This window comes from Pyrgilauda ruficollis, unplaced genomic scaffold (genome assembly GCF_017590135.1).
Source record: "Pyrgilauda ruficollis isolate IOZ18807 unplaced genomic scaffold, ASM1759013v1 scaffold28, whole genome shotgun sequence".
Lineage (NCBI taxonomy): Eukaryota > Metazoa > Chordata > Aves > Passeriformes > Passeridae > Pyrgilauda > Pyrgilauda ruficollis.
The window spans coordinates 798,658-870,209 of record NW_024524155.1 but is presented as its reverse complement, the minus strand read 5'-3'; the positions used below and the strand labels follow the sequence as shown (position 1 = coordinate 870,209).

Below are 71,552 nucleotides of genomic sequence, written 5' to 3'. Positions count from 1 at the left end.
TTGCCCGACTCCACCCAAAGGTCGCTCCCCGCCCGCGGCTCGGAGGCCGAGGAGAAGAAGAAGAAGCGGCGGGTGCTCTTCTCCAAGGCGCAGACGCTGGAGCTGGAGAGGCGGTTCCGGCAGCAGCGGTACCTTTCGGCTCCGGAGCGGGAGCAGCTGGCCCGGCTGCTCAGCCTCACCCCCACGCAGGTGAAGATCTGGTTCCAGAACCACCGCTACAAGATGAAGCGGGCGCGAAGCGAGGGCCCCGGCAGCCCCCAGCCGCGCCCGCCCGCCCTGCTGCGCCGGGTGGTGGTGCCGGTGCTGGTGCGGGACGGGGAGCCCTGCCGCGGCTGCCCCGCCAGTCCACCGGCTCCCGCAGCGCGCCCCAAGCTGGGCTGCGCCCTGGCGGGGTGCAGCACCCAGGCCGCCCTCGCCCTGCAGGGCTACCGAGCCTGCCCGCCCGCCGCCGCCCTCGGCGTCTTCCCCGCGTACCAGCACTTAGCGCACCCCGCCGTCGTCTCCTGGGGATGGTGACAGCGGCACTCAGCCCTCTGGGGCCGGACTCATCCCACGGGCGCGGGGCCGCCCGCCCCAGCCGCGGGCTGTAGAGCGGGGAAGGCGCCGCGGAAGGCGCCGGGGCACCGCGCGGCCGGGCGCGGGCGGGCCGGGCGGCGGAGCGCGGCTCCGGGGCGGCGGCAGGCCGGGACGAAGCTGGCCGGGGCCGCGCTCCCCTGCACCGGCCTCACCCGAGGGCGAGGATGCCGCGCGAGGCACGAATTTTATAAAACCTCCGCTCCTCCTCCTCCTCCTGTTCGAGAGATTCCTTGTTAAAAATTAATGATCATCCTAGCGACCTAGTGTATTTTGAAATAGCTGACTTTTCCACTGACTAATAAAATGATTTTTGGCAAATAAATTTTTCCCGGCGGAGAAGTGTAGTTTTGACGATTGGGACTGTTTCTTAGGATTGCCTCCTCTGCTATAAAATCTTAAATACTTATCTCAATATCTCCAGTCGAGTTTGACTTTCAAGTTCTTTTATTTTATCCATATGAGCCGGTAAATGGCAAATAAATTTTGCTGCAAGCATCTCACTGTAAACTCGGTCATAATTCCTACTGGCAGCGTGAGCCCAGAGTCTCCCGCTCTGGCGACTCCCGCTCCCACGACTTTGCTTTTAAGCGGCGATGTCTTCCGTAGAGGCACTAATGAAGGATCCAGAATTAAGCCAATCTTTCCGTTAGCCTGAAACCGTTCCAAATTTCGACTGGGGAAGGATAGCCAAGAAAATTATGTTTTGAAACTACTTGGTAAACTACTGCTTTTATTGCTTTGGGGTGAAAATAATATTATATATAAGCTGCCAACCGCCAGTGGGGAAAACCCTAAAACTCCCTACAAAGCTAAATCCAGGTCCCTGAAATATGGACTAGACCGGCTGCTTCCATCCCTCCGACGGCACCTGCGGACCACAAATGCTGAGGGAATATTTGGGGCAAAGACCCCACGGGGACGGATGCAGACAACGTGGCCGCCGAGGAAAAGGTGTCGACGGAAAGGGATCCGCAGAAGATATTTAAGTGGGGATTTTATTTTATATTTTTAATTTTTTTTTTCCCTAGAAGGGGAAAATTTTGGACGCGGTATGCCCCTGGGATGTGATGTGCTGCCTACATATCCCGGGGAGCCCACGGAGAGCGAAATTGGGAGGTGCTGCCGTGGCGGATAAGGAGGCGAGCAAAAGCACACACCAGTTTCCGTGAGTGATTTCGGCCGCCTCCCCTGCCAGAGTGGCCCCGCTCTCCTCCCAGCCCTACCTTACCCCGCGCTTGGCACCCTCCACCTGGGCGGCTCGGTGTCGCCTCTGTCCTTGGTGCGGGAGGCTCAGACCCAGCTACAGTGAGGACAGGCTGGGGAAAACGAAGGAACGCCAGTCCTCCCACCTACATCTCCTTCCCTGCTTGGACAGGAGGCTGTGCGCCAAGACGGAGGCACAGAGCGGATCAGGCCTCTGGGCTCTGCGGGAAGGACCTGGGGAAACACAGCTTCTGTGTCACCTGGGTTTGGTTTTATTGTTTGGTTGGTTGGGTTTTGATTTTTTGTTGTTGTTGTCCTTCCCCCGCCCCTTTCCCTTTATTTTTCCTCCTGCCATCCGAAATCTTTTTTTTTTTTTTTTCGTCTCAGCTGCGACCCACCTTGTCTCCCATATGGATGGGGTTATCTTAGAAGAATCTCCCAGAGAATCGCTCCTTAAACCTCCTTTTGTCTTGGAGGTTGAAAAGGGCATTGTTGTGCATGAAAAGGACCTAGACAAAATCCGCACTGTTTCGATTCAGGACTGTTTAATCAGTCCCTAGTGACAATTTTATGGGTTTTAGGCGGTACAATAGCATCTTTTAAAACCTTGTGGCCTTCATGAAAACAAAGGGCTTGAATTTTATGGGCTTACAACTCCAATTAGAACAGTGCCAATGTGCATGGGAGATTATCAAATTTGTATCATAAAACCCCTCTAATAATAAATGATTACTGGAAGCTGGGGAGGGGCAGGGGATAGAAAGGACCCAGACTTCAAGCAATGGACTTTGTCGCATGTAGTTTTAAAAGTACAGATGCTGTCCTCCATTTTAACCCTTTGCGACCCAGCTGTACAGCAGGATCATCTGTGAAAATAGTGTGATAGCGTCATTGGAAAAGGAAACAAAGACAACGGGACAAGACTGCTCCTCCTCAGCGCAAATCTACCCTCTGTCAGCTTGCCGAGTGTTTGCAGCATCTCACCTGGAACCGTCCTTCCCTGGCTCCTCACTCGTCTGAGCTGCTGTCCTGTCCAGGAGCCCACACACGGCCCTAGGAAGGCTCTGCAAAACAGGAGGTCTTCCTTAAATTACTGCTTTTATGAGCTACTGTACATCCAGGTAATGACAGGGAATGTCCCTTCCCAATCTCAGGTTGCAGTGATTTTCTCTGATCACCAGCTGCAATGTCACCTGATATGGGTTTCTTCACAAAAAATGTGCAATCTGTGAGTGTTGCTTTTTACCAAGTCCAGGGAATGGGAAAGGTGCAGTTCCTGGGCGCTGGCAAAGGCTAGCAAGGTGCTCTTACAGGGTGAGTGAAGGCATCTCAACACGGGTGCAGGGAAGATAGCAGAGTCATGTTAAAACATGGAGAAAAGCAGCCCCCTTATTTTAATGCATCCAAGTAGAAAGAATAATGTATTAAATAATGAGGCAATTCAATAGTCTATAGAGATTTACAGTAAAGGTCTTGTGAAGAGGATAGGGTGGGACTGAAAACACTATTTTTTCCTGACAGAAAGAAATTAATCTGTCTAAATTTTAAGCACACTTAGCAATGAAAATAATTAACTTTACCAATGGTTAAACTGTATCTAGGAGATACTTCTTAAAAAGTGCCATTGATAACAGCTTTAGGGCAAGAGAAACTTAGCACCTTTCAGTGTAGTTTCTGTTACTTTGACTTGTTTTTTGAAAAGGCACGAAATCATCTCAGTTGTTGGTTTGGATTTTTTGCCTTCTCCTCAAAGGGGTGAATACACAGTTTCTGCCTTTTCTCTTTCTTTTTCTCCACCAGGTCTCATTGTTACTTTCACTCTGCAAACAGGCCTGTGAATTTCACTGAAACTAAGGAATAAGCATACCATGATCAAGACCTAATGCCATCTTCAGCTAATGAAAAGCATTGTTAACATCTACAAACATATTCCTGTGTGCTTTATCCTCAGTTAGTAAATAAACTATTGACTTTGCAAAGGCCCAGCCCTGTTTCAGTGGGAGCCCCTGGGCACACGTTTGTTAACTTAGATCTAAGACATTAAAATAAGTCACCAGATTGCCTCTGTTTTTTGGACAGTAGTTCTGAAAGAGCATATGATCCAGCCTCTTTGTGATACTTCATGAACAAGTTGAGTGTGCCCCTGCCAATGCACATTCATCATTCGTCTTTGTATATAAACACACCGTGTATTTTAAAAATTACAACAGATGAAAAATATTACCTCTGAAGCAGAGCTCTGCCATGCTCCAAATTCTCTTGTCACTGATTTAGGAAAGGCTCCTGGCAGCCTTGCAGTGTGTTTGTCTTGGTTAATGAACCATCTGGAGTGTGTTGATACCTAAATGCAGGTCAGGTCTGTCAAAAGTTTTGGAATTTCATACCCTTATACCTCAATAGCATTTGATAGGAATAGGCCTTCCACCCTTGCTGAGAGCCCAGCTGGTGCTCTAGGATCGCAGTGAGCTCACTTTGCTTTCAGGAACTGGTGGTGTCCGACTCTGTTTGTGGAGAAGCCCAATTCTGGCTCTCTCTGTACTCAGCGACCTTCAGAAGTTGCAGTTCATTGTTTACGACAGTGTCTTACTGGACTTGAGTCCCAGACAGCTTCTGCATCTTGAGAAATGGGAACAGCTAAGATACAAGGAGGAAGAAGGAGGATGAGGGGTTGTTCAGAGCTCTGGAACTTGTTTTCCCCAGTAACTGTTGTCTTATGCCTGTCCATAAGAAGAAGTGAATTGTTTTGCTTTGTTTGTGTGAGTGACATTTGTTTTCTGTCTTAAACTGCCTTTGTCTCAACCCATGAATTATCTCACTTTTTCCTTTAAATTCTCTCCCCCATCCCCTCAGTGGCAGGGTGTGTGGTGCTCAGTTGCTGGCTGGAGTTAAACCATGGCACTCAGTTTAAAGTGAAATTCCTGTGATAAAGGAGGAAATGGATGGACAGTTACTCATAGCAGAAAAGTTGCTTTATGCTCCTCAAGCTTGGAGCTCAAGTAACACCCAGGAGGAGAGGAGCTCAGATCTACTGAGTGTAACAAGCCTAAAGAGATCTCTGTCTGTCACTAAGCACAGATTACTGAGCTATGAGATCAGGTTGCTTTTTTTCATATTCAGGCTCACAGTTGCCTTCTAAATGATGAAGGAAATCAGCTCTCTAGACCAAGGATGCTGGCAGTTTTCATCCTCTTTTCTCCGGTGTTTTTCTATTTAAGAGAGGTCATAAAGTGCTCTGGAAAGAACAAAAATCTCTCCTGAACACAGCTACAACTTTTTTAATATTCAGGACCAACGTGGAGAAAAGTTCATTTCTGACATCCACTGGTTTCAGGCTACCTTCCTGAATAAAAGGAGACCCAAACATTTACTTCTTCACAGGCCTTTGCTGAATCTAATTCTTAAACTTCAGAGTTAGATATCCTCTTCAGAATCTCACAGAATTTGATTCCAGATGAGTAATACTTTAAAAGAGAAAAGAAATAGAGAGACCCAGCAAAAAGACATAGGAAAACCAGTAACAACAGTGAAAAGAATAAATCTCCCTGACACTTTTGGTGCACAGGATGTATTTTCATAGGACTGTCCTTGCTGCTTTTGAACAGTCAGGGGTATCTCCCATGCAGGACAGCCTTGCTCATTAGTTTATAGTGTGGACAAAAATTATTTTCTTGATATTCCCACACTGTTTCCAATATTTTTTAGCAGGAAGCATCTGACTTTTTACACTGAGAATGCAGTTTTCCTCTTATGTCCTTATTTTCCTGTTTGAGCTGGTGGGGGTTTTGGTACTAAGGTAATGGCATTATGATATTCAACACTAATCACAATTTTACTCAGTCATAAATATAGCTACTGAAAAATATAATAAAATATCAATCTGGAGAGAAAAAAACCCTTCTGTTGTTTGTGTGCATTCATGTAGAGCTCCTAATTGGACACATCTGCTTTCTGCAAAATGCAGTATCATCCATGATGATTGCTTTGCCATCACACTTCAGAAAACTCCTCTTCTGCTGTTTGCTAGGCACCATTTGGGAGCTCCTCATGATCTCTTCCATTTCTCTGTTGCTTTCAGGGAGTTTCCTGCTATCAGATATCCTTCTATGCTATTTGGATGCACAGTTAAAAGGTGGAGGTGACTGTTTTCACTCAGCTTTTCCCTTTACTTCTGCTACACTGGCCTCAGGATGCTATTGTTGGGATCTTCAATGTTGAAGTTCTGCCTCCATCACCACAAGTATTTCCTCTGTGCATGGTTTACCTGCCTTCTACTGGTGACTGAGATCATGTTAATATTCTTTCCTGCCTCATATTTTCTTTTTAAACCAGTAATTTAGCACTCTATTTTCTTCACCCATGTCTAATATAATGATCTTGGAAAGAAAAGTAATTTTACTACTGTGCAACATACAGCCTCAGTTTTCAGAGTACCAATGTGTACGTGTGTCAATACTGCCACATTTTTGTATTCAGATTTGGCTACTGAAAAATAACTTTAACTATGCTTCAAAGAAACCTAGACTTTATTATTGTTTTTGGCTTTGAGTACTATAGTTTAAATACTATCATTCCTATAGTTCCTAATACCATAGTTCCTTGGACAATGGAGAATTGAGTTTTGAGAGCACTGAAATTTCAAGACACTACAGGAATCCTGTTCTGGTGTTCACATTTTAAAAAGACGTTGAAGCACTCAAGAGCCGTTATGGAAGAACTGCAGGAAAGGTGAAGTCTTGGCCATCATCCTGTGGAGTGAAGGTTGGAGTAGGAGCCCTGTCTACTGTAGCTTACCAAAGATGCTGGTGAAGCAACTGAAGTAAAAGTACTCACACAGCAAACATAATCTTGGACATAAAAGGCCTTTCTGTTCAGTGGCAATGTTTAATGAGGTCCAATAATTTGACAAAACCTACCCTGAAATTTGTCCCAGCTCCTAACTAGTAGAATAATAAGGCCTTTTTTTACCAGGATTTGTTGACAAAATCCCTCACTCTGAAAAAATTTAATGGGTTATTTGAGCAAAAATGTTCTCATTTAGTTATAGATATTTGCCTTCTGCACAGAATGAATTCCAGGGATCCCCAGGGCTCATAGTGTATTAGAGATGACAGTGCTTGGTCAGAACTGACTCTTCTGACCTTTAAGTATGAACATTTATATTTGCTACCTGGTGGACTTCAGGAACCAGAATGCAAATTATCACCACTCTTGGGCTACTTTGCTTTCAGATAATAATGAAAGAACCCAATCAATCAGTATCAAAAAAGAAGGTTTTGCAGCAGGTATAGCTAGAAAGCTCTTCAATGCTACAGCTGCATACGCCAGCCACCAGGTAAATGACTTGCCTAGAAGAGTTGCTGAATTTGGGGTAGATGCAGCTGCAAGGGTAGTGGTGAGGCTGTGCAGCAGCACAGGCTCTGGTTTGCTGCATGGCGTGGCCCCACAGCCCACACTGCTGATGGCAGGTGCGGGCTCTCCTGGGCTGCTTGGAAAATCTGTGCCCAGCTGCACGTAACGCTCTGTGTCTCTATTTCTAGCAGCCCTCACCTACAAGTGTGCAGCTATCCAAAGTGATGATAGCAGAAGGCCAGATACTTATAGCCTTCTCCCCAGCACCTTTTCCCCTGTGCTGTGGCAGCATGAAAATCACCCACACTGAGCTCTCCTTTTGGTCACTGTCCTTTCTCAGCACTGACTTCACAGAAAATGGGGGCTGCTAAGGACATCTTCAGACTTCCAAGGGCACCTTGTAACAGCTGGGAAAAGAGTTGAAAAATCAGGAGGCTGAGAAAATGTACGTGCAACTGCCTTGCTTTTTCTTTCCTCTTTCCTTGCTCTCTCTCTCCACCATCAGGCTATGCCTACTACGGAATCAGGCCAGTAGCTGCTCCTAACAGCCTCACTTTGCATTTTTCACTATTGTCACTGTATCAGCCAATCATGTAAAAAAAAATTACATATTGACTTGGCAGGTGCTTCTGTTTTGAACATGATTAAATAACTTTTTATTGTCATCTTCAAAGCATTTTTACGGTCATTTACTGAGTGAAAGGGGCTCTGATTTTGTGAGTATCTGCCAGAATATGTTTGATCCTGTCATCATTTCTTCAGAAAATCACGCGCCTGTAGCTAGAGCGCAAGATATGGTAAGTGCATGAATTGTCCATTGCACTCTGCACTTACAACAGTGCCTTCATTGTCAATGATAACAACAGCAGGGGAGAGATCTTGGGAGTTAAACTACCTGCTGTTTTCTCCTTGATGTTTGAGCTCTTGGATGCTGCATGAATCTCAGAGATGCAAGGAGTCACTTCTTTGTTGATGCCCTATTTTATGGGTTGTTTAAACATGGTGCACTGTTGTAATTAAAGCTGATGAGAAAGGAGGATTTCTATTTCAGAGGAGATGCCGGGTGCTTCATTGTGCATCAGCATGGCAGAATTACAGCACTGATGGAGACCTGGGCCATGCTTCGCTGCTGCTCTTGGAGCTGCTCTGTGGGCTTCCCTTGGACACCCAATTTAAGTTCCCATCAAGCTCCCACATATTGAACAGCATTCACATGTACCCCTCAAATTTCCCAGTTCCACTGAATCAGCACTTTGCTGCAAAAAACCAGTCAGAGCACTCCCTGTCAGCATGATCTATCTATGCAACAGCCTTCATTGACCTTCATCTGGGCTTACAGTTTTTGTGCACATCAAAATAGAAGTACTTCTTTCTAGATGAGTTAGGCTAGTAATATTGTGTGCATGAAGCAAAGAGAGTTACAAGTAGCGCATCTCTGTTTAAATTTAGCAGTAACCAGCTGGCCACATTCTGTAGGAAGCAGGAAGGGAGGAATCACAGGGAGGAAGGGATCTGATGAAAAATCAAGCAGAGGCTATAAAAACATTTCTCTAAAATGGCAGCATAATGAAAAAGGGATGCCAAGCAAAGAGCTTACTGATCATCTGTGTATCACTCATAACATACTCCAGCTAGCTCAGCCTTTGGTTTGGAGGGGACATGCAGGTGCTGGGAAGGATCGCTGCCCACGCATGGTATTTTCTGCAGGATTCTTTTCCACAGACAAAACTTATTTGTACTTCATTAACACCCTTTGAGAGAGGCTGTTAAAGTGCAAGGTGAAAAAGGCATAAAGTTGATGAAAATGAGTGTCAGCACTCCTGAGAACAACCAAAATGAGGCTGAAAGCAGAGGTTTGACTCTCCAAAAAAAACCCTATGGACTAAGTGGCTCCATCTTTCCCTCATTTTCATGGTCCTTTGTCCCCCAGGACTACTGCACCTGAACTATTGCTCTGCCATCTGTGTTCCTTTCAATGCTGGCTGTGCCAGAACCTCCCTTTGACTGCCATTACTTTTCCTCTCATAAAATTATTAACAGAGAAATGAAGCTCATGTAAAATCAGTTCTCATGGAACAATTTGAAAGAAAAAAAGAGGCAGTTAATAATAGCAACGACCTTTGACTTAGCAAGAAAGCAGCTCCTCACATCAGGAGGGAAAAACAATTTGCTTTCAGGACTTCTTCCTTTGGTTGGAAATATAAAAGGCATGAGAGTGTAAGAAATATGTAAGACTCACATGGTATCTCCAGCTGTGCTGGGTCTGGCTGAGCTGGAGTTAATATTTCCCACAGCAGCTCTCACAGTGCTGTGCATTGCACAGGCAGCTAGAAAGGTGTGGATAACATGCCAGTGTTTTGGCTACTGCTGGGCAGGGCTGGCACAGCATCAGTGATGTCTCTCAACTTTTCACCTCAGCAAGGGGCTGGGAGTGGGTGAGATCCTGGTGGGGGGGCACAGCCAGGCCAGCTGATCCAAACTGACCAAAGGGATATTCCATACCATGTGACATCAGCTCAGATATAAAAGTGAAGGAAAGGAGGAGGAATGGTGGGGCACGGCATTTGTTATGTAGACTGTTTGCCTTCTGGAGCAACCACTACAGGTGCTGAAGCCCTGTTTTTCAGGAAGTAGTTGAACATCATTTATCGATGGGAAATCTCAGGTTTCCTACTGTCGGGATGACCCGAGAGTCCTTTTTTCTCAGCCTGATGGCCGAAGAGAGAAGAAACTTTTTTTCTCTTTGCATAAGAGCATGCAAACTTCTGCTCTAGTAAACTGCCTTATCTCAGCCTATGAGTTGTTTTCTGTCTTATTTTCTCTCCCCTATTCAGCTGGGATGGGGAGTGGTAGAACAGCTTAGTGGGTACCCAGTGTCCAGACAAGGTCAACCCACCACACTAAAGAAGGAATATTTCTGGCTGTATTACTGTGTTTTATGTGCCTGTGCCACATGTTCAAGACCATGCTACACTAGTATTAAAAATCAGTGAGTCAGATCTCAAAAATCATGAGGTTAAGGTAAATAATCATGAGATTTAAAGAAAAAGGGATAACCTTTTTGTCTTCCAGTTTCTGTTTGAAGAATAATTTTGTTATATTTAAATATTGTTTGAGGCTATTTTGCCTTTTCAGAAGAGCTCTTCAAGCTCAGTGAGAACTAAAACGGCTTGTGTTTGCATGTATTGTCACTTCATCATTTGACCTCAACAACTGGGACACTGAAAATACTACAGTGGCACACCTGTGAAAATCCTGGGTTGATGAATTTTACATTTTCAAAGTCCTGTTATAAAATAATCTTCCCCTTATGTGTTTAGCTGTAGTGGAAAGGTCCCTTCAGCCTTATCCCTACCTTTGAAAGCTTCATAAACCAGCTATTCATAGGGTGCTCATCACCACAGCAGTAGGAACATCATCCATCCATTCATCCACCAATCCATCCATCCATCCATCCATCCATCCATCCATCTATCCCCAGATGAGGGTTTGACCTGGTTAATTTAATCACCTGACATTGATGTATGCATAATATGCATTTTCCCCCCTTCAAATGCACACAGCTCTAGTCCACAGCCTTTGACTTATGTGCTATCTTTATTTCTCAGAACAGCCATTTGCCATTGTCTGCATTCCAAATTAGCAACAGATCCTTTGAAACAGTGATTCCCCATCCACATATTCCCTTCAAAACCCAATTTAAGGGTATTGACCCTCTGGATTGATTGGAACAGTATCCATGAAGTTGCAGACCCAGCCATGCCACAAATGTGGAAAGTTCACAGGTTTTGACCATGCCCCTTTCAGAGGCCAGAAGCCACATGGCATTCCCAAAGCCCCTTAACCTGGTCCCCCTGGACACATGTACATTACAACAAGTGTTAGACTCCTTACATTAACAGCTAATGCCCTCCTATAAAAAAAGGAAGGAAGCCTCCCAAGCTTGCTTGATCACAGGACTATCAAAAAATCTTTCCTCTTACTTTTCTGGTCACCCCTCTGGGTGCCTTTGCTATTTGAGCTGACTTTGTGAAGCCAGAGCAGCATATGTAGGGTAGGTGATGCAGAAGAAGAGCCTGACATATTTGCTGAAACGTCTTTCTTAGCTACCAAATATTGTACAGAGTAAAAGCAAAGGGTTTTTTCCACCTTGCTAATCAGGAAAGAGGTAGATCTTAGCAAAGAGACAATTATGAAAATCAGGAAGCAATTTAATTGTCTGAAAACAGCTTAATTAGGAAGAATATAATTTTCTTAAATGATAGTAATCATTTTCCTGGGGATTAAAGAATAGCAGATCTTAACTTCAGTGAAAATAACTTTTGCTATCAAAAACAAAAGCAATTGAAAAAAATAATTAAAATAAACAAGTAAATCTTAAAATTTTTTTTGGTGTTGTAGTTTGTCTGTGGTTTGGGGGTTTCTTTTGTTTTGTTTGGTTTTTTTTGGTGGGGGTTGTCCATGTGTTTTGTTTACTGTCTGGATATGGAACCAGTATTTATCCATAACAGAACAACTTCTAAGCCTGTCAGAAGGAGAAAGGCTCCACATTGCTGTAGGAGTTTTCTAAAGGTATGGCAATAAACAATCATAACCTCCCTCACTGGTCAAAAGATAAGAAAAATAGTACAGCAAGCAAGTTAATGCATTGAGGATGCAGTGTTGCTGGACACTACAGACTCCAGAAAACTAGCACTCAACACTGTTAGGGGTGCACTTAGAAGCCTGAGTATACAGTCTAAAAGCTCCCGTATTGACCTGTACTTTTAGAGTGATAGGTAAGGCCTGTCTTGTTCAGGGAAACACTTAATCTCTTGCTTAACTTCAGTGAAAACCTCATGATCTGCCTCATGCTTATCCAGACGCTATTTCCTGGGAGAAATAAATAACAACTGTTCCATACACAAATACATTTTAGTGTCTTTTTATTTGCAAAGTTCACCCTTCAAACACCAGGACATTTCAGAATTTGGGCATCCCCTTGGGATTATTTACACTGATATAAACTTCGGCAACTGATCATATTGAATTTCTCCAATGAAATATCTGCCTCAGGGCACAAAACGGCTGGAATTCCTTAAGAAGGCAATTGTACAATGTTTTGTATTTTTCCAGCTCTTCACATTATTTTTCCCAAGTTAAAACATACCCACATGGCAGAAAATCTTTTCTCTCTCCTGTCAATAATATGGTGAGACACTGGAAGCTGTGGATGCCTGAACCCTGGAAATATTCAAGACTAGGTTGGATGGGGCCCTGAGCAGCCTGGTCTAGTAGAAGATGCTCCTGCCCATGGCAGGGGTTGGAACCAGAGGGTCTTTAAGGTCCTTTCCAACTCAAACCTTTCTATAGCTCACTGATTCAATGGCAAGATGGCTGAGCTAATCTATCAGTTTGTTGAAGCTAGAAGAGCCGCCCGTTTCCCTTCACACCCCTGGCACCCAAAGCAGACAGGAGAATGTGAGTAGAAAGGGCAACCATAACAGGCAGTCCATGTTCCTTTGAAAAATGGCTCTTTAATACATATATTTCCATGTTGCCACAGGAAAGCAGCACATCAAGAATTAAAAAATACTGGTCCTACAGAAGGAATAGGGAAAAGATAGCTGGGAAGCAGAGTCTGAAAGAGATCTAGTAAATCAATTCAGTGGAAACTGACCTAAAAATAGAGAGTAAAAAACGTTAGTGTAATCCTTGTATTTTGGAGCCAAGTTGGAAAGCCAGAGGAAGGAAGTGATTTTTCTCCACCTCTGTTTCTGATGAGATCAGTGCTAGATCACTATGACTACTGGCTGTGTCCATATCTTCTAAACACATTGTAGGAGAACATCCAAACAAGAGACACAAACTAATCCAAGAAAGATCAAAACAAAAAGCTGAAATACTTGAAAAATTATCTCTGTTCAGCTTAACAAAAGGAAGACTGAAACATCATTTCATTATATCATAAAGCTCTCTTCTCAGAGACACATAGGGTTATTATGAAAATAATTACAGTAAGAGATATAAGGGATTTTATTCTTGAACCCTTTGCAGTAATAGGGCTGATCCACTGGGTCAGCTGTGCTCTAGTCTTTGAGGACATCCCTCTTCAGTCTAGCCAGAAAGTCAGAACAAAAATGGAGGCTGAAAGCCAGAAAAAGCCAATCTTGGAGCAGTTCAGGCCACTGGGAATGTGCAAGTAATTAGCCTTGGTGTGCAATGCACATTTAGATCACACTCAAGGCTCAAGGCAGAGTGACGTGGAAGGACTGGTGATGTACAGGAGGCCGGGCAATAAGATTAATTGCTTTCTGATTTTATTCTTGTCAGCATAAATCAGTGCACAAGCAGTACTACTGGCAGGTCTGGGCTGAACACTGGGACTCTGAGTCCAGTTTTGCAGACTAGATCTTCAGAGCAGGCAAGCAGGATGTCTTTGAGGAGAGCTGCAGAAAAGAGGATCTAACCCCACTTTCCAAAGCAAATTCTAACTCAAGCATTGCATCTTAAATCTTAACCTTCCCACTCAACCATTGTGATTGGAGAAGCTGTTGTTTTGGTTTGTATTCCTTCTTGTAAAGCAGGTTCTTTTTTTCAGGCTGAGTAGCACCTTTCACCAGCAGTGCTCAGGCTGAGACTAAAAATCCTTCTTGTAGACTAAGTCACTACTTAATGCAAGAATGGCTGTAGCAGAATCCGGCTGCAGTGCTGCTCTTGTGTTGAGGAGCACTTTAGTCACCATCAACCCTTGTTTGTTTTCATCAGAGAATCACTTACGGAGTCAAGAAGTTCTTCATGCAGGCATACAAGATCTAAGAAAATATATTATGTAAAACGTGTCTTAAATTACATTTAAATGAGGGTTTTTTTAAGCCACACAGGTTCATAACTGGTTATGTGAATGCTGATGTTTTGTTTTTATCCTCCATGCCTTCTTCCTGCCTGGGATTGCAGACTGAGGTCAGCAGCACAGGATGTGAAAAGCTCCTCTGACACCTGCTCAGCCTCACTGAATTCTTTTTATGATGCCAGTGCAAAAGCATTTACTTTTTTGTTTCAAACTGCAGCTGTGGGATTCCCATAATTTTCTTTCTGTTTTTTCTTTTTCTCTCCAGGACATTTCTCCTTGTTTAACTCTCTTTCTGAACTAGAGCAGAGATGTTGTTGTTATTTTGGATTTCCTTACAGAATATGAGGGAAGAGTAGTCCAAGTCTGGCTGCCCATGTCTTGAACACTAGCTGGGAATGCATCCTTTCAAAAAGCATCCCTCTCCTGAGGAAGCCAGTGCAGCTGCATTCTTACCTCACACAGGCTGAAAACCACAGTGGGAACAGATCTGCTTGTGGGATACACAGGGATGAAAAGGCATGATTAGTTGACAGAAAAAACAGACAACCTGAGAGCCTCACTAGAGATGTTAAGCTTCAACAAATAACTGCAGGAGCAAACCCTGGCCCTTTCCACCATGCAGGGACTGGCACAGCCAAGGATGGAGGACACACATATTTCCTGTGAGATCACTTGTGATGGCATCTCCAGACCTGCAAGGTCCCATGACCTGGGGAAAAGACAGCTGTTTTAGCAGGGGTTGAACCGTGCAGTCAGACAATGCAATTCCCACCAAATCATGGCATTTTTCAGTCTGTAATCCCAGTGAGAACAGCAAATCATTGATAATCTGCAGAGAGGTGAATAGGAACATATTCCATAAGTATGGAATACGTACACTGAGATAAGTGTAAGGGTGAAAGCAATGGCTATAGCTACAGAGAAATAATAGAAACTAATAGTAGAAAGGTAAATATGGTGGATGACAAGTTGACCATCAGCCAACAGTGTGCCCTTGCAGCCAGGAGGAACAATGGTGTCCTGGGGTGCATGAAGAAGTGTGTGGCCTTCAGGTTGTTGGAGGTGAACCTCCCTGTTTACTCCACTCTTGTTGGGGGAAAGGGTTAAAACCAGAAGATTTGGCAGAGAGGAGGGAATCTTTTGTGGAAAGTGATGCTAATGGGAATGCTAAAAATGTTGGTGTGGGAAAACTCCATTTATTATGGTGGTGTGTTCATCGTCTGCCTGTTTTGAGTAGAATTCCTTCATAGAGGTAACACACTCTCACAGACAGGTTTGAGTCTCCTGCTGGGAGACAGAGAGATCACAAAAGCACAGCCTTATGGTGAACTGCACATGGTAAAGCCCTTTGATATAAGTCTCCATGCTGCTGGCCACTAGGATGAACTAAGCTTAACGGAGCCTGTGTCCTCACGTGCCTCTTTTCTCTAGGATGAACTAAGCCTAACAGAGCCTGTGTCCCTGTGTGTCTTTGCTGCCCGTGTAATTAGGGAGGTAATGAAATAAACCTACTCTTTGCATTTCAGCCATGGTTTGGTGATTGAACTGGTTACCTATATATCCATATTCACACAGCCCTAGTAAGGTCACCTCTGGGGTATTAGATTCAACACTGGTCTTCACAGTTCAAGAAAGACAAGGACCTACTGGAAATGGTCCAGCAGAGGCCACAGAGATGAAAAGGGGTCTGTGGCTTCTCTCTTATGAGGAAAGACTGCAGGAGCTGAGCCCATTTAGTCTGGAGAGAAGACTGAGGGGGAATCTCATCAATGGATATAAATATCTCAAAGGCAGGTGCCAAGAGAATGGTGCCAGACCCTTTGCTTGTGCCCAGCAACAGGATGAGGGGTAAGGGCCATAAACTAAACCACAGGAAGTTCCTCCTCAACATAAGGAACAACTTCTTTACACTGAGGGTGGTAGAGCACTGGAAGGTCATGGAATCTCCCTCTCTGGAGACATTCAACACCCACCTGGACACATTCCTGTGTAATCTGCAATAGGTGACCCTGCTTTTGTAGGGAGGTTGGACTAGCTGATCTGCAGAGGTCTCCTCTAACCCTGACTATTGTCTGATTATGTGAAATCTCTTCGTGTGGGCATGAGTAATATGTGAGGACACTTCTGTTGGCCTTGCTGGAGTCAGGTCAGCACAGAAAGAGCTTATCCTACCCCTGCTAGAACAAGTAGATGGAGCATCTACACCAGAACAAACCAGAGACTTAACAGAGTATTGGAATTAATTTCCAACCCAGCACAGGATACTGGATATTGTTCAAACCACCCAGACCAAACATTTCTGTAGTTTGTGACCCCAAAACAAGGCTCTGGCACATCAGCAGGTAGACAAGTCATCAAGCCACTGTACCACCTCAGGAAAAGTACCATCAGTTACTACCAGTGGTTACTGGCATTTGTAAGACAACCAAGAAACTCAAGGTAATAAAGGTATCCCTGCTTCTAAATGGAAAATTGAATATGAGGTTTTACACAGTTCTGAAATTTTTATATGATGAGGTGAGAACCAGCAGAGCCTCAGAAAATCTAGTTACTGCAGAGCCACTGAGCATAGCAAAACACAGCTGGGCCACTAGAAGTGGAAAAAGAAACTATCAGCATGGACTACAGTACAGGTTGTACAAGTCTGAATAAATGATAGGGTTGTCCTGATCAAATAAAAAATTGTTTCATAGATGGATCCACACTCCTATGGCCATACAAGGAAGCCTGAAAGAGAGATTGTGCCTAGGAAGTCTCAGCAGTTTCTCCTTTCAGGTATAAGAAGAAATTTTAAAAAGTGGATACAGACTTATTTGAAGTCTGTGGAGGTAGGAGCATGGCTGAGTGAAACTAGAGGATGGGTAGATAAATCTCTCATGAACCATTGGCATGGAATAGGATTAAGTATCCTAAGAATGAAATGAGAAGCCTAATAATTTGAAGATGACATCTTTAAAATTTTACAAAACCCCAGTGTGATGCTGGGAAGAGACCAGGACAAAATGGGTTTTTTTGTAATTTTAGGTGGTCACAGCAGATGGTCCACTCAGTCCACAGTAAAATTAAAATTATCAAGGTCAAACGAGAGTTGCCCACAAAATCTGCCTTTAAATACTGGTGAGCAGGATGAGGGCAGTGACAGCCAAACCTCCTACAGCCAGGTGAAAACCTGGACAAAGGACTCATTCTCAAAACATCACAGATCAGTGATTTGTGAGCTGCTGGACCAAGATCCTCTTTCAAAAGACCCCCAAAACTCTGCTGCTACATGACCTGGCTTCTTCAAAACAAAAATCCAAGCAGCAAAGTAGATATAGCTCCAGCTAGCAAAGCAAAAACCACAATGATGACCTGATGGGGCAGCCCCAGTTCTGAGCCTTATTGCTTAACTCAATCTGGCCAGCCAAGGTTATGCTGCTATTTTAGAATTAAAATGGAATGAAGAGAAGTCAATGGCAGGAATCAGCAGGCAGGAACATCAGCAAGGAGCAATGAAGGGGACAAGATTTTGCATTGTGGAGATGATTAGGCACCTAAATGCCTGGCCTTTTAGCCTTTTGCAGAAGGCTTCTCTCCTTGCTTAGCAAGTGTTGATATCACTGAAAAAACCTTTAAGTTTCTTAGCCTGCCTAACTGCCAACAGCATTAATAATTTTCTTTCTCTTTTCCAAAACTTTAATTTCCTTCTTGTTACTTTTATTTTCCACCTAAAAGCAGCCACAACTGTTGATATGGTGAGTTTGCTACTGTGTGTTCAGTTTTAAATAGGTGAAGCTTTTTATTTCTAAAAACACTGAATGAGAGTTTATACAAATACATATGTTCAGGACATTTAAGTACATAAGTGTCTCATAATTTGCATGTAGTACCACCTGAAATCAAGGGGAAAGTTTCCCTGATTTAGCTGTAGTTCCTTATGTAAAAAGTCGAATATCCTGTGCACAGAAGGTCAATACCACAACCAAAAAGCAGAGATTCAATGTTAATTTTTCAAGGTACTTCCAAGAAAAGGAGTGAAAATTACACCCAAAATGCTAAATTACAAGCTCTAGATATGGATTAATATGTTCTGCTGCAGTACAAAGGAAGAGACGGGTTTTTTCCCCCGTGAATTAAAGGTTTGTATTATGCAAAACTGACTCGCTAACTGCCTAATCCCCTAGAGGGCAGTATGACCTAAAAATAAATTAAATGAGCTAGGCAATTAGGATTTTCCAAAGGCTAGTTATGTTAAATAGGATTACATTTCCTCTTTCCTCTGGCAAATTTCCACAAAGGTACAAGAAATAGAAGGGAGATACTTAGAGTTTCCAAATTATATGAGAAAACAAATATGATAAAGTTGGCAATATAATCCTACTTTAATTTCTTTAGCTCATATAATACACATATTTGATTTTGCAATCTGTCAAAGCCAAGTGTGGTGTACTTAAGCATCCTCTCAGGTGGTTTCCTAAGAAGGGTTTTTATGGCTTTGGTTTTGGATGGTCTCTTTTCCCTGTGCTAGCCTTAAGATTTTGCCTGTCTCTACCATTGATCCACAGGCTTGATCCGGAGGTATCCAAGCACAAGGGAGGTAGGGAGCAGTGGCTAATTAATCAGGCATTTCTGGGATTTGGTGCTCTAAGGTAGTCCAAATGTTCCTCAAATTGCTACAATCCTCAGTCCTCCAAGCTCCTTTTGTTGTCTGAATGAGGGAGGGATATGTGTCTTTATCAAAATGAGGAGGTCAAGGTCCTGTAAGCATTGCTTTGTATTATGCAGTGTATGAGAATCACACAACACTTTTGTTTTCCAAGCATGAGCATCGTGTTTGATATTAATGGAAATAACAAAGAGCAAATTTAATCATATAGTGACTGTCTAATATAAATACATTTCCCATTAGTTTCATTCACTTCAAATCCAGAGCTCTACTTTCTAGTTCACCAAGGTTCTATTTCCTTAATTTTCTGAGCAGGGAGAATTCACACACACCCCGACAGAGCATATTTGGTACACACAACTTTGGTACACACAGCTCAGCTATAATGTAGCTTAACAATCATAGAATCATAGAATACACTGAGTTGGAAGGGACCCATCAGGATCATTGAGTCTAATTCCTGACACTACAAAAGGCACTCCAAGTATCACAGCATATGCCAGAGAGTGTTGTCAAAAAGCTTCTTGAATTCAGACAGGCTTGGTACTGAGACCACTTTACTGGGGATCCTCTTCCAGTGCCCAGCCACCCTTTGGGTAAGAAACCTTTTCCTGATACCTAGCCTAAACCTCCCCTGACTCAGCTTCATGCTGTCATGAGAATGTTGAAGACTGCAATGAAATGTCTCTCCGACCTCCTCTTCTCCAGGCCAAACAGACCAAGCCAGCCCTCATACATTCTCCCCTCCAGAGCCTTCAGCATCTTTGTGGCCCTTCTTTGGATGCTCTCTAACAATTTATTGGCTTTTTTATATTGTGACACCCCAAACTGCACATAGGATTCAAGGTGAGGCTGCCCCAGTGTACAGCAGAGTTGGACAATCCCCTCCATTGCTGGCTGGCCATGCTGTGCCTGATGTCCCCCAGGACACACTGGGTTCTCCTGGCTGCCAAGGCTCTGCTGGCTCAGATTCACCTTTTCATCAACCAGGACCCACAGGTCCCTTTCTGCAGTGCTGCTCTCCAGCCTCTCATTCCCCAGTCTATTACAAAAATCAGGGTTTCCCCATCCCAAGTGCAGAAATCAGCACTCACCCTTGCTAAATTTCATTCAGCTGGTGATTGCCCAGCCCTCTAATTTTTTAAGGTCTCTCTGCAAGGTCTCTTGGCCCTTGAGGAAGTCAGCAGCTCCTCCCAATTTAATGTTGTTGGCAAATGCAGTACTCTTTCCTTGGACACAAGTCCTGTGTCCAAGTAATTTATGAAGATTTTGAGGAACACAGGGCTGAGGATGGAGCCCTATGGAACCCCCTAGTGACAGGTCATCAGCCTGATGTCACCCCATTCACTGCCACCCTTTGTGCCTGACCCGTGAGCCAGCTGTGAGCTGGACATTTTGTCCAGAAGGATCCTGTGAGAAACAGTATAGAAAGATTTACTGAAATCCAAAGTACATCTACTGACATTCCTAGGTCAGCTAGGTGGGTTATCCTTTCACAGAAGGAAACCAAGTGCAATATGCAGGACAATGGAGGGGGAAAAATCCAAATGGACATAAGTATAAGCAGCCCTAAAAAAACACCATCATCCTGCCAGAAGTTACAGCCTCTCAGTTCACATGGACTCCATGATGTCTTTTTGTCAGTGTTTTGGCTGACAATGGGTTTTCAAGGTCTGAAGGCTATCTTCTGGAGATGACACCTCTGCTTGGCTGTTTCAAAAAATTGCAGAAAGTGTCGCCAGAGGACTAGTAACAGCCATGACTTTTTAAACAGCAGACCCCATTCAGTTAACAGCTCCACAGGAGCTTTTCCAGACAGCTGAAAAACAAGCTGGAGAAGGAAGGATTATGGTCCAGGATTATTTGATTTAAAGTTAAATTGATGGGAAAGAAAGTAAAGATGCCTTCTAACAAGAAGGTGCTATCTAGTTGTGCACATTTTTATGCTGGTGTCATTGCAGAAAGTATTTTTTATTTACACTGGTTCCAGACACGCTCAAAGAAAAACATAGAGACTCTTTGCATGAGGAAGAGCAAAATAAATATGTGTGGGCAAATTAATAAAAACCCCCTACCAAGGACAAGACTGATTATCTCAGTATATTTGGAACTACTTCACTCGGTCCTCAAATTCCAGCAGCAAAATATGGTTTCAGTCCTTTTATACTGCATACAGAAACACTCTGATATAATGGCTACAAGGTTTCTGGAATACCTTTTGCATGTGAAAAAGCATTTCTGAAGAAGTAGCTGACATAAAAAATTACTTACATTGCTAAGTGTGACTGTTGGATTTGATGACACGTTTTAGGTTAACTAGTTTACATTTCTTTTGAAGTGAATTTCCTAGCGACAATGTTTGCACTATTCACCTGCCTCATCAAGGCCTGTTTAGAATACAGTGCTTAATACAGTTTTTAACCCATTATAAAGCCATGCACAGATAATTTAAAATGATCATAACAACTAACAAACACGTAATCAAGGAGCTCTTAAAATGTATTAAAATTCAGGTCTCTCGCTATTAGCAAAACCGCTTCATTAACATATTAAGACAATGTTCATTTGATAATTAGCTTCTGTTTCCTTTGCGTCCTGGCAGTTAAATCCTCCCTATGAAGCCAGAGGGGAAAAGTTTATACTTCTTCAAGATGTCTTATGAAGTTTAGGTTGCATTCTTACTATTTTTAATCAATTATTTCCTTCCTGCACCCTGTTTTGAAAAGGCTGCAGATTAAAGCCCACTTCATGGTGAGTATGGGACTTCAGAACAAGGAAAATGATGGGCTCATTTTCTCCTTTGGAATCATGCAACTCCAGTAACATAGGGCTCAAGGGAATTTGAGTAAGAGCACTCCTTGTGTACTCCCTCTGTGGCGCACTTGTGCCCCATGTAGAGCTCAGAATCTGGTAGAGAAAGATTAATTTGTCGAAGTCCACAGACTAAGAATAGTATCATTGCTCTCTGTCCTTCTCTTAATGACCAGCTGCTCATTCCAAACAGTACTTTTCAAGAGGAAAAAAAAATAAAGAACTATTATTCAAGCTAAAGAATGAGGTGTTTGATTCCAGATATTTTCTGACTTCAAATGTCAGCCACATCTGCTGAGACACCTCTGAGCTGTAGATGCAATGTTGCATATGTTGCCGCTGCAGCAACAGCCAAAAAATGTTGCTTATTTATAGTGAAGGGAGAGAGCACGATTTATTTACATGAGAGTGCTCCATCTCATGCCCTGGATGCATCCCTCACCCACCATCACGGCACCAGCAGTTTCCAGGGAAAGGTTCTCTTCTCATCCTCTCTCACAGACTTGCAATACACAAATAGCCTGGCACTACTGAATATACAAACTAGATAAGGCAGCTATAACTCTCTTATGTATTTAATTTGAATATGTTCTTAAGCCTAAATATTAATTAAATACCAGTTTTAGTCTTTAAAATAACAGTTACTAGATGTTTCAGGTATAAGCAGTAGGTTGGCAGAACTGTTTAGGAGGATCTTGCAAGGTGGCATGGCTGGGTTCTAAATAGAAATGGAATAAGTGTAGATGAACATCAAGTTATGCACATTAAACAATCCTATCATAACTTCACATATAATATTACGGGTTCAGAGATGACTACTCAGGAATGGAAGCTTAAAACAGATGGTTATAAAAGGAAAATGCCATCTCAATGTTTAGTAATGGAAACAATGTTAAAAATGCCAAGGAAAGGAAAAGAGAACAAACAGGAAAGCATATAAAATCATCTGTATCCTGAACAGTATGTACAGTTCTGGTTGTCCTTCTGAAAAAGGACATAGAGAAGGTCAGCATAGGTTTGATTTTTTTCTTCCCTACTCAGCCTGAAAAGAAGCAACAGAGGGACAATACACTGGAGGTGTATAAAGTCCTGAGTGCCGAGGAGAGGACAGGTAGGAAGTGATGATTATCTCTCTCCCAGTAAAAGAACAAGGGAGCATCCCATGACTTTGGCAGGTATGAGATTAAAAAAAAAAAAAAAAAAAAAAAAGGAGGTGGTTCTCCACAGAATGTCATCATTAAACAAAAGAACTTTTTTCATCAAAAATGTGTGCTAAAACTGTGCATGAATTCAGGAAAAGACTGGAAAAGTTCAAGTATCAGAAACTCAAAAAATATTAAATACCCTATCCAGCACAGGAGACTTGTGAGCCACAAGTTGCTGGAGACTGGAAAGTTATTTTGGAGACTCATCACTACAAGTTTTTTTCCTACACCCTTCTCCTTCACAGATCTACTGTGACCATTACAGGATATTGTCTAGCTGAACCTTTGATCTGACTTAGCACTGAAGTTCCTATACTCTCAAAATCTTATAGGAGATGAGATTCTGCTCTGGGAAAGCCCTTGCAGTAAGAATTTTGTCAGACATGCCCTCAGACAAATGACTATATCTGTCCAGCTTAACAGAAATTAAATGGGGCCACCAGAGAGAGAAAACTGCACTAACTGCCATTCAATCATTTTGATTTTTCTTTGTTCAGACCACTTTTTGTTACTGCTTCAGATATCTGCTGTAAGGATGAAGATACAGTAGTGTCACTGATGTGCTCTCACTATTGGTGATTTTTTTATTATATTTTTGTTTCAATTTTTTGTTATTAAATTACATGCACTGAATTTCAGAAAAAAACTACAAAATTACTTTCACTTCCACTAGCACAGACACAGACTGAAATGAGCAGGGAAGGGGTTGTATCTTTTCATATATATGGACACAGAAGCTAGATGTCAAGCAGAAGTGTTAGATAATCAGTCTTTGCATCTTTTGCATCTTTTACCTTAGAAAGTACTCATCTCTGCCTTGATATCAAGCACAGCTGGAGAAGAATATATTTTTCAACCATCCATTTGTCTCTGAGATGTGTGGGAACAGCACTTACAGAAGGCAACAACCAAGAACACAGCACAAAAAATAAACTAAAAGAGGGAAAACAAAGTTTTTAAGCTTACTATATGTTCCCTTCCTTTCTTCTGTCACATCACTAGAAGTCCTAAGCAGACATTTTCTTTCCTCTTCAAGGTTTTCCCAATGTCTTTCTCTGGGTCTGCCACAATTCTTGGGATATAGAAACAACCTTCCCTGGTCTCCTGTGGGCTCCTCTTGTAAAGCCCAGCAGTGGCCAGCCTGGTCACCCACTCTGGCCCAGGCCAGGCTGTCAAAGGAGGACTCAAATCATCACAGAAAACACTCTTACCATGGTGCCCATGAGAGCCCACTCTCCTTTCTCCACATCTTGAGCATTTATTGCACAATTGTTTCTGTTTCTAAAGGAGCATGGGTCTTGGACAAGAGGAATTGGATCAGGTGGCTCCTGGGTGTAGTGGAGGTGAATCTCTACATGAAGGAAAGCACTTTGGGGCAGTGTTTTTTGAGGAAGCTGCAATATGTTCAAGTCTTTTCCTCCCATGGAATGCTGTTTGGCAGTGGCAGTTGGGAAACCTACTGTTCATACCTTTTTATTTAACCAACCAGGTCCTAGTTGCCTTCATGAACGTGAGGTCATGACATGGAGGACTGGAACCACTGCTCTTGCCTTTGGAGGCCAATTCAACTACATCAAGGAGCAGCCATCAGCTCTGAGGTACTCACAGTGTGTAACTGATACAGCAAGTTTCAGGTAACTTTCAATAATTTCAACTGGCATTGAGAATGCAGCAGGAGGACAAAGACTTTCCTCCATCTAAAAATGCAACATACTTGACCTTGGCACAAAGAGAGCTTTCCCAGATGCTGTGATATATTTAACCTTCAGTTTTAGAGTTTCAAAAACTAAGTCTTGAGGTGTTGAAAGCCCTAAATGTTTTTTAATGGAAAGTGAGAGAAAACAGCAAATCAGCCACAGAGAAGGCTCTGCCGAAAATTGCAGCTGCATCACTGTGACTGAGTAAAAAAAAAAAAAATGTTTTTAAAACAGAAACTGCTGATATGGCTTTTGATGAAGCCTCTGCAGCAGCTGTGATGGCTTTTAACTTTGAGTTTTCAGTGAGGAAAACATGATATTTCTTGCATTGTCATTATTATGAATAACACAGGCGGGTTTCAAAATGTGAGGCCAGGTTGAGGAGCAGATGTAAAGTTATCTGTGCCTTGAACTGGACTAAATAGCAGGGGCTGAGCAGCTTGCTGGACGTGGTAAGTACAGGGAACAGTGGGGTTCTCAGTACACAGCTCAGTTTGACTGCAGCTCAAGGTGATGTTGGTGTTGGCTGGCAGCAGTGACACCCAGCATAATATCTCTGAGCAGCTGTCAAGGTACCACACGGTGAGAACAAAGCACAGAAGTACAAACCCAGTGTGAGAAGATGCCTGGTATACCTCAGGGCATGCCCATTCCTTGCTGGCATGTAAGAACACGTGCCCAGTGCCTCACGTGCTCTTCCTCACATGGCAGAATTGCTCAGCCTCTTGACTCTCCACACAGGAGATGGTGATGCTGGGGCAGAGTATCCCATGAAATCTCTGAAGAAAGGGAGATTACCTCTTCCAGATTAGACTCTCTTTTGTGCAAAAAAAAGAGACAATAAAGCAGTTGGTTTCAAGCATCATGTCTCTTTAATAATATCTGCTCTTGGGGGAGCAGAGGGCTGAGAAATGCTTCTGCCAAAAGCTGGCTGCAGACAAAATAGCTTTATGAAAAGTGCTGGTTTTCAGGAATGAACATTTTCAAAAATGAAGAAAAAAAAATATGATTTTCTGGCTAGTTTTTCTTGAATTTCTCCCAAGGAGAAGGAAAGGATCTTGAAACTCATAGGTTGTTGGTATTGATCTCTCCAGAAGACCCTGAATTTTCACCCTGGGAACACTTCTGTGCTTGAATACCTATTCTCTGTCTGAGAGAGCTGGCAGTAGTAGTTTCTTTCTTTGAATATATAAGTTAGCAAGAATTGCAATACGGGTATACTACTGATAAATACAATTCAGTTTTTCAGAGATGATAACCTTGAACCCATTCTGATTCCCTGCTAAGACTCATTATATAAGTATGATTTGGGATTAGTTCATGCATGAGCCAGGGATTATTCTCCAAGTAACATTTTGTATTTTTTCCACCTCTTTCAAATTTCCTTCATTACTCCCCATGCAAAATTCCTAGACCTGGAGGCAGAAGGTGGATGGAAGAAAGGGTGTGGCCATGTCAACAGTGGTTCATGCTAATAGCAAAGGGAAATATTTGCCAGGGATTGGCAAATGTCAAGGACGCACATCACCTGTTGAAAAGTTGCAAAGGCAGCAAGTCTCCTTTGTCAGTTCTGGGAATAGATGTTAATGCTTCCACTGCAGATCTGCTCTTTATTGGCAGCTTGTTGAAATAAGAGAATAGGTCTATTGGAGCTGGAGTTCCTGACTGGAGGAAAATGAGGTAAGGGGATTAGGTCTTTTTCCTTTTTGGAGAGCTCTGGAGGTAATTTTTTTCATTCCTGTATTTTTTGTCTGTAGGAATGGCAAAAGCAAGGCACCACTGAAGATCAATGGATATGATATGAGACCACCATGTGACCAAAGTCAAGACCCTGTCCCTGACTCAGTGCTGAATCTTTGACACTAAATTAAGCATTATGCTGTGTAAGATGCTTGTGTTTATGTCTTTAGTCAGTATCTTTGTTTAGATCCATTTTTTGGGAGTCATTGAAGTGATCTCACCAATGTCATGGTTTAACCTGTAGGCAGCTAGGCACCAATATAAGCTACCAAATACTGCATGGAATATCTGGCCCAATGCTTTACTTTGAACTTTTAAAAACTGCATTTCTTGGAAACACAGGTGAAGGAAAATAGAAAATATTAAGAGAAAAATTGTCTCTTTTTTTATCCTTCCTCACTGAACATGGTAGGAATTGAGCTACAAGGTTTTGGGAGCCTTTGTTTCCAGTGCCCTGTGCCACATTTTGAACATGAACCTGAATAAAATTCCACTTACGACTGCTTTTCCCAGCACACTTGGGAACAATATGAGGCCAGGACAATGTCATCCAGCACAGCTTCATGAGCACTGCAGCTCCATGAATGTGTTGTGATCCCCTCTCCTACAAAGGGCTTTAGTTCAGGCATAATGCAGCCCTAAATGGAGGAAATTATGGGAAAAATCCTCTAAAACACGTAATCTTATTTAATGATTTCACATAAAAGCTGATGATAATGTGGTAGAACCAAAAAAAATTATATAAGACAATGAATTTCTCATATGGATTATCTTAGCTTGAAAGAAAAGATGAAATTCTAAACTTAGTAGAAGACAAAGAAATTAGATGTATATATGCATGCTGATGTTCATTACCAGATTTTGAGTTATGCAATCCAAACTAGAGATGACAATACATGCACACACACAGAATGACAAAAAATGGCAACAGTAACCCAAACAGCCATTTTTACAGAAAGATCCATAAGTGAGGTCAGGATTTATTTACTGAAATGTAAGGATTGTATAATTAAACACAAAAACCAGTGCTTCAGGTTTTTCTCTGACAAGAAAGCAACGACCTCTGGATACTGATGTGTATCAAGAAATAGTATTTAACACTGTAGGAACATTAGAGTGTGTTTTCTTTTATTGCAAAGCCTATTTGAACCACTTTGTAAAGCCGATATCATGAACTAGACATACAGAGAAATAAAGATTTTTTTTTTTGAGGAAAATAAAATTTCTCTTCCTTCATATTAATACAAAAGATTTGAAAAACAACATGTTCTGGCCTTAAGCATCAGACTTACATTTTGTCTTTTGTTATCACTTACAATAGCACTGCTGCTTGAATACCCAGCCATATCAAATGTAAGTTATTTGTATATCTCTATCCTCTCAGGAAATCTTGACCTTGAAATAGAATAAATATGTAACATGGGTATTGGGTTTGTGTGTTCATAGCTAACACCACCAGTGCTAAAAACCATAGACATTGAACAAAAACGTGCAGAAGATGAGATTGTGCAGTGCTGTTTGACTCATTGTTGCAAAATGAGAAATTACAGTTTAAATGTTTTGCTGTCTTTGAATGACCCTTCATTTGTAATTGATTCAGCTCAACAGACTGCAATTCTCAAACCATCAAGATACAGAACTTATTTGTCCCATGTTTAAAGTATGCTTCAGTTACTCTACCAAAGTCAAACTGTACAGGATAGGACCTTTTCTGTGTGAGTGGTTTGATAATGTGACACATTAACTTGGGGTCTGAGATGACTGGTTATTGAGACTGAATTTTTTAGAAGCAAATCATATTTAGCGTCTATTGACCAGCTCTGTTAAAGGAAGTGGATTACACATAACCCAAAACCTATAAAGAAGTCCACAATGGGCAAATCAATGGAAATTCTTTGAATTACTGCTTGAGGCAACTTTGAAAATTCATTCTGAGTAGCCATTCTTACAGACCAATAAGAAAGCATTCCTTGCATTGATAACCAAGGACATTATCAGCTGCAGACAAACTGGTAAACCTTGAGGAATGGGATTTTTACCTGAAGACTTCAATGCCTGTGCTTCAGTAAGGCCAGAGCACAGACCTCTGCTGGCAGGAGAGTGGGGTAAAAAAATTATGGCACATGACATGGGTTCTCCCTTTTGCTAATAGCTCAGTGTGAAGCTGGGCCTGAGCCTTAAAGACACCCAAAACAACATATATCAACTTTAGACGTATGAAAGGCGAAATAAGCAAGGTTTGGCATCAAGGGAACATATCACAATAAGTTGGACTCCTATAAGGTATAAAAAGTCTATTAAAATTGCTGCCTGCTTTCACCCACGAAGAGGAAGACAATGTATAGGGAGGACTCAAGAGCTTTTCCCCTCTTCCCTGTCACACACAACCCATCCTGGTGACATATGCACTGTGTTTCTTGTAAGCGTGTAAGTGTGAGAACATGAGCAAGTGAAGTCTGCAGGAGAAGGAGCATGAGGGACAGAAGTCAGTTTTCTTTAAAGCAAATAATCATCCTTGCTTTCAAAAGGCCTAGAATTTTGCTTCATGCACTAATTTTTTTCAAGAGCACTAACACATGAGTTATAAATTAGCTGTTGGACTGAAAAGATAAACACTAATTTGACAAGCTGGGAAAGGTATCTAGAGACTGAAGATACGTCTGATTTTATGTAATATCTGTAGTGTGATTAGAGAAAAATATTGGAAACACTGGAAGCATTTGCAGAGGATTCTTCCCTGGAACATGTTTCCATCCTTTGCTGGGGATATCATGTTATACAAATGTATCATATGAAAGGATTCAAGGAGTCTTGGGAGATAAAAATAAAACTACAAGACCGATCTATGAAAAAATGGAAGGTGGAAGGAACTGAGGAAAGCCCAGAACAAGGCTACTAAAGGCTCTTCAATTGCCCTCTACTGATGATGCATATTGATGATACAATAACAATACTCACTGAAACTTGTTGTCCAGCAAATACTTCTTATGCTATGACTAATGAAATACTGTGTCTTCTTACTGATTCTATGAACAGCAGGAGAGCCATTTAAGCTAGAAAAACCATCCTAATTAGGTACAAACTCAGGAAAGGAATCTTATTTTTTAGGTTTGTAACTTCATTTCAAAGAATGGGCAAAAAAAGTGCAGGGAGATGGGATATGAATTTTTCACAGCAGCACACTGTGCTCATGGATGTAGTTTTAAAAGCTACATTTCTACTAGATGGAAAAAGAAAGAGAAAATGAAAACAAAAAAGGCACATGAAAAGAGAGGGTGAGATTCGTTCTTGAGGAATGAGGTAGTGATGAGCAAGAAGAAAAGACCAAGGGGCTAGCACTTAACTCCTTGGGCAGTTCCACTGCGAGAAGTAGAGTGTCAAAATTGCTGTGCCGTGTGGCAGTCATTGTGTGAGGATGCTGGTGTTGGCCAAAAGGACCAGATTCAACATACCTAATCAGCAATATCAGTGTGTAGAGCTTTACTCAGAGACAACTACACAAACTACATTTCATATACAGGGAAGCAAGTCTTTGTACGGTGAGTTAGCTCCACACAGTGTAGGTAAACTAGGGCAAACGAGGGCATCTGCAGCACAAACGTGAGAGATGGACCACGCAGGGCTAAAACTGATGGAATAGCAAGATGTGTGAATAAAAGCAGGTACTTTCAGTAGAAAAAAAAAAAAAAAAAAAAGTAAAATTAGAGGAGGGAGAAAAACCTCAGGGAAAGCAATGAAAAACCCATCCAAGACAAGATAAAGCATAAGAGAAAGAGTAATCAATCCTCCACTGTTGAAGTTATGCTACTGGGTGTAAGCCACACAACAGAACCAGACATTTGGGTGACCATGCTTGTGCTGTCAGATGGAGGGTCTGCTGTGCTGGGCTCTGACTGCCCCTGCTCCAGCCTGCCTCTCATCTTCAATAGAGCAACAGTCTGAGAAGTGCCCAAGGAAAAAGTGAGCTGCTCTCTGACAGGCACAACGGGGTGAAGGCACTAGCCTTTAGGAGTAGTAATCTCATTTAGATTCCCGCAGGAATCTTAGTCCTATATTTGAATTAAAAAGAAGACAACCCAGTTTTGTTGTCCACCTAGTTCTGCTGTTTTGTGCAATTTACACAGGGATAATATAATGCAAACTGACACTGTATTTTCTAGCAAATTTCTTGCTCACTAAAATTACATATTTAGGCAAGTGGAAATTATTGCATTCAGATTTGTTTTCTCTTATTCATGATTCATCTATAAGTACACAGATAAATTAGGTAATCACAGGAGACCATCAGAGCTACCAGAAGCAGTTGTTCAGGAGAGTTTCCTAGTCTGGGCTAGTGAAGAGAAGAGTTGCAAAACTAGGTGATGAGAAGGGGAAATCCCACAAAATATCAAAGTTCCCAGCTAGCAGGAGATTGCAAACAACAAACCATTACTTTCTAAAAATTAACATTGCCTGACAGATCACATATTGTGTCAGAAAGCTCTAAAGAATCATAACAATAGGCTTTGCTTTGTTAAAAATAGCTTGTCCCTGACTTTTTACTTTTTCTCAAGCATTCCTGGAGTAACTACTGAAGTCAATACAGTTATATTGGAGGCACCTACCCTTTAGGAACTAACCTTGAAAGAAACATGAATATAGGTTATTTAAACATAAGAATCTTCCATCTTCCTCTCTCATACAATCACTTTGACAGGGATTTTATCATGTCGGTGGATACTGGAGACTTATTTTTTTTTTATTCAAACACTCAGGGAAAGCTTCAGCTGCACTGAGTTGTCTTAGACAATGGAAAAGGCACATTTTCCCCCAGTGGACCATGAAAATCTTGTCTTGACAAACAGCAACCAAAAGGAGTATTGTCCCCTAAGTCTCTGTGCAAGCCACTGTCTGCTAAAAGTTGCATTTCATCAGAGTGCTGGCTGAGAGTCAGCCATGCCATCTCCTGACCTCATCCCGTGCCCCCTGGGCAGTGTGACAGGGACAATGAGCTGTTTATGACCAGCTTTCCAGGCTGTCTGAGGAGAGCTGGGTTGGAGTTTAGGTGAATGGACACAAATAGCAGCTACCTCACCTGGAGTCAATGCAAAAGCTGTACATCAGATGTACCCATGGGGGATACACGGGAATACCCTGGGGGATACATGGGGGATACATGGGGGATGCCAGAGACACACATGTTGCAATGCTCCCTTGTCTCTCCAGCCTGTGTCAGCACAGAGACCTCCTAGGATGCCCTTCCCCCTGCACAAATGGCTGGAGAGAAATCTCCATGCTTTCTACTTTCCAGACCATTTAGAGACTCTTTGAGCAACTCATGCATTCATTGAGTAGCCAAAAAAATCTGTGCCTCCAAAACAGCCTTCACTCATATATGCCACTTTCTCCTTGATTCCTTTTCTCCCCAGTTCATCAGTTCTGCAGATTTCTTACAAGTGGACATGCAACTGGATTTGGAATAGAAATATACTTGACAAATATGTGTCCTTCATAGTCATAAAATTGTCTTCTCCTGGACTATTACTTGGTCTCCTCAGCTCTCTCTGAAAAAAAATAAAAAGAGAGAGAGAACACCCATGCATGCAGATGACAAAGGAAGGGCAAGGAACAGAAAGAAACAGATGAAGGAAGAGACAATCAGAGACAGAAGAAATTTGATTCAGTGAGCTACATTTAAAAGAATGACTATTTCGCTACCAGGTCACCCTTTGGTCACTTCCAGGTCTCTACCTATTCTCAAACCTATGAGATCAGTAGAAGTTATGTATGCATATAAAGAATGGAAGGTTTGAAAGTCCTTTTAGTTATCCATTCAGATAACTGATCCAAAGAGAGACATTAAAATAATGATACAAAAAATAATGCTCATCATAACAGTTGATGGAAAACATTTCCTGTGGAATAAAGACAACAAGACATTTACTTATGCATCTCTGGAACTATTATCTTGAAAACAAGAAATAGATTAATTTTATACTGTAATAGTAAATTCAAGCTTGCATACCTTTTATGATGGTTTGTACTGTGTCTGTCTTGTCTTATCCACAGTACTCCACATTTCTCTGTTTGAAACTGACTGTACGGAATGGTCTGGTTCACCAAATAAAAGGCTAACGTGCATCTCATATGGAGACAGTGGATTTTGTTTTTTCAATAAGAGACTAAAAACTGAAGGCATTCTGATCCCCTGTTGAGGACCAAGCATTTTGGAAGAGCATCTTCTAAAGTAAAAGTCAACAATACTGTCAAAAACACTAAAGGAAACAGGTATGCATGGAGGGAACAATGGCTAAAAAGAAAAAACTACCACTTTTTATTCAATTATTTTTAACCAGTAGAGAGAGATTTATATGTTTTAAAAGTCCCAAGATCCACATCATGTTTCTTCTAGATTTTCTATGCTGAGTTCTGGGGTGCCATGACAGTCTCTGGTGTTGTATCTGAGATGGCTTCACAAGACTCAGGAACACCCCTCTGGAAAACAAGGACTGCTGCCCAGCTAGGAGGAGCAGGATTCCCGCCTGTGGCAGTGCCTCAGTCTTGCCTCAGCAGTGATGCACATGCAGTCAGCTCAGGATAATGATTATCTGAAGGCTTTCTAATGCAATGACACAGCACGGCTCGATCAGACTCTGTACTGCTCAAAAGAGCTCTGCAGTTTTTCTGTATTATAAGGGTGTCTATAAACAGAGATGGGTAGAATGCAGTACCTATAGCTACTGCCTAAAATTTGGTTCAAGCTGTCTCCCAGCTATATTGATTTCCACCTCTCTGTCTTCTAATGTAAGAATCTAAGCCATGCTGGGCTTTGGATACAAACCTCCCTCCTAGCTAAGAATGAAACCCTTCTCTGGCAAGTAACAAATGTGGACCTTGATTGGCAAAGGCAGGTCAGACAGCTTTCAGTGCCTGGAAAGCAGTCATAACATTCCTGATGCTACATAAGACCCAGCAAGTCCTGCTGTGGTGACAACATGACTTACTTCCCATTCTCACCCTAATAAATGATGTACATGAGAATCAGTTATTCATACAAGAGGAGAACATTTGTGTCAACTACTTAGATTGTAGAACAGAGTACTGTCAAATATTTGATGTTCAGGTGTACAGTTTCAGATTTTTTTTCCACAACTTTCTGCTCCCCAGATGGAAGCAGACTATTAGATTTTCACCTAGGTTTTACCTATTCAAAATTTTTTTAAGAATTGACATCAATTGTTTTTTGGGGTTACTTTTTTGGTTTTTGTTTTGTTTTGTTTTTGGGGTTTTTTTTGTTGTTTTTGTTTTTGTTTTTTTATTTGAGAGGATTGCAACTGAAATTTCTCTCCCACAGAAGAATTTTACACTTCTCCTTCATTCAGACCATTTATCTAAACCACAAAGTTGTGGTGAAATTTCTGCCTCTGAAGAAAACCTTAACAGCTGAGACTCTCTTCACTTCTGTACTGAAACAGAGAAAAGAAGATTTTTGGGAGAGAAAACTTAATTTTTAATGACATCAGATTTTAATCAACAGTACAACGATATCTACCTAAGGCATCGCAGGGCAGAAAAAAGTGTGGCAATCAACACAAATGTTTAAATGACATTTGCTCAAGAGAAAAAGATGAAAATTCAGAAAAAAACCAGAAAATTATATGGTTTAATCCAGCTTTAAACCTGCCCTCTTTAATTATAGTGTAATATCTATTGATGGGTCTTTATTTAGTTAAATGTAGGTAACTTTTATTGGGTTTGCATGGTAAGGTTTTGGTAGCAGGGAGTGGGGGGAGGCTACAGAGGGAGCTCCTGTGAGAAGTTGTTAAAAGCTCCAGCTATGTTCAGCAGAGCCAGTGCCAGCCAGCTCCAAGGGAGACCCACCACTGTCCAAGGTCAAGCCCATCAGTGACAGTGGTAGCACCTTTGGAACGTCATGGTTAAGAAAGAAGGAAAGAAAGTTAAGGAAAGGCAGAAGCAAATTGCAACCAGAGAACAGAGGATTGAGAGTATGTGAAACAACAACTCTGCAGACACCAAGGTCAGTGAAGAAGGAGAGGCAGGAGGTGCTCCAGCTGCTGGAGCCGAGATTCCCTGGAGCTCTGGTGCAGACCATGGCGAGACAGGATGTGTCCCTGCAGCCCAAAGGGTTCATGATGGAACAGATATCCACCTGCAGCCCCTGGAGCAGCTCCACACCAGAGCAGGTGGGTGCCCAAAGGAGGCTGTGACCCAGTGGGAAGTCCACATTGCAGCAGGATCCTGGCAGAACCTGTGGAGAGAGGAGCCCACGATGGAGCAGGTTTTCTGGAAGGACTTGTGACCCAGTGGAGGATCCACACTGGAGCAGTTCATAAAGAACTGCAGCCTGTGGGAAGTACTCACCTGGGAGAAGTTCATGGAGGACTGTCTCCTGAGGAATAGACCCCATTCTGGAGCAGGGGAAGGGTGTGAAGAGTCCTTCCCCTGAGAAGGAAGCAGCAGCAGTGATGAGCTGACTGTAACCCCATTCCCATCCCTCTGCACTTCTGAAGGGGAGAAGACAGAGAGCTTGGGAGCAAAGCCTGTAAGCCTGTAACAGATGGAGAGGTAGGGTTAAGGTGGTTTCTTTAAGATTAGATTTTACTTCCCATTACTCTATTCTGATTTGCTTGGTAAGAAATTCAGTTAATTTCCCCAAGGTGAGTCTGTTTCACCCATGAAAGTAATTGGTGAGTGATCCCTCCCTGCCCTTATCTCAACCCAAGAGTCTTTCATGGTATTTTTTCTCACCCGCGTCTAAATGAGGAGTGTGATGGAGCAGCTTTGGTGGGTACTTGACATCCAGCCACAGTCAGTTCACCACACAATGTAGGAAATAAAATTTACAATGAAAACATAGAAAGATCAACAAAACCAGATGAAAGAAATCCAGCTGTTGATTGAAATTCTCCCCAGATATGATGCTTATTTGTAGGTTTGACTATATGGAAAATAATTCTGATTTTTCAGTAACAGTCACTGCATGTCCAAACCTTCTTCTCCATATTTCTGGGCCACAGATTCCCTGAGATGCTTGCCCTAATTTGTCTCCAAACCTACTTTTGTAACAGTTTATTCAAGGTCCATGATAGTGAAGCACAGAGCCATTTGTCTCCAGCTTCTCCCACAAAGCCCTACCGTGGCCTTCAAATGCTGTGAAATGTAATGTAATACTAATTACACAAGTAATACTAACTTTAGGGAGATAGCCACCCTTGCCATGTAAAGTGCAACAGGGCATTACACATGTCACAATTTCATGATGAGAAAAACATTGCCATTTCAGAAGATGAACTTTCAAATGACCCTTTATTGAGGAAAGAATGGAAAAATGCTATGTTTGACTTGTCATCCTCCTTCTTCCCCTGAAGCACATTGGATGTTGGATCATGTTTGATTCAGCAAAGTTTACACCTATTGAACAGACTGCATCATTTATTATGGAGCTCACAAGTTTATTCATCCAGAGAAGACACTTTGTGCTCCACAGGAAGAAGTATTTTTTGCTTTCTCAATGCATTACATGTAGATGTGTTTGAGAGCATTTTACATGATCTTCTTAGTATGTGTGTATAGATGAGCATGTTTTGTTCTGCCATGTGATTTCTTCCTTCTTTTATAGCCATTTTATATAAATAGTATTGAATGATGATTTAGAAACATGCAGAAAAACATACTTCCTATTTTAAAATCAGAGGTAAAAGACGCTGCCTTATTAGGAAAGGAAGAAATACAGAAAATGAAGCATGTCCATTTAGAAGAGGGATCAGAACTGAATCTTATCTTCTAAGTAGCCAAGAAAACAAATCATATAAGAATTCAGACCTCTGACCACTTCTGAAGGGGAAAGCTAATGGAAACAGCACCTCACTGGGGACATTACTGCATATCATCACCTAACAGTGACCCTGAGGGAAATGAAACTGAAGAGAAATGGAGCTGGATGTGAGGGAGGTGGAACTGTTCTCATTTCTGAATGCAGCAGAATAGTCTAATTGGACATACAGCACAGCAAAATGAATAAATACCAGAGGAAAAATATTTTCAAGCTTTGTAAAGGAATGACATGCACATTGAGAGAAAGGCAAAGTCCTGTATTTCTAGCCATTTTTGATACATGCAGGATACATAATGACTTAGTCAGAAAAGGAAAATTTAGAGAAGCACAGCAATTGAAGGGGCTGCACATTCAGTAAAATATTGTGCCTTGCAAGGAACAGGCCATGGAGAGCTGAGCATCCAAAATCCATTGAAAAGTTTCTACAGAAACCAAAATTTTTCAGATGTACAAACATTTCAGGCACCTTTTTTCTTTTTTTCTGATGTGGTTGGCTGCTTTAATCCATAATTTTCCTGGGAATGACGATTCTGCAGCCTGTGTAATACTGCTGGTACTCACAGGGCTCTGTCACGTAGGAAAGGTGCTCAGCTGGTACCTGTTTGCAAGCTGTCACACAGCCTCTGCCACCAAAGGCAGCTCTTGCCAGCACACTGCTGGCACTGGTCAGCTGTGAAAGGGGCGTAGGAGGAAGAGGAAGAAATGCACTGTGGCTGGGGAAAGATTAGGAAGCTGATTGTCATCCTGGTGCTGGGAGAGTGTTGATGCGTGGTGGAGGAGCAGGAGGTGGAATGAGGCATAGGTTTGGTACAAAGTCAGTGCTGGCAGCCACAAATTGCTGTCAGGAACCCTGGCCACAGATAATGCCAGGAGCCTCAGCTGCCATCCCTGCCGTCAGCAAGGGCTGCTGCAGCAAGCAGTACCCAAAGGAAGATCTGTTTGGAAACCCCTGCTTCATGTAATATGTATTTCCATTTGATGTTTCCAGGCTGCATTCAGGACCAAGTATTTTCACTGCAAAAGCACCAAAATTCTATAATGAAAAGCAAATACTCTTTGATAGGTTTTGCAGTGCAAGCTTTAAATGCTGTAAGTACCAGAGACACTTCCCACTGATTTTAAATGCATCTTTATTTCTCCCTCCAGCAGAGTCCAGGGCCACAGGTGGCCAAATGGCAGGGTGGACCCCTGCCTGCCTGCAGATGATGGCAGTGTGCATGCTCCTGAGGTGCCACGGGCAGCCCTGCTTGCAGTCACACAAGGAGGGACTGTGGAACTGCTGGGCTACCATGGCGGCTTTCCTCTCAAAATGTTTTTAGCTGCTTTGTAGCCAGAGCAGGCACAGGGACCACTGAGGGCTTCATTTGTCTGCAGCACAGAGCTGCTCTGACTGTACATGTACTTTTAACCAGAAGTTCTGCCTCTCAGTATCAACAGCAAACTGTGCTAGTTGTGCTACCAGGGAGGGCAGTGTGGCCAGATAGGCAAGGCATGGATTTGTATCCCTTCATTGGTCAGAAAAGATTTCTAAAAGATGAGCTGGACCATCTATTGCCCATATGACCATGGGCTACATCTTTGCATCTTGTAACATGTCATAATAGGCTCTCACCCTGAAACTTCTGATATTCACAGAGTGTTTTGAGCTCACACAAACAAAATGGGATGGAAGTGTCACTTTTCTTCACCTGTGAAGCTTACATCTCACAACTGGACAAATCCTTGATGCTCTCTCTGCTGTCTGGTCCCTTCCCAGGTCATACAGAACCTGAAGCTGGCGCCTCAGTGGAATGGCAGAGCTGGCACACGAGTTTTGTATGTAGGTGGTAAAATTACTTCCTCCTTAGTCCTGTGCTAAGTGCTTGCTGAATGAGTTTGACTCTGCAGACTCAAGGACAGCCAGCTCAGATTGTTTCCTCCAACACTAATACGTAAACAAGTTACTCACTTGTTTTTTTTCAGTTAATGTTATTCAGAGAGAGTAAAATGCTGTAGAGCATTCATTCTAGTTCCAGTTGTGGAAATGGAGCATGTATAATTACCAATGTGGGTAGCAGTCCATCTCGTAGCCTTACTTATGCCAGTGAAGGATATTATCTCATTATGTCAGCTTAGCAGTCTTCTTTCCCTGGAATTCAAAATAAGCAAGGCTCATAAAGGAATGATAGAACAACTAATTATAAGGGACATTATTTTAAAAACTGAATAGTAGTCAAAATCCATTAATGGACTATTTTACATGATTAAACTACTTTCAAGAAAGTATCTAGGCTTTTTCAGCATAAACATTTCTACATTGAAAATGTAACTTGAACCTAATTCTATGGTCAGCTATTTTTTGAGTAAGTATAATATGTGCTTTCATTTATGACAGGGCAAAGATGAGTGAAATTTTTAACTTCATTATGTCCATCATCCAAAGTAATTTAGAAGATAATCCTGCTACATGGAGACTCTTCTGTACTACAATGCTAATAATGACTACTGTCTGGGAAAACAGAAAATAGAGCTGCTAGAAAGGACTTGTTTTAGCATGTGTTTCAGGATTTCTATTTGAATAGAAAGTGCTGTTCTTATTCAAAGATAAGATACCTCTGGACATTCAGAAATTTGTTGGGTGCATTTTTTAGGTTACAATACAAAGAGGCTTTGGTTTTGCTTCCCAGCCCTTGGTCCTTCAACCCAACTGAACCTCAGGCTGAACTACTTTCTTTCCTTCCTGCTGATCAATTCCAGGAAGAAAGGTTCTGCAAGGCTGAGCTCATCTTTTGCTAAATCTGGGAAACCTTGCAATAAACCCTTGGTTGCAAGTGGAACTGTGCTATCCATCCTCTAGCAGTATGGGACCCAAGGAATCCTGCCAATGGATAACCAAAGGGAAGAGAGGTTACTGCTGGGACACAACAGAGGAAGACATGGACATCAGCTGGTTACAGCAAGAGACAGCTCATTTAGGAGCAGCTCTGTTCTTCACATAGCTGCAAGGGTGAGAGATCTCTTTCCAGTTTTGTAATTTCTTTTCTGGATTGCTGGCTCTTCCTAGGATAAGGAAAAGGTGAAACATTTTGATGAACCCATTGTTTCACCTTCCTTGGCAAGAAAAACATCCTATATTTTACACTGTGCAATTCATATAAACAAATGTATTTGGCAGAGAGAAAATTACAAAGTTTGAGCAAATGAGGTACATGCAGTTGCAGAAAAACACAGATGCCCATTCGTCCCAGAAGTAATTCAGTGCTGCAAATAGTTGTAACTCTCTATCCCTCATTTCCATTTCTTGAATAAAATACAGGAACTTTGCTATGTATGATATTACAGGTACCACTGGTGCTGGACTGAGCAAGCCAGATACACAGCTTTTAGAGCAGACTCTGTGGAAGACGGACTATTGCAGGGTAGTCCTGCTGATGGAACCTGATCTGGTTTGAGATGCCTGACCTGTAGACTTAGAGATGATGGGAGCTGTTGTCAGAGTTGTCAAACTCTTGGCACAGGTCTCACGGCTCAAGAAGAGCCTTTCCTGACATGTATGCCATGCACATATCCATCCCACTGCACAATAAACTTTTGAGACCCTATTTACAGCAGGAAACACTTGAAAGACTGGTATTTGAAACTGAACTAGCTGAGACTGGTAACTGAGCTGAACCCTTTCCTGGCAAGAGGAATGCACCTGTTAAATCAGCACCCTGGGCCATACACATACGTCAGTAACTGGTTAACAAAACCTGGCCCCAGAAACAATGCTGCAGAGTGTAGAGCTTTGTTAATGGGTTTGGTAGCAGCACCAATAAAGTTCATTGTTGAGTTTAGCTACAAATGGTGTCCTTTGTGCTGCAGCTTTTTATATCAGCTTTTAACTAGACCTACCAGTTGTACTAGCCAGACTGAGGGCATGATCTTCCCAGAGACACTGGTTCCCATGAAATGAAAAATGAGCTTCTGAAACATTTCTAGGTTTGCCCTTGGGCTACTGAAATGGACCTCTTTGCTTAGGAGATTTCTGTGTCCTCTCTTCCAAGAAAGGAACAGAAGAAAATCAAGGCAGAGTGAACATTGATTGTTGGTTTTGGTTTGGTTTTTTTTGTTGTGGTTAGTTGGTTGGTTGGTTGGCTGGTTGGTTGGTTGGTTGGGTTTTCTAAGACTTGGGAATTGTTGGTTTTTAAGGTTCACATAACAGATAAACAAATGACCTACCACTCTGAGTGGGCAGTTGGGTCACTCTGGACCTGCCAGGCCAGCTCACTGATTCATGTCAGCTCTTCCTCCATCAGCTCTGGTTGGCATTTGCACCTTCAGTTCCCACAATCAGAGGAGAGTGTGGGGCAATTGGGCTGCTCCTGCAGAGCAGGGACTGAGAGCAGCCCTCACGGGATGGATTCCTGGGCTACAAGCTCAGAAGGTAGGAAGCAGCTGGGGAAGAGGCAGAGTCACTCCCAAAAGGCAGTTTTTGAGTGAGAATCTTTTGTGTATATGACCATCAACTAGCAAGAGCACAATCTGAAACTGTTTGACTGTGCTGCTGTAAAGCAAGCTCTTGGAACAGGCACAAATTATTAAACAGTTCCTCTTGATCCAGGAACAGACAAATTTCACTTTCCCCAGGGAGGGGGAAGAATCTTGCTTAGAGGCAGAGCTACCTCTGTAGGAGGGTGTTGAGGAAGAGCTGCAGCAACAGTAAAAGAAGCTAATCCCTCCCCCTAGATTTGGAGAAACGCACAGTGAAAATGGATGAAGATCCATGTAATTACATCCCAAAGGCAACTAAGCAAATTCCCGTTCTGTTTCCTCATTTATATGATTTTGCCTTGGCTAGGGTGGAATTTCAGCAGCAACAGCAGCAAGCCTGCAGGCCCGGGTGATGATGGCCAGCCCTGGCGGCCCGGGCCCGGCGCTGCGCTTTCCCCGGCGGCCAGCGGAGGGAGGCCGCTGCAGGTCCCTGCGCCCCGGCGGGTCCCTCCGCACGGCTGGCAGCGCCTGCAGCGCCCACCTCGCACTGATGGCCCCTGCCCAGATAAAAAAGCCAAGGGCACAATGAGACAGATGGCAGCTTCCTTCAGAATTAAAGCCACTGGGGGAGCTCAGGTCAAACAGCAGACGGAGGAGTAGAGGAGAGGCAGAAAATAATTTGAGGGCAATAACCAGAGCACTCGGTCACTCCGAAATCAGTGACAGCAGTGCATCCGCGGACAGATCCGCCTGAAGACGCGCCGTTTGCGCGGGATCCCGGGCTGCCGTGGTCAAACACCGGATGCGTCGGTCCTCGGCTGGGTGGCCCTACTGGGCACCCAAGGGCAACGAGGAAGGGCCGGGGTTCCTATCAGCCCTCCTGTAAGTTGGCCTTGAGTTTTGCTGTGAAAACAAAAGCAAAACAAACAATTCTATTCTCCCCGTTACGAAAATAAAGCCCGGGCACCACACGGGCTGGTCGAAAGGACTCCACTGTCGTTTTTAAACGAGATGTCTTTGCAACCGCTAGCCCTTCCCCGAGCCAGCGGGGAGCCACCCGTATCCCTGGAAGCGAGAGGTATCGGAGAACAAAAGGCAAACTCCGAAGTGACATTGAAAATAAAAGGGAGCTTTGGTTACCCCCAGGGTAAGGTCGAGGGGGAAAGGTCGCCCGTCCAGCAGCTCGCATACTCCCGGCGGGCGCGGGGAAGCGCCCCCGGCTCGGCCCGTGCGCCGTCCGCGCAGCCCCGAGGGCGCGGCAGGGCGCGGAGCCCCCGCCCCGCAGCGCGCACCGGGCAGGCTGCGGCTCCCCGGGGCCCTCGGCGGGGCGGTCCGGAGGCACGGGGAGAGCTTCGAGACCAAACCGGGGGCCAGTGAGCAGCGAGCCCCCCGCCGCCCGCCGCCGCCAGCCGCGCTGAAACAGAAAAGGTCTGCGGAAAATCAAACTGCCGGGGGCGACCTCCAGCCCGCCCCTCTGCACCCGCAGGCACGTCCATGGCCGTCGCCTCCGCGTCCAGCCCCACCCGGGAGCCGAGAGCCCCTTTTCCCGGCGCCGGCGCGGCCGCAGGCCTGGGCGAGGGAAGGGGAAGGGAGGGCGGCGAGGTGACCCACTTAAAAGCTGAGTTCCTTTTTGAAACACTTAAGAGACGATAGGGTTGAGGACTGTGAATGTATGCGTAAATATATACTCATGCATACCCACTGCCGGAGGTATGCAGCCCCACGCTTGTATGTGTGTGTGTAGGCATGTCTGGGAACACATACAAAAGCGCATAACTCCTAAGGTAGCTAAAGTAATATACTAATAGTTATACCTAAAAGCAGATAGATAGATAGATCCTGGTGGGGTTCTGTTTGTAGGTATATACCGATTAAAAGTATTTTATATCTAAATAAAACGTGCTTATATTTTTAACTCTCTCTACAGGCTAACTTTTAGCAAATTGTCTCAACAACCACCTTCAAGCAGTCCTCTGCATAATCACCGCTGTCTTGGTTGTATGAAAAACGCTTCAGGGCAACAATAAGTCTTGCATGTGTGTACTGACACTGTTGCGGTGGTGACAGTCTACTGACACTAAGCAAGCCAGATGTGGAGGGCTTCTATTAACTGCTGATAATGTCGGGCGAGGCGATCAGACAGTAGATCACACATCGAAGCGAGCGATGCTGCTATCCACCCGAGACTACTGGGGCCCCCATGCCTACAAAGAGCCCTTTCCCGCGGGTCCCCACGCAGGGCAGCCGCGGAGGGGCGCGGTGTGGCTGGCGGGCCGAGGCGTGCCCCGGGGCCCCGCCGCCCCCGCCCTGGCACGGCGGCCCTCCGCCCGCCGCCGCGGCTCCGGGAGCCCTGCCCTGGCACCCCGTACCTGGCCCCACCCTGGCCCTCTTGGCCGGGAACGGCCCGGCGAAGGAAAGGACGGGGAGGGTGTCGAGGACTAGGGCAGGAGGGCTCAGCCGTCCTCCAGCAACTGGGGAAGGAGGGAAAAGAGCTGAGCGGAGGCAACGCTGCCCTCGCTGGCACCGAGCTTTGCGAGTGGGGCCGCCAGGCACCGGTGGCGAAGGGGCCCCGAGAACCCCCAGCTGCGAGATGCTCCACGCCCTGGGCAGCTGGAGGAGCAACTGTGCGTGCTCTGCGGAGGGGTGAGGATTTTCTCTTTAGCCTTTGGTGGTCTCGCTGGTTGCCTTAGGTTCCCACGCCAGGGGGGAGAGGTTTCGCCCGCTATACTGAGGGGTTTCTCCCACCCTAACGAGATAACCAGGGCAGGGGGGCTTTCCCACGGCGAGGAATTGTCCCCATGAGCCACAACAGACGTTTCCCCCCCGCACACACACCCAGAGCGCTCCGTGCCTATGTAGCGCTCGCAGGGTGCGTCTCTGGGAGGACTCCTGCCTTCTTACACGCCCAAGCATGTGCTTTCCAGGCGGGAGCGGCTCCCAGCTCCCTGCCCGCGGCCGGCTGGGACACAAGTCCGCCCTACACTATCACTACGGAAACCTCCGCTCCCGGCGTAGGTGTGCTGGGCACATCTTCCATTCTGGGGTGCATGGGGAAACAGGGGGTGTATTACACCGACATGCACAAGCAATCAGATGAGGTTTCTATGAGCACGTTCAGGGTGGGTCGAGAGGGGTGAGTTGCGGCAAGCTGCCTCGGTGGTGCCATTTTTCCAGGTGGTCATTTACGTCTCTCGATGAATGTGTTAGACTTGTACTGATGGCCAGACGCGAAGAAAGCGCTCTGTCGCAGATCTGCTCTTGCCACCTCTAGCTCGGAGCTCTCTGGGAGCGGCTGGCCCCGCGGCAGGGCGGGCTGTACGGGGCGGGCAGGGCAGGGGCAGGGCCGCCTCCTCGGCGCTGGGAGCGGGGGCGGCAGGGCTGGGCAGGGGCTGCAGCCAGACGTGCACCCGTGAACTGATCCAGAGGGAGCACGGAGCACCTGATGGCTTTGTGTCAAAAAGTTACACCTAGAAAGCGTCTTTCTTGTTGAGAAAGAATTTGCGTGCGGTTTGCGTGGGACCCTTACCCTCTGCCCTTCGAGTCCTCCGAGCTCTGCCTGGCCGAACATATTTGATTCCCCTTGGGGAGGCACAGCAGCTCGTATAAAAAAGACATTGTTGTCTTTGGAGAGCCCTGTGCGCACTTTCAAAAGCTGATTCTTGAGTTCCCAGCCCCCGCAATCCAGTTGATGAGGAAACGCTCTGCGGTCTTGGTGGCACCGTTTCCATTGGGATTGGCACCATTTGATTGACAAAGTCTCCCATTCTTCCACCTCTCGAGTGTTATCAAAAGGATTGTGTGGGGTCAGAAGCTATTGAAGGGACGTCCGTGTAGCCGCATTTCTGCAAACACGGGGTGAAAACCGTGCCTTTCTCATGAAAATGCTTCCACCAGGCAGAACGCATCTCATCTTCCTTGCTCTCCTCCTTAGCATTTCTTTTTAACTCGAGTGTTTTACTAAGCAGCCTCACCAGGTAAACTAACATTTCGCTAAAGGCAGCCTAGGCAGGACTCTGTCGGGACGGCCACCCTCCCCGCAAGCTGGGAGCAGCCATCTCTGGCAGACGAAACTCCGGTGGAGGGCTTGGAAGAAAAGGGAGAGTGAAGGGAGACGACATCAGCGAAGTTTTCTCGCCCGTTGTCCATGGTCTGACTTGCCCCGTTGTAGCTCATTTGGGGCCGGAAAGCAGGTGCAGAGGCTGACCTGTTTCCTTTACACCGCGTCCATCTAGCCCGGCTAAAAGTAGCTAGACTTTTAGCCGGGTAGTACGCGCTAATACGCGCGGGTAGTACTCCTAACTCAGCGGTCAGACGTGCACGAGGGAGGCTCACCCGCTTCCCAGCAAAGGTGAACGAAGAGCTCTCGCATTAGCTTCCCTCTACCAGACCCCACGCAGAGCCAAGGCCCGACTCGCTCGGGATAACCTAACCGAGCAATGTTTCGGAGGCGATTGAGCTGCGCTCATTCGAGTGAGAGGATAAATAAGCTCTGGCAGGCGCAGCCGGCGGCCAAAGGGTGGCTCGGGCGGCGCTCCGGGGCCGGCGCGGGGCGGCTCCGCTCTGCTCCGTCCGGAGCCCCGCGCCCCGCTCCCGCCGCCGCAGCTGCTGCTGGGGCCTACCCGCTGCCCCACCTCGCACTCTCGTGGATGGGAGCGGAGTCTCTGCTCCTGCCCCACAAATTGCGAGGTCACTTGCCGCCTTTCGCCCCTGATTAAAACCGTCTGAGCCGTCGTTTTGGTGGATCGTGCAGTATTTAATTTTTTTTTTTTCCCTTCCATCCACCTCCTTCTTTTAAGGGCTCATGAAAGAGGCATGGGGATGGAGTGTCTGGAATTGGGGGTGAAAAAAACCAACAACAAACCCCAAGCAATCAAACCACTAAGGCAAGGTCGAGCCTCTCTCTCTCTGTGGGAACAAAACCAAAGACCATACTCAAAAATACGAGCAGAAATGGGGAAAATGGGGGCGAGGAAGGGGGGTTAGTGTATAGAAATGTTCCAGAGATCTGGAAAGACGAGACTGAAAGGTTTTAAAACAAAAGAGGAAAAAGAAGAGGTAAAAACCAAACGCCCTTCTAGCCCAAAGTCGCCCTTCTCTGCCTTTGGTGACCCAGCAGACTCACAACCAGCCCACTTCGGGATATTCAGCCTTGAGGGAGCTAGTGCCGAAAGAAGCAGCTGAGATGATGTAAGAGAGCTGGAGGCCTGATTGAAGGAAAGTTCCCCCGATTATATTTGTGTGGAAAAGCTCACCTCTTGCAGAGCTCTAAAGTGTAATCAAGACTGAGGCTTACACTTGAAGGATGTTAACTCTCATACGGGAACCTACTTTCTCCTAAACGGTTTCTTGCCTAGTGAATGAGAGCCTCCCAATTGAAGCAAAATGATCCTTATGTACTAATATCAAGCACAGCCACAAAGCGACCGGCTATTTATGCTGCCACTTTAGACAAAGATATTTAGTTATTCCCGGGTAGCAAGTGCACTTTTGCATTTTTAAGCACGAACCAGCCGAGCACAAACATATTTACAAGTGCAATTACTAAATAGTTACTTGACACTTCAAAGTCCCAGGGTTAACTGTACCTTCGCTGTAATTTTCTTAATATTCAGGTAATCGCTGTATTAAATTGTGGTTGCCAGGGCCGTAGGCCGGGGTGTGAAACACTCAGGGGATGTTTCTTTCCTCCACCCGAATCACCCCGAAATATAAGCTTTGGAGACACTAGGCGTTGGAAGATTTCTTCAAAGACCCGAGTGACATTAGCTACTGGCTGCCTGTACGCGTGTGTGTGGCTGTGAATGGATCGCTTTTGTTTTCACACCGGATCCAAGAAGAGATCCGAAAGTGCCAGAAATTGCAGTTTATTGGAAACTACGGGGAATTCATTGGCAAGGTCGCGTAGCAGATGACCGGAGAGGTCTTCTCCATCCAGCTCCCGTGCTGTATAAATAACCTTAGAACGCAGCTTCAGCTTCAGAGGGACCACGAGAGACTGTGAGAGTCTTTGCCTTTGAGAATAACAAGCGACATTTTGCGCTAACCTATTTTTCATCGGTCTCTCATCCTAGGCAATTAAATTACTGATTGATTTTGCAAACTTGTGTTTTCCACCCCTCTCTGAGATATTAAAAAAAAAAATCCCTAACTGAAAGGAATTTGTGGGTTTAGGGAGACAAACCATCCTTGCACTGAATGTCTTAGGAGACACAGAGAGTGTTCCCGAGATGCGGAACCCCAAGCGCTTGTTCAGCCCCAGCCGGCCGGGGCATCTGACAAGCCAGTGCGGGGAGTGCGGGGCGAGGGGAGCTGTGGCCCGGAGAGAAAGATCTGCCCTCCGAAGAGTTATCCTCCCGCCGGCGGGGCTCCTTCCGGACCAAACTTAGTGGGGGAAGAGGGAGATTCTGTCCTTTGGCTTACTGGCATTCCACCCCGTTTCCCCAGCTCTCACAAAGGCTGGGCTGACAGCCTTGCCACCCGGGAGCTGTTTTTAAATCCTTTCACCCAGTCAAATGGTGGTCTTTTTTGCTTTGCCTTCCATTTCCCGTCCACGATATTGTCACCCCGGAGAAAAAAAAAAAAAAAAAAAAAAAGTTTGGCCCCCGGGGGTTTTTTTTTTTTTTTTTTTTTTTTTTTTCCCTCTCTTTCTCCCGTCCTCTCTGTCTCTTTTTTTTTTTTTTTTTCCTAAAGACATAAAAAAAATTCTGACAAGTAAGACTTAAAGGTGTTTACCTTGTCATCAGCATGTAAGCTAATTATCTTGGGCAAGATGTAGGCTTCTATTGTCTTGTTGCTTTAGTGCCTATGCCCCGCCTCTGGTGGCAGCCTAAAACCTGGCGTCTGGCTAAAACAAACGAAAGGCAGCCCTGAGCCTCCACTCAATCCAATTAAGGCGGACTTCGTCCACTCGGTTACGTGTACATCCAACAAGATCGGCGTTAAGGCAACACCAGAATATCTGGCAAAAAAAAAAAAAAAAAAAAAAAAATTTGCCCCCCCTTCCTTTTTTTTTTTTTTTTTCCCCAGCCGCCGAATCATGTCGATGAGCCCAAAGCATACGACTCCTTTCTCAGTGTCTGACATCTTGAGTCCTTTGGAGGAAAGCTACAAGAAAGTGGGCATGGAGGCCAGTAACTTGGGGGCTCCCCTGTCAGCCTACAGACAGTCTCAGGTTTCTCAGCCGGCCATGCAGCAGCACCCCATGGGCCACAACGGAACAGTGACTGCCGCCTACCATATGACAGCTGCAGGGGTCCCCCAGCTCTCCCATGCTACGATGGGGGGCTATTGCAATGGGAACCTGGGCAACATGAGCGAGCTGCCGCCTTACCAGGACACCATGAGGAACAGCGCTTCGGCGACAGGATGGTACGGCACCAACCCGGATCCCCGCTTTTCCTCAAGTAAGTCAGCTCGGGGCTGGGTGGCCGAAGGGGGCTTGCGGCGCAACTGCCCCGACACACCGCGGGCAGAAGGCACGGGGGGTCCGCGACAGGGCAAAAGTCGGTCTCAAACCCAGACGCGCCCCCCCCAAACCCCAAATTCCTTCTCCTGCCCGAGGATCGTACCCGGTCTTTCCACCCCGGCCGGTCGCACGTCAGCCTCCCGCGGCTGCTTTTGCGGGGCAAAGGGGTTGGAAGCCCGGCTGCGGCGGGGAGCGGGAGCCTGGCTCTCGCCGTCCAGCGGGGCGAGAGCGTCGCGGCCCGGGGGCCCAAAGGGAGCCGGGGGTGCCCGTCCGCCTGTGCGCCGCCCGGCACCGGGCGGGCGAGGGGGGAAGCCGGAGGCGCCGGCTCCGCGTCCCGGGAAGCGGCAGGGGAGCGGCAGAGTCCTCTTCGGCCGGCGCCGGCGGAGCCGCTGTCCGCGGCTGCTGCCGCCGCGGCTGTCACTTTAGGTACTTTCATGGCTGTGCCCCCGGCAGGACGAGGGGTGAGTGGTCGCCCTTATTCACCGGGGCTGGGCCGGGCGAGAACGGGGCCACCGCTCGCCCCAGGGACCCGAGTCGCTGTTTAGAAGCGCGGGTGGCCCGAGGCCGGGGCTGGGCTGCCGGGGGGCTGCGGAGCTCCGCTGGGGGCAGGCGGCGGCGGGGGCTGCCGGAGCGCGGGGCCCCACTCGGGCCGGGCCGGGCCAAGCCGAGCCGCCTAAAACGTGCCGCCTTCTCCCTTGCAGTCTCCCGCTTCATGGCGCCGTCCTCGGGCATGAACATGGGAGGCATGGGCAGCCTCGGCTCCCTGGGAGACGTGAGCAAGAGCATGGCCCCGCTCCAGAGCACGCCGCGGAGGAAACGGAGGGTCCTTTTTTCGCAGGCCCAGGTTTACGAGCTGGAGAGACGTTTCAAGCAACAAAAATACCTCTCCGCCCCGGAGAGGGAACATTTAGCCAGCATGATACATCTCACCCCGACTCAGGTCAAAATCTGGTTCCAGAATCACCGCTACAAGATGAAACGCCAGGCCAAAGACAAGGCTGCGCAGCAGCAGATGCAACAGGAGAACGGCTCCTGCCAGCAGCAGCAGTCTCCCAGAAGGGTGGCAGTGCCAGTGCTTGTGAAGGATGGCAAGCCCTGCCAAGCAGGCTCCAACACACCCACAGCAGCTATCCAGAGCCATCAGCAGCAGGCAGCTACAACGATCACAGTGGCTACCAATGGCAACAGCCTCGGACAGCATCAGAGCCACCAGACAAACAGTGCGGGGCAGTCTCCAGACATGGGACAGCACTCGGCCAGCCCTTCCTCTCTGCAGAGCCAAGTCTCCAGTTTGTCTCACCTAAACTCTTCTACTTCTGACTATGGCACTGCCATGTCTTGCTCCACCTTGCTATACGGTAGGACCTGGTAAAAGGATTAAACAAAGAAAAAGAAAAAAAAAAAAAAAAGGCAAAAAGAAAAAAGAGAAAAAACCCCAACAAATTTTCCCAGTTACACAAATCTCTGTCCTCTCCAAACTACTGTGTGCTTTTTTCTTCTTTTTTTTTGTTTTCTTTTTTTGTTTGTTTGTTTGTTTCCTTTTTTTTTTTTTTTTAATCCCCCTTTTTTTGCTCTTCTCCCTTTCCCCCGTTTTACTGAGTGGTCTCTGCGGACCTCTAAGAAAGAGAGACACTTTTTTTGTTCCATTTTATTGTTACTGTTGATGGTTTTGGGTCTTTATGTTTTTTCTCCCCCAAAGTTGTCCTATGGGGTGTATAAAAATATTCAGACTAATAACCATGGAGCAGTCTGCAGAAAGGGGACCCTCTTTAGACATGGTCTGAAGACTTGGATATCAGATGTACACTTTGCCAGCGTCTAGGACTTGCATGTAAATACAGAGATTTTGGGGGATGGGGTGGTTTTCCCCCCAAAAAACGCATTCGCGTCACCCAGACACAAGAAGCAGCTTCCCCCTCCCCGGTCTCTCCCAGCCCACCGCCAGGGCCAGCGGATGGAGACGTGGAGTCATCAAAGGCTTGGCTTTTATTTTCCTCCTTACGTTTGATGTGAACCTGTAGCTGTATAATGCTGTCAAAAGTTGGACTAAACCCATAGTTTTTAGTAGCCTGTATATTTTGTTGTAAAAAGAAAAGGAAAAAAATACAATCAACCAAACCAACCCCCACCTTTTTTATGGACACTGATCACGCCGTCGTAAATCCTCCGGCAGTTTGTTATTTGCGCACGCCGCCTTTTCCTGTTGTAACTTATGTAGATATTTGGCTTAAATATAGTTCCTAAGAAGCTTCTAATAAATTATACACATTACGAATATTCTTTTTTTTTTTTTTCCCCCCCCCCCCTTTTTTTTCCTTCTTGGTGGAAAAACAACCCGGGATGTTGTCAGACCCCGGAAGGCCCCTGCCCCTCCCGGGGCCCAGACCCTATTCCCAAAGGAGAGCTGCGCCAGAGGGTTAACGGGATTCAGGATCAATCCTCAGCGTGCAAACAGGACAAGCAAACGCGTGGGATTGACGAACTCGAGACCGAAGGAATCTAGTCCAAATTCATTAGCCCGATTATATTTTGGGGGATGAGGGTGGGGGCGGGGGGCGCCTCAGCGATTTCTTGCTAGAGAAAGCAAAGTATTCCGGGACTAGAAATTCAAATGCCAAAGGCACGGAGGAGAAAGAAGGTAAAAGTCCAACGCCATTAGAAAAAAAATAAAATAGCGAAGAACCTGCTGTCAGTATAAAACGTGAGTCCGGTTTAAAGTGTCCAGTTTTAATACCTTGTAAGGGAAAAAAAAAAAAAAAAAGAAAAAAAAGAAAAAAAAAGAAAATTTCTACCAGGTTTTCCTATGTACTTGTATTTTAAGGGAAGTACAGTCACCTTATTTATAATCAAAATAAAAAGATAGTTTATTGTGTACAACATGTAGTTTGAATTAACTTTCTTTACCAGGCTGTGTTTAATTTTCTACATTTCCATATTTAATTTTCTACATATTTATTTAATTTTCTACATATCCAACCCCGCACGCCCGCACACGGCCACGCAGGTTCGCCTGCGCAGCCCACCCCACTACTCAGGCGGAGGTCAGCCGCAGGCTGCGGCTCGGTGGGACACACACCGGGCTTCGGCTGGATGGATTGGGCGCTGGTTTTCGTGTCGCATTGTTTTTCTAAGGGAGGAGTTTGTTAGTTTGCTTGTTTGTTTGTTGAGAGTTATTTGGTGCAGCCATTTGGGAAGTTTGGAAAGAGGGAAATGAGGAGAAAGTGCGTGCGCGCACGTGGGTGGGTGCGCATAGGTGAGCGCCGGGCTTAGACACAGAGCGTAAATATTATCGGTAATGCAAGGCGGTCAGACAGTAAGTTTTCTGTAAATATATAAAGTATATGAAGCTAAACAGCTCGTATCTGACGAGTTCGAAATCCCTGTAATTCTCTATTTTTCAGGTCCCAAATATCCCTTTTGTGACTGTAGCAAAATAAGAAGTATACCCCTTCTAAAAGACCTCGTAGCGTTGTTTTCCTTTGCATCTGATGCTCGGTTTAGTTTTTTTATTTCCAAATCCATAGAAAGCGACCACAGTGATTGAAACACCTCTGAATCACAGAGGTGTTGCGAAATAATCATATTTTTGAAGTGAAAGAAAACAGGTTGCCTGGGATGGAAACAACCCAACTTCCAATTTAAGTAGCAGCTTTTGAAAGCTCCAGTTCTTTATTTATACAAGATAGCCAGTGTTAGTCGGACACCGAGTGCTAGTCTGGATGGAGAAAAAGGGAAGTACACGGAAGAAAAAAAAAAGTATCGGATTCTTTCTGACCCCCTCCCCCTTATTTCTAACTGGAGGACATCACGTGTGTCAACAGGAATTTCGAGACCTTTCATTCTTTAGGTTATGTCCTGATTTATACAGCGACGTTTTTAACTAACGCAAAGATTATTCAAAATTGTTTTTGTTCTTCTTCTGCGCAGAATATTCATTTCAGATCTATAGCATCGTGTTAAGCATGGCGGGGGGATGGGTGGGGGGGAGGCAGTGTGTCTGGAGCTTAGTGCTGTTATTTCTGCTAAGAGAAGAAAATGTTGGGGATTCCTGGTCCGTGGTGCAGAGCTGCCAGCTTCCGCGGAAGAAGCGAGAGCAAGGTTAATTTTAAGGATTTTCTCAAAATTAGAGTTAGTTTCTCCCGGAGTTTATAAGCAAGACCGAGGGGAAAGTGCTCTGGTTAAGTTGACATTTCCCCTTCATACGTAATTAATGTGCGTTCTTTCAAACCTAGGAACGTTCAAAAGTGAGGAGCACAGAAAGGCATTAATACAGCCGAGAAATATTACAGCCCCCGCCCCCGAATATTGGAGTTAGCATGTTTGATAGAGATCCAGTCAGTCACTTTTCATTATAGACTTCGGGGGAAATAAAGTAATTGTATTGTGTCTCGACAGCCTCATAAACACATATTTGGTGGTGGGTGTAATTACTGTAATGGATTATTATGTACACTGACTTATCTTTCTTAAACTAGATTTAGTTTCGATTAAATAAACTCGTTTCCACTTTGTCTGATGTCGGCTTAGTTTAAAGTCTGTTTACTTGTTCCACAGAAAGGTGAATTCATCTCTTTATTAAGCACTAGAGACCGAGCAAACACAGTTCAAACTGTATTTACATATCAATCAGGAGAAATGCAAACAAACTGCTCTTTAACAATTTTTAATAGAGTTTTCTATGACATTGTGATACTGCCTTTTTTCATATATATATATTTTTAGTAAACTAGTTATGCCTTGATTAGGATGAAGATATTTGAAGGGAGGGGTGTAAATACAGTTTAGTCTCCAGTCTCCTTTGAGAACACTCATGAGAACTTAGTTACTGTATAGCTTTTTAAAATTGAAATTAAAATATGTTCCTCCGTCTAAAATCCTGCTTCTTCCAATATGCTGGTTTCCAGTCTCCCGGTAATCAATGCAGAAATTGGATAATGGGATGGCAAAGGGGAGGGGCAGCATGATTCAAATCTGAAATGATGGAAGAGATGCACGTTTCCCAATATAACTGCTTTATCCACGCTAGACCATGGGCACCCCGTATTTTAAGAGATAAAAGGATCTAGTGAAGAATGGCTATTCCCTCCCACTCCCCCACTGCCTGGCACTGCTAGTAAGCGTAGGAGAATCACGGAGGGCATTTTTTCCCTGCTGTAAATAGGAATTCATTCTTAAGTTCCATGAAGTGTGCGTGAAGTGGCACAGCAGGCTGTGGGAAAAAAAATTAAAAAAAAAAAAAAAAGAAAGAAAAAAACCAACAACAATAAAAACAACAAAAACAACCCCAAAGTAAACCCCAAACTAAACGCAAACCAAAAACAAAACAAAAAAAAAAGTCCCAAACCCTAACAAAACCACATCACTACAACGGCCACAACAGCAAAAGTCTTTTTCCTATGGGCTGCTTCATATCAAAACGGGCTGCGGGTTACTGGGTTTTTTGTTTGTTTCACAGCAGTCTGTTAGCCAAAGGGACGCTCGGGAGGAAGGCTGGGGGGAGCCGGGGGCGGCAGGCCTTGCCCCGGGCTCTGCTGCGGCGCCGGCAGCAGCGGACGGGCGCGGCGCGGTGTCACGGTACCCACGGAGCGGCAGGGGATGACGAGCTGATCTAAAAGTACATTGCCTGCATCTCGGTTCAAAAGGCACTGCAGGGCCTTAAGACGGTGTTGAAAGTGCAGCTCCCAAACAATGTAATCTGAGACAGCCCTGAGATGACACCAGAAGTTGCCACGGCTGGGAGGGGAGGGAAAATAAGTATTTTTGGAGTTTTGTAGCGAGCGCAGCGCAGGTAAGGGGGCCTCGCCGGGAAGGCAGCCCCTGCTCAACTTTTCGTGACCGCTGTCTTTAGCCTTTACAAAGGGGATCTAGAGTTAAAGACTGAGTGACTTCTGAAGAATTTAAGTCCTTTCATAGCCGTGTCGGGAGCAAAGCTGAGAATTTTTTTCTCTGTCTGACCCGCTGTTCCTCTCATGATCCCCGTCAGGGGGGAAAAGCCCCTCAAAACTCTAAGTTAATGATAATACTGTTCATATGTATCAAATGTGTACAGACATCTGACCCAGTGCGGCTGCTCCTATGAGGTAGAGAGACGACTGTCCCTGGCAAAATGGTGAATAATATGAAATTACTTTTCTTCACCCCCCCCCCCCCCCCCTTTTCTAGCTGCAAGCACATTAGGGAGCAGGTAAGGTCAAAGTTTTCTACATCCTATGTCTTTGTCTCAAAGGCTTCTGGTCAGCTTTATAAATAAGATGGTGTTTAAGATGTATTGATGTTAAAAGAAACTGAAATTCGTTTTGCAGCTCAAAACAACTTATGGCACAGAAAAATTCTTGGGAAACCTATAAATGAAAACGTAAAATAAGACATTTAATCTTCGATGTAAAGGCTTTTGTTAGAGGGAGGGCGAAGAGGGAAATGGGCTTTTTTTTTTTTTTTGCTTTTTATTTTTTTTTTTTTTACCATGACACAGATTGAGAAGGAAAAACATTTACAAATGGCCGAATGCATTATTTCCGAAAGACGGTGTAAATTTTACTGTCCTGAGCTGTCGTATAGAAACGGAAAAATGTTGAAAATGTATATTCTAAAAATATTTACCAAGATACTTAAGTCTGTTTTGACCGGCTGGCTCTATATCTCATGCTAACAACTATATCTGAAAGAGATGACAACTTTTTCTCAATAATATTTCTATTCACTAAACACAGCGGGACTTTCGGAGTAATTTTAAACTACTTTGTAGGTTGTGCTTCTTTAGCAAGTGAATTGACATGGCAGGTTTTAGTGATCGTACATGACTTATTGAATTGATTAAATGAGAACTCCCCATATCATTCCGAGTAGCGCTTCATCAATACAGGGGCTCCTTAAAGTGTAAGGAGTAAAGGAAAAGAATAGAGCGTGTGTTCACGAGGTGGGTTGATTTGCGGAGTTTTGGGGAGGAAAGGGGGTTTTGTTTGTTTGGGTTTGTGATTGCGGGTTTTTTCGGGTTTCTTTTTTGGGTTTGGGGGTTTTTTTGGTTGGGCTTTTTTTTTTTTTTTTTTTGGGGGTTTTTTTTTTTTTTTTTGTGGGGTTTTTTTTTTTTTTGTTTGTTTGTTTGTTTGGTTGGGTTTTTTTCCTTTTTAAATTAAAGGATAGTTGCATTGCTTAGAAGCTTAGAAAACTGAACAAAGTATGAAATCGTCACTTCCATTTGTTCTGGTGGATTTCACCGGAGTTCTTCTCGATCAAGCATATTTGGGCAAGTAATAACGTGCTATAAGGCGACAAACTTACAAACACCTGGGATCGTAAGGGGAGCAGACTTTTTTGCTTCACATCAAAGGTGTTACTGAAGTGGCTGAATAATTTCAGCGTGTTACTGACCTAATAATGTGAATCTGGGACACAATTTTTCCAAGTTCCTCTCGCTGCATTTGTTCGTTAAACTTTTTTGTTTTCAGTGCTGCTGCTTCTTAGAGAAGCTCTTAAAACAATATCTTTAACTTCACCATCTTCTTGGTCTCCGCTTTTGCTCTTACACTGGGTGTTACTTAACAAAAGTACTGTTGCTACTGCGATCTAGTGTGCTCGGAGCTCGTCCTCTGCACCTCTATCTGCATTAGTTCACTTCAGAGAGAAAAAAAAACATACGGATGGCCGATGCGGAGCGCTTGGTCTACACGTGTGAGTCTATACACGCATTATATCTATAGATGTGTACGTCTGATAAGTGTATCTAGGAGCTGATGTGCACGGCAATAACTGTGGAGTCTAGGGAGCAGAGGCAGGCAGGAAAACTCTTACTTTGAAGAAGCACTGCCCGCCGGCCTGTGTCTGCCCTCCGCTCTCAATTTTACAGCGCGGAGACCCTCCCGCAACTTTCCGCCTCGGCCCGGCGGGGCTGCCCCGCCGGTGGGAGCGGAGCCGCAGCGCCTGAGCCGGGCCGGCTCCCCCCGAATCCCGCGCGGAGCCCCGTGGGGTGCCCGCCGCCCGTCCTCCCTGCCCGCGCCGCCGGCCAAGGATGCCCTGCACGGTCACTGCCCGCCGCCGGTGCTCAGGTCTCGGTTCCCCATCGAGGGGAACGGGGCTGATCCTGCCCTTTGCCCGTGGGCTCTGCACCCCGGCCGCGGGGTCCCTTGCGTGCCGAGGACAGGCTCTCACACAGCCCCGAGGCTTTGCTGCCCTCGGGAGTCGGCTGCAACCCAGCGGGGTTCCTCTCCCGGGAGCTACAGCCGGTGGAGAGCAGCGATTGTCTCCCTCTGCATTCTCTTAATGCCGACTATGGCAGGCTCTGCAGGCACTGCCAGGCTGCCAGGCTGCAGGTGCTGTCGGGCAGACCCAGCTGTGCGCACCCACCGCCCCTCTCGTCCTTGGCACTGGGGCGATGCCCAGGCGGGAGGGCTGCAAACGTCGGGCCAGGAACCCCTTTGACTTTCGTCCAAGCGCTGCTCCCAAACGCCCTGTCAAGGTGTTGACCGCCTATGGAGCCTCGCCATAGCTAGGGCGAGTGGCATGGGGCTCGGGAACCCGTCACTGCAACACACACCACACTTGCCTAGCGGGGTAAATGGCAGGGAAGTGCGTGGCACCTCCAGGTAACCCAAAACAGATCGAAGACGGAATGCGGCGGACGAATTTACGTCTTCGCAAAGGTACTGTGCGAGTGCGGCAAGGACGGAGGCTAGGTCCCAGCACGGTCATCTTCTGAGCTGCCAGGAGTTTCCTGTGGCAGCCACTTTCGAGGGGCTCTGCTGGGTGGTACCGGGCCGCCGCTGCCTTCGCGGTGCTCGACGGATAGGCGACCCCGACCCCCGTCTGCCCGGCCAGCCCGGCCGCGGGACTCCCCGCGCTCCGCCAGGCACGCAGCACTGGGCACCCCCACCCCATCCCAGCTCGGGTTTCGTTTGGTTGGTTTAGGTGGGGGAAAGCAACTCCCGAGGGAGCACCTGAGAAAGTTTGGGCGAGCAGAGGCGGGACGATGGTGGGTGGGAGCGGGGCAGCGCGGACGTGCAGGGCTGCTCCCCTCCCCCCACGGGGGGCGCGGGGGGGGAACCCCTCTTCCTGCCACCGATTTGTCTCCCCAGGGTGAGGAAAGCTGTCCGCTTTCCTGGCTTTTCTCTCATCGCTTTTTAATTACTTTTTCGAATTCGAATGGATATTCTTCGGGAGATATGACAGGGTTTAAAGCTCTCATTACCTATCAATAAGCGAAACCTTTGCATGGAGGTTGTCCCCATTCTTCAGTGTGTGAGCAATAGCTGTCGCTCCCTGGCTCTAACTTTTCCATGTACACAAACACATACACAGTCTCCTTGTTTTTAAATAGTGGCTCACGAGGCGGAACCCAGACCTGGGCACCGTGTTGTCCTGTGGGGCTCGGGAGGGTGCTGGTGGATCGTGTATTTTGTTCTCGGTGTCACGGGGAGGCTGTGCTTGGCGGTGGCGGAGCGCTGAGACACGCCGTGCTTGTGTGGCAGTGGCCAGGCGCTGGAGCGGCGCTGCTGTGGGGAGGCCGGGCGTGTTCCTGTCGTGGAAGCCTGGGCATGGCATGGGCTGTGCACAGAGCAGGCTCCGCGGTGGCGGCTGTGTGTGTGTGCGCAGGGGAGTGTATGTGTATGTGTGTGTGTTTGTGTCAGTGCATCGCCTTTCCACAATGGTAGCGTAATTATCTAGCTGAAACATTCACAAATGGCAAAAAGTTGCAAAATAGATCGACCTCCCTGAGATGAGAAGGAGCCAGTTTCAGAGCTGTGCAACCATCATGGTTTTTTCAATACATTTCATACAAGAGGATCTAGCGAGTGATTCCGATTCAATACACATAATCAGTTTGGAAGTCCTATTTCCATTTGAAAACAGGCCTATTTGCAATCATGAGGGCCGGACACGCTATAAGATACAGGACGCATTCAGAGTAGGTGGTAGGTGAGAGAATCTACAGACAAGCACCAAATATTTTCTTCCTGCTGCAAAGCATTTTTTTTACACGATGGTATTAATCACAACGTATTTTTAGTCTATTTTAAAAATATATCCCTTAATTGCTTTAGAAAGCAAGGTTTTGTCCTACAGAGAGAGTCCCGGTGGAAAACACACGCAAAACAAAAGCCCACCAAGTAAAAATGGTGATTGGAAAAGCCTGTTGATTGTCCTATCAAGGGCTTAGGGTTAACAGTCATTTAATCAAAATTCACCAGGTAAATGATCCCTAGGAAATGGTAATTTATTTTTTAAAATAAGGCCCAAAGGAGGGACAGGTGCAGGGGGTCTTAAGAGGAGCTACCACCCGCCGAGCCCGGCACGGAAGCCGGCTCTACTCCGGAGGAGCCCCGTCCGCCGGGGCCGGGACCCGGGGCAGCGCACGCACCCGCCCGCGGGTGCCGAAGCAAACCGAGACTCCCCGCGGTCGTGGCCCTCGAGAACCGCGACACGTCCTGCTGAGAGGGTGGGGAAAAGGATGCACAAAAGTCAGACCGCAAAGCTTTGGGGGTGATATGGCGTCAGGGAGGGCAGACCCCCTCTCTCGCCTCGTCCCCCTACCCCTCCCGCAGCCATCCCTACTCCAAGCAGGCACTGCACTTCCCCGCCTCTTCTTGCTCTAGAGCATATTTTCTTATTCCTCAAGTACCCGTAGCCAGGAGAAAGCCAGGAGGCCTGCGCGTCCTCCACCATAATTATCCCGCCGATAGAAACGGGCAAGGAAGCCGAGGCTCGCCTGTGGGCTCCCAGCCCCGCGCACAGTGAATTAATTGGCTTTTCCTATTTCCCTCATTTACGTGTTTTTGCTGCGGTGCGCACCGCAGACAGCGCGCCGGAGTTGCCGGCAGCAACCCGGCCCGGCCCGGCCCGGCCCGGCCCGACCCTTCGCCCTGTTCTCTGCTTGGATTTTGAGGGCAGACATCTGTTTCTTACAGTTAAATAGCGTCCCCGTCCCAGTCACAGCAGTCCTGCTTTTCTGGGCTCCCACCCTCCGCCAACTGTTTTATTCTCTTCCACTTTAAAAGACCAAATCAGCTGTCGGGAAGGGCGGGGGGGCGGATACGGTAAATAAATAAATATTTGAATAAATAAGGCAATGTCGTAGAAACCTGAATTAGCCCTACAAGAGGCACAAACTGTTATTACTGACTTGCAAGCCACACACACACTGACAGGGATGACAGGTGAATTTGTGCGGAGCACCGGGGCTCGTCCCGGGGCGCGGCGGGCCCGGCACTCTTCCGCTCGCTGGATCCGCGGGAGGGGCAGTTCCGGGCAGAGCTCCGGGACCCGCTGCTCACCCAGCCCCTTCTCACTCCGTTCCCCGCGACTTGCAGCCCCTCCTTCTCCCGTGCAAGAAAGAGCCGGGAAACTTCTCTCCACTGGGATTTTTACTTTGCTTACCCCAGCCCGCAAGGAAGACCCACATTCCTCCCTCCGCGCCAGCTCTTTAGGTCTGAGCCCTAATTAGGACTCGGGCCAGACAGCCCGGCAAGGGGCCGGGTGCTGGAGGCCCCGAGCGGCTGCGCTCGCTGCTCTGAAGAGCGTCCTCCCCGGCCCAAGGTTTCACAGTGAAAAACCTGTTCTGTCCTGTCCCTCTTCCAAAAAAAAAAAAAAAAAAAAGGCTGGGCACTGATCACTCGTGAGACCCTTCCTATGACCAGCCGAGCAACAGCGATAGGGAGCTCCTCCGGGCCGGCTTCACATTCAGGATAGAAATTTGGTCGTGGGGGGAAGCTAGAAGGAAGGGGCCCTCGGAGCCGGCGAGCGAGGGGCGTCGCGGGGCTCGAGCCGCAGCGCTCGGCAGGGATCACCACTCGCTGTGCCCAAGCAGGGCTTCGCGGTCGCCGCTGCTTCCAAGGGAGAGCTGCTTTCCCCCTGCCCAGAGGCCGGAGCTGATTCACCCACGAAGACCACGGTGTGGGCAAGTGGGTATGGGGTGCGGAAAAGGAGAAAGGAAAAGGACCAACTAGTCTTAGGAAAAGTTACTTCCCAGCACAAACACCTATGGTTTTATTCATGCGACGTGTCCCACCAAAACATATGTGATAATCATGGGGAGCCAGAAGTAGATTTTGGCCCCACGTGTTTTTCTCCTCTCCTCAAGACGCGCAGTTGAATCGCGCCGAATTTCTCGTCACCTGGGAAAAACATTCCAGGGCTCTCAGCAGAACAGGGAAACGACTCCGATCCGATTTCCTTTTTTACATAATTCCCAAAGAACAGTCTAGTTCTTTGTGCGTGCATGTGTGCGTGTGTGCGTGTGTATGTGACCAAGATACAGAGATATATCGGGGGTCAAAACTTTATCCACATCGGTAACAGTCCCGAACTAGAAAGGCACGTTAGCCCCAGAAGGATCGCGTGTTTTCACAGTCTCTTATTCCAGTCGTAATTTAAGAACTACTCCTTTCCCCATGTCAACCGCGCTTCGGCAAAAGGAACAGGCGAACGTCTTAGGAACAGAAGTGACCTAAAAATTTGTCGTGCTACAAGTGTATGTGTGTGTCCCGTGTTAATGCAGACCCTCTGCAAAATCATGGTGCATGCATATACACTGAGGTGTGCGTAGATGCGTCTTCGCAAGAGTGTGTTCAAGTAGAAAAGCGTTTATATTCGTGTTGAGTTATTCAAACGTACAATAGAGAGCCGCACTAAATCAGGGTGAGATTTGCCGGGAGATAGGGTTAATTCAGTATACAGAGAGCTATGAGGGGAAAAAAAGGTCATTAAACCCAAAACTTATCAGGGGGTCATAGAAAAGGCTGTGTATTTCTGTGTATCGCTTGCCAAAGCGCAGACGGACTTTTTATTCCTCTTTATTTACATATTCGTTCGATTTAAATACTCACTCCTGGACAGTGGTCAAGCTATCGATGGGATGGACGTATTCCAAGGTATTTTGAAAAAATACCGGCCATTGTTTTAAGGTCTCTGCACGGGTTTTTAAGTGAGGGAACCGGGAAGGAAAAGAAAAAAGAGAAAGAAAAAAAAAAAAAAAAAAAAAAAGAAAAAAAAAAAAAAAAAGAGAGGGAAAAAAAAAAAAAAGCAAAACGGCACTCGTCCAAATGACTAACATTAAAAGAAAAAAATCTGTTGCTAATATTTCAAAGAACAAAGGGATAGATAATTCTTATGGTCAATGAATGCAAACTAAATACCAAAGCATCTTCAGGAATAAAAGAGAGCAGATGATGGATTTCATTAAATATTTCACATTTTAAAAAATTATACGTTTTATATGTACTTGTCCTTAACCTTTAAAAGGAACTGCTGTAAATACAAGATCCGTACTTTCTCTAATAGATTTTAGTAGGAGCTGGTGACAGAGAACTGATTTCTTTTCTATTAGGCTTTAGTACATCTTTGTTGAAGGCCTGCAGAATGACCAGGGATTAGATTTGCATCTCTTAGACTCCCTGTGTGGTCTTTGTAAGGAGCTTGTAACTGTTAAAAATGACTTGTTAGGAAGCGTGTGGGCTCTCATCTCTTTGCTTTTGACAGAATGATTGTGAAATTCAGATTGTTCTTATAGGCTTTAGCCTGCAGATTCCACCTGAGCCTTAAGCAATTAGAGCTTAATCTCAGTGCAATCATATTTGAGTTAGAATTTATTGCACTTTGTTTACTTCAATTAAAGAGCTACAGAATATTTCGGAGCAGTTTTTAAGTGATATTCTCCAGGCAATAGTTAATTTTTTCAACCCCTGAATGTTATCCTTACCGCCCCATCGCTCGGCGGTTTGGAGTGCAAAGCACTCTTCGGGTTTCCCGGGCGAAAATGAATAGGAAACAGCAGGAAAGAAAAAACAAGCTGAAATTCCTTGCGACGCGGAGGGGAGAAGATGCCTGCTGCATCCCTTTCTTCTAGGAGCCGGCGGGAGTAGTGGCTTGCCCCTGGGCCGGACCCCTCTGCCTACGAAGGGGAAAACCTCGGGGCGGGAGGGGGTGAGCCATCCCCGGGATCGGGCTCAGGGCTCGCTGGCTTTGAAGTGGTGGCCGCCGTGGCTGTCGGCGTTTGCGGAGCGTGGGCTGGGTGGGTTCCCGAGGGGAGTCTCCCGCTGCCCACCCCCGCCCCGCCGTGGCAGCACGCTGGCACGGACAGCCCGAGCACATCCCCCCTGCAAGGCGACACCTAACCACGCCACCTGCCTGCCGCTGTCCGAGACTTTTACTGGCAGGCTGTACATTGGTGAAACGGGAAAAATACACACTCAGAGGGGTTATTTCCTCGCTCGTATAAGTTTCTATTTGCGTTCAGGTTTCATATGGACAGCCCGAGAGGGATGCTTTTACTACTGACATTCACATAATTACCGTTTTCAAGTGCCATCCTCTCATTCCTTTCTTTTTTTTTTTTTTCTCTTCCTTTTTTAGTCATCAAACTAGTTGTTACAGGTCTAGAAAATGCAATGGCACCCCCTGTGTTGCAGGTAGATGGTTGCAAAGCAGCCAAGTGTTCTATGATGAGAAAATAATTTCAGAATTTTTTTCGCATGTGTCTCTTTCTTTTATGTGCTGTGGGGGCTTGTTACAGCTGGGAAGAGTTCTGGAAAAGGCATCATGTTTTGAAGTCTGCCCTTGTTTCATTTGCAGCACAATGCACCCATCCCTCCCCCCAACCCCCCAACCATTAGGGCTTCTCGAAAAGTCTTTATCACGTCTCTGTGATTTAAACTCAAAACTTTTCAAAAGGCTTTAAATTTTGAGGTTATTCCGTTTAAAATCTGGGGAATTTTTTTTTTTAACCCCCCAATGAGAGAAATATTTGCCATGGGTATACTGTCAGGGCCCGATTCTTTTCCAGCTGAAGTTACGATGAGAGACCTCCTCCTGCTCTTAGCAGAATAGGATCAAGCCCTTCCATGCTAATAGAGGTTTAATAGCATCAGCACATGCCCAACAACCACCATTATAACCTTGACCCTGTCAGGTGCAATGATATTGCTCCTCCTAAATTTATCCTGCATTTCCTTGGTGACAGCAAACAGCTCTCTATCACCTCTCGCAACCCACAATAACCCACAGGCAGTGATACCAATAACTCACTGCTCTTTTGTTATTCTTTGCCCTAGGAAGTCTAATAACTAATAATAGTAAAACATAATCTCACCATCTGTATCTTTCAGCCCATCAACCTGTGCTGCTCAGAATGTTTCAGCCCGATGGTGACTGCTGAAGTATTCAAATTGTCATCTTTCTAAAAATGAGCGAGTTACCCTCTGAATAGCCTTTGCTGTGATGTTGAGTGTGGAACGAAGTGCTGGAGTGCAAGATCCCATGTGTACCCTGCTCCATAAGTGTGCTGCTAGGCTTGCTCCATTTGCCCTGAAAATTCTTTAGCATTGGGGTAGTCTGGCATTATCACTTTAAAAACTTTGTTTCAGGGCTGTTAGAGGGATATCAGCCTGACTTTTCTTTCTTGCAGGATTATTCTTAAACCTCACCTTTTTACTGCTTCCTTGGACATTCCATGATTTACAGTTTGTCTTTTGCTCTCAGTCCAATAGCCACAGACACAATTTTGCCTAACAAAAATTGATATTTACTTGAAAGGATCTATATATATTTCTCCATAATAAAGTGCTCTTCAGACCTTTCCTATAATGTGGAGATACATTCACCAAATAATCAGTGCTCTAAGAAAATAAAATAGTAGAATACAACAATACTCTCTGCAGATTGTAGGATGCTCCAAACCAACTGATTTTAGTGCTAAAAAAAATTATTTGTATTAAAATGGTGTCATGAGGCAAAAACATTTTCTTCGTGAAGCAATAGCCAATTCTTGCCTTGAAAGACTGTTAAACAGATGAAAGCAACACAGGCCACAGCTTAATCTGTTTTACATTAGGCTTGAACTGAGCTGAAATAGTTCAAATGACAAGATTTTTTGGGTATCAGTCCAAGAGTAACCCTGTATCTCTGCTGCCCCTCCTCCTTCCTCTGCTTGCAGCACCTGTGAGTGTTTGTGTGTGCGGCTTATTCACAGAAGGCAGAAAGATCTGGACTTACAGCCAAGTAAATACAGCAAAGGTTCTACTTTGACAAAGCTTCAGTACTATCTTGCTTGAGACAGAAACAAGAACTAGAGAAGCAATAAAGGAAAGGCTAAAGCTAGGAGGTAGAGGTTACACTTTTCTCAACATGCATGTATTGAAAAATGCTTACAGAAAAGGAAAAAAACAGGGAGAATCAAGCATTTTCTTCTAGCATTATCTCATGCAGGATTAGGATAATGAGAGAGGCAGCTGTAAGAATGGAGAGCAAGCATGAAGAAACAAGCCAGAGCAATGCTAACATGTACAAAGCTCTGCAAAACCAGCATGGCATCCTGTTCTCCAAGACACCAGACTTTATTAGAACTAGGAGGCAGCTCCTCAGATCAGACTGTAGTGAGCTCTGCAAGTGAGCTCAGTTCAGTCTATTTGGATGATTTTGACACTCCATGGAGGAAGAAGAGGTTTTACATCACAGTGACACGGAAAAGTTATGTGCTGAAATTGAGGAGGGAGCAAAGGAGTCTTAAGTGAGAAGTCTCTGAATTATGCTAAGAGGCATAACAGCAGGCTCTTTTGATATGGAAAGTGAAATACGACCTGCAACCAACCACTTCCTAGGATGTGGAGGAAGTCTTTCCCACTAGAGAAAGGGTGGACCCAGTGTTATCAAAACTAGATCTGTAGAGAAGTTTGAGAAAGGCCTTCAAAAAATGCAGAAGTGGCCTTGTTTTCCTTGTGCTGAAATTAATGGAAAAGCTTTCTTGACTTCTAAAGATGTAATTACATTATTCCTTTAGTGAGTATTTTTGGGAAGCTCAGAGGTGAGATTTGACTTCTACAGAAGCCAGCAACAGACAGTCAAAAACCCTCAATGCTGCACAGAGAACAACACTTTTTTATGGAGTTTTTTTACATTTTGTTTTATTTTGAAATTCTCTGTGTTACAGGTATACTTAAGCAAAGAAGTCAAATTATGAGTTTTCCTGCTTTTTTTTTTTTTTTTTTTGTCACTTGGACAGGTCTGTTCTGGAGTGAAACCTGATGCATCCAGTTCTGGCTTACAGATTCAATGCACTGGGATTTCTTATGAAACAGTGAGGAATTTGTCTGTAGAAAGGAAGACCTCAGTGACAAAAGCATTTCAGTATTTTTTCCTGTTCCTCTTATCTAACAATTTAGTTAAGTGAAACCCAGATGTCAAGACTGCTTTGTAAAACATAAGATGCAGGACAAACATGTCCTCTATCCGTAAAAATAATGGAAACGCATTATTTGTAATCCTTGACTTTTCAATATATGATCTATGCAATCTTTATAATTGATTATTTTAAGATAATGTGCCCAGAGCAACAAAATAAGTATATTTTTTCACATTTTTGAGTAGAAAAAATATGCTTTGGTCACAATCTGGATTTTGTCAAGAACTGTGAAAGGTAGATGTCTCTAAAGAGGACAACAGGTTTCAAAAATGTGTTTGCACATTCTTTCTGAGTGCCTTGTCTCATTCAGGCCAGCCTATTCCAAAATAGTCAGGAAAAAAGTGAATGATCCAGAGTCTGCTTGGCAATGAAGAACTTGCACTGTAATATACACTAGTACCAAAGCTTGGAGGAATAAGGAAAGTGAGATGGTGTATTCTGGAAGTTCTCTGCTAATCTTCACTAACTGAAGTGAAGAAAACCTCTGCCACTTATTTCCAGTAGTGTGCTGCACCAATAAAACCCAGGGTCTAATGAAGGGGTAAGGCTCATGGAGGTGTATGAGGCTATTACAGTTTAGACAAAAATCCTGGTAATACTGCAGGGACAGGAAAGAAATGGGGATGGTGTGAGTATTCAAAAGTTCATAGAAACTAGAACATTATTCATAGAGCAATGGTTAGGCTTAAAGAAATGATTATATAAAAAGGCAAAGCCAAATCAGACCAGTAGCTCATATAACTCAGTACCCTTTCCTTGGACAACAGTACTACCTATTACTTCTAAAATAAGATGTTCAAAGTGGCTAACTATAGAATAATTGGCTTAAAAGAGTGCTGTTTGAAGTGGTTAACTATAGAACAATTGGCTTCAAAGAGTGCTATCAGAATTGTGTCTGGAAGCTTTCTGAACTTCATTAATTCTTGGACTTCCCCAGGTGTATCTGGGTGTACCAGGAATATCAACACCTTTGAACCATGACAATTCACATTTGGCTGTTCAAGGTCTCACTTTTCCAGAGCTCTTAAAGAGGCAGGCTACATAGGGCAACTTCTTTTCTGGTGTTATATTAAAGTTAGGGTTCCTCTTTCTCACAGTACTTATATTGGAATCAGTTCCATCATGATGTTCATGCAACTTTTTTTCTAGAAGCTGCAGAAATTGGAGGAACTTGTAGAAACCATGTTTTTCCTGTTGAGTCAGTAAGCAATATTGTAAGATCCAAAGGTGTTCTCTTATTTCTAATGTCCTCTTTGGTGTTATATAGTTTAGAGCATGAGCTATATACATCACTATTTTGAGCAGTACAAATGTTATGCTGAATAGTTGGTATGTCCTCTGAAGAAAAAGAACAAGATTTTATGAGTCTTTCAAGAATAGGAGGAATCACCACTTGCTTGTTTACTTCACATAGCAAATGGAAACAAAAATACATCCCACAATCCAAACTCTTTTCTCTTCCTATATGATACTCTTAGGAGTATTGGGATTAAAAAAAAAAAATCTTTGCAAATACAAACAGTATCTTCCTTTTTCTTCTCTCATTGTACTCCATTTTCACCCCAGTTCAGAAGTGTCATTTTAGTTATATTTATTTATGGAATACAAGCCTTTTTTTTTCTGTATATGAAATCAGTGAAGTGTGTTTTTCCAGGGCAGTAGCAAAGAGGTTGAGGTGACAGTAACGAGGAAAAAATTTCCTTTAGTAGATGCCATTTTAATTAAGTAGAAAGAAATGTGACACCTTAGAGCTGAAAACCAAGGCTAGGCAAACTCCAGCTGAAATAAGGTGCAAATCTTTACCAGTGAAGGTGTAAGAATGATAGATCCTCCATCACTTTAAATTGAAGGTGTACATCTTTCTGCAGCATGCACAGAACCCTGATGTAGAAACTTCCGGGTGACCTGCTGTGTGCAGGCAGTAAGACACAAAATACACACTGGTTCTTTCTTGTCTCTATTTCAGTAACTCTGAGGAATCCTATACCAACAAAGCCTCTTTGTCCTTGAAAGGTCTCAATGCTCTCTTTTTCAGAAAGGGTATTACTGGAGATCAAGACCATTAACCACTCAATTACGGAGGTAACACTGATAACCTGACATCTACATCTATGCTACACCCAACCTGAATTCAATATATAGAGAAGTTTGCAAATATTTTACCCTTATAAAACTCTGGAACACTGAATAGGAACAACTGTTTCCATTGGAGAAAAGTAGTTCTTGTCTCTATGTTTATGCTCAGTATACATGGAAACATGGCTTCTCTGTACTTACTGTGTCATCCATGACATGTGTAGTCTCAACAAACCAGTGAACCAATCCCAGCCACCTCCCTTCTCAGGAAGTGGCATTACTTACTCATCTCAGCTGCTGACAAGTCCATCCCATACACCTGTACTTCACAGCATTTGAAGTCCTGGGGTCTTTTCAGTATCAGAAACATGGGTTTCTCAACAAAACAAGACAAACTGCCATCACACAGGCACATGAATGTACTGAAATGTTAATTTTCACTGAAAAGTCCACACTAAAACCCCCACTAATCCATAGTGGGTGGTATTGATCAGTTGTTACAGGGCTCCCATACTCAGTCCTGAGACAAGTTCCCTGATAGTTTCAGTCTGTCTAGAGAAAGCAGTCACATGAAGTAAACTCATGGGAACCCATTTTTCATTGACTCTATCCAAGCTTCAGTTGTTTTGGGCTCTTTGGGTATGTGACTCAAGAGGAAGAGGCCTCCAGAAAGCTTTTACCACCTGTCTTTCACTAGATTTAATACTTCTCTTTCTCACTGCCATAGCCCCACTTTGCTGCTCCCTATGTATCTTCTCTGCTTCCAGTCTAAGTGTTTCTTAGACTGGAAAAGGGGGGAAAGGGGGAACAAGAGGGCACAGGAGTCAGCTCTACTGCTAGTTCGTGCTGGTGTATCAGAAGCTAACTGGGGTTGAAGAATGTACTTGGACAGGCTGCTCCAATCAGCCTTTAACACCTCAAGTGAAAGGGCTTCTTCAAACCCACACAGTCAGGAAAAGGAAAAATCTCAATTAATCTGAAACATGGTTTTCACTTTTATGCTAAGAATCAGATTAACTTTTCAATTCTAACTTCATATCCAGTACAGTACAATTGAAATAAGATTTGAAATTTAGAAATCTTTGCTCCACCAAAATACTTCCAATAAGAGGACTTCCAGAAAAAAACACTATGGTACTTTCTAACGGAAATAGTATGATTTGCCCTCAATGTGAAGCACTACTAGACCAATATTATTTTAAAAAAATGCACATGGTTTGGAGACCTGAGATGTTAGATATATGGCCTATATATCTCAGTGACCCAGGAGATATATTCTGACTGTACAGGAATTGCAATCACATTTTTCAGATGCCTCTAACTCTCAGAGTTAACCAAGTATAAACATAACAATGAAGTTAATGCTTTCAGAAAACATTTCAATTTTAGCTAGTTTGTTTTCAAAATCTTAGTAAGTAATGACAGGAAGGAGACAAAGTGGGGGGAACAGAGATGATAATAATGGGAACTCAAATGGCTGCACAGGAAGAGAAAGATAAGAAACCCAAAGGAAAATCATAAAGCCAGAGGAAATAGGAGGATATGGAAAAATTGGACTATATACTGGTTGTACTGAAGGAGAGAGTTCTTCTTTTTGAATACTTAATTCCACAGGAAGGCATTTAATGTAAATAGGTGATTGGATACTGATTTATTACAAGCAGTGTCTATTTTCTTTGGAAACCTACCAAAAGTTGAAATTTCAGTATGTATTTTTCTGCAGATGAAAAAGAGTGAAAAACTGTCTGTGCTCTGAACCGTCACAGATTTATGCTCTCTCTACTGCATGGATGACCACTGTCACACATAGGGTCTTTCTGGTGCAAAGGTGATGATGATGTACAGGTTAAGGGGAGCTTAATCATCTGACTGTAGTATCTAAACCCCAGAAATAGGCCCAGCTTCAACTAGGGAAAAAGAGTGAGAGAAGGGTTTTACCCAAATGAAGAAAACAGGTTAGAGAGAGCAGAAGAAACAGGCTCAATGATCTTCTGGAAATCTGTAGCATGAGAGGGAACAAGAAAATAGCTTGCTGAACTGTGCAGCTAACATCTCAGTCACAAGTCTCTCCTTATTCTCTTTGCTCTCAAATACCTAGAAGCAGCAGGAGCAGCGTAACAGAAACAAAAGATGTAGTACACTCTCACTGACCCTGAGCCTGAAGAGGCCTCTCAGCTCCAATTCCACTTTATAGAAGTGTGATTTCATAGGGATCCAAGAATATGTCATGGTTGTCTGAGGGGCATAACAGTGGATGGAGAGAAAGGGTAGGTCCTACCTACTGTCAGCATAAAATATACACAGTATTTCAGCTGATATTGATTTCTTCTGCAATCCAACAGCTGACAGACTTCACTCTGGTATTTGCACTCTGCAGTTTGTTTTTGCATATTTTAGCCATAGGAGAATCTGGTGGCCCAGAGGGTCAGTGAGAGCAGTGAGCACAGACTGATCACAAGGTACGACTTCAAAAGATGCAGATTCCAAGTGAGAGAGAGCTCCCACTGCAGAATGGGGATAGGCTCCTATATGATGCAGAGCTGAAGTTCTTGAAACTGAAATCTTCAAATGACTAGTTTTAGACCTTAGATTAATGTCTTGTTCTGACTTAGAGTCAGTATGGACAAGAATGAAGAAACTTTCTGGGAAAAATAAACCAGTGCTTTTGAAACAAGAATAAAGAATTTGAAAAGTGGCATGAAGAGGTGATGAGTAAATTAGCAGTCAGATGAAAATTACAGAGATTTCTTTTGTGTGTGTGCGTAGCTAATGGGAAACATCAGGTGTTTAAAAGCAAATTACTTAGAAGTGGTGGTTTGTTTTAATATTAAATAAAATTCATTGCACTGCATATTTCTAGATATTAAAATTCCAGAGGCACTAACTAAAGTCAGGTGATGAATTCTTACACATTCCACACATCTTTAATATTTAAACAACCAGATTTGCAAAATAAGAAAATGCCTGCTTTTACAGCACTGAAATAGCTTTTTATTATTCCAGTTTTTAACTTCCTGAATGTATGTATCTCCACAGATAAACAGAGGTAAAGGTAGGATGTAGAGGATAGCAGCACTTCGAATTCAAAGTTATCTTGTGTATGAGAGAAGGGAAAAGAAATAATTTATTTTCTTCCAGCTTTCTCTATGTCTGGACTTGCTTTCTTTGTACATCGACCTCAAAAATGTAGCTCTGATTTAGAAAAGCAGTCACAAAGCAGTATGTTTCACATGCACACTGTACTTAAAGAAGGACACAAATTCACCAAATTACATTTTACTTTAAAACATAAAAAGCAACATGCCGGTGGAAATATTTCTAGTGTATCCACCAAGAATTTATTAAGGAAAAAACAGTTAAAATTTTAAGGATATTGAATTTATCTGGCTTTAAGCAAAAATCTATTGAACAGCAAAATAAAAAGTATTGTACTGCGTATTCCTGCTTAAAACCGAGAATAACACAAGAGCATTGCTGTTAATTAGCTCCAGTCAACATGAAATGTTTTACAACATTTCTTACATCAGTTCTTCACCTGAGCTTTAGAATAAACATTTACCATATAAAGAAAACATTTACTACATAAAGAAAATACCTAGAAAGTATATAGGTTTTTAATTCAAATGATGGAGTTATTTCAGACAGTATTTCTGTATCAGAGAAGATAGTTTTAAAAATTTCCATAAAATCAGAGGTTAAACCACTGAACAATGTGTTTTATAATTCTATTTATGTGTGTTAATATCTGTTCTTAATCATCAAATAATATATATTGCTTTTTAAAAGATCTTTTAGCCTTTCTGTACTTATTTTAATTTTTGTGTACTTCAGTTATCTCTTATGCAAGAGAATCGTTTGTAAAGGCGTCACAAAAAAATCTCCATTTAATGCATTATAAATAATGAAGTGCTACATTATAATAATTATTTCCATATTAACTGAATGCACAGCTGAGTCACCTGTATTAAATGTCTACACTTTGCTTAATGCCTTTAAATAGCATCTAATATTTCTTCTTATTGCAATTATTCAACTGATATTCTGGCCCAGAGGAGGGTGCAGAGTTAACTTGTATAAGGCCAACAACTTTCTAAGGGGAAGCACCCTATTTAATGCATTATATCTATGTAATTCAATTTTGATTGTGCAATGTGTGTATTTAAAAGGCTAAGACTCTTTGCATCATGCATTTCAAAAAGGCAATAAACAGCTTCCCATTTTACATAACAGCTGAGATGAAATATCTAAAATGCCTTCTTTCCCAAAAAGTGGCTGTAACTTCAGAGTGAAGGATGTCAAAGCTTGTCTATGGACTAACATCAGTTAAAACATCAGAATGCAGTATTTGTTTAACAGGTATTATTTTAAAATCTGGGATTCAGTATTCACTGTGTACATATTTATAAACATGTACTTTTGTTGAGGTCAGAGGCAATGCTTCCAAACTCAGAATCATTTTTTTTTTAACAAGGATACATACTAGACAATGCAGAAAGCAAAAA

At 44.4% G+C, this 71,552-nt stretch overlaps 2 protein-coding genes across 3 annotated transcripts in view; both read left to right on the top strand.

Annotated features, from left to right (window-relative positions):
* NKX2-8 (NK2 homeobox 8) overlaps window positions 1-516 on the top strand; it is a 1,797-nt gene extending 1,281 nt beyond the window's left edge. The window contains exon 2 of the mRNA XM_041472127.1: window positions 1-516. This exon is cut by the window's left edge and continues 29 nt beyond it. Coding sequence (XP_041328061.1) covers window positions 1-516 — 516 coding nt within the window.
* A 42,419-nt stretch (window positions 517-42,935) lies between these two features.
* Window positions 42,936-49,904, top strand: NKX2-1 (NK2 homeobox 1). 2 transcript variants are annotated; one of them, XM_041472043.1, is made up of 3 exons: window positions 42,936-42,988; window positions 47,372-47,748; window positions 48,512-49,343. In XM_041472043.1, the coding sequence occupies exons 1-3, from the start codon at window positions 42,936-42,938 to the stop codon at window positions 49,180-49,182; spliced, it is 1,101 nt and encodes a 366-aa protein (XP_041327977.1). In that variant the 3' UTR covers window positions 49,183-49,343. The 2 variants fall into 2 exon arrangements, with proteins under 2 accessions (XP_041327977.1, XP_041327978.1); XM_041472044.1 differs by lacking the exon at window positions 42,936-42,988 and having other exon boundaries at window positions 47,368-47,748; window positions 48,512-49,904.
* Window positions 49,905-71,552: the final 21,648 nt, after the last annotated feature.

Bases quoted from the DNA above. Each gene is read 5' to 3' on its own strand.
- NKX2-1 (XM_041472043.1), top strand. From the start codon at position 42,936: ATGCTCCACGCCCTGGGCAGCTGGAGGAGCAACTGTGCGTGCTCTGCG. The intron at 42,989-47,371 runs GTGAGGATTTTC...TTTTTTCCCCAG, and splicing joins TGTGCGTGCTCTGCGGAGGG to CCGCCGAATCATGTCGATGA. The intron at 47,749-48,511 runs GTAAGTCAGCTC...TCTCCCTTGCAG, and splicing joins GGATCCCCGCTTTTCCTCAA to TCTCCCGCTTCATGGCGCCG.